The sequence below is a fragment of the Arabidopsis lyrata genome, assembly GCF_000004255.2.
Source record: "Arabidopsis lyrata subsp. lyrata unplaced genomic scaffold ARALYscaffold_7, whole genome shotgun sequence".
NCBI lineage: Eukaryota > Viridiplantae > Streptophyta > Magnoliopsida > Brassicales > Brassicaceae > Arabidopsis > Arabidopsis lyrata.
Window position 1 is genome coordinate 10,234,835 of NW_003302549.1, and position 69,234 is coordinate 10,304,068.

Sequence of the window (69,234 nt, forward strand, 5' to 3'; positions counted from 1 at the left end):
ATAGATGAACATATTGCTACATAGTAATGTTATTCGGGCTGAGAAATGTCGACACAACCTATCACAAGCTTGTTAACAAAATGTTTGGCGATATGCTTGGTAAAACCATAGAGGTCTACATGACGACCAATTAATACTAAACCAACTCCTCTATTACATTTTTGGGCCTTTACACTTCTTTTATTTTGGTCGAATCAATAATATAGGTCCAATTTCATATTTTAAATAGGCTCATTTTGAAAACTACCTTGTTTTTGAGTTATAGTTTGAAAAATACCCTTTCCAATTTTAATGAAAATTCCCATCTTTTATATATAAAATGACAATTTTGTATTAATTTAAACGCTATATTTTTAGTTAATCAAAACTAAATACAAAATTTAGAGAAAAAATAAACCAAATTCGAATAATATTAGTTATAGTTACAAATATTTTTAACACAAAGATGATTTATTCATTTCTATATTAAAAATTAACAAGATAGTATCTAAAAATATTATAAATTAGTCTATCGCTTAATATTTTTCATGTTAAATAGAGTAAATACCCCAATCACATTTTTCAACTCAACAAATCACCAAACAAATTTAAAATTCAATGATTCTTTATTTTTTGCAAAGTAAATATGTTTTCAATAATAATGAATCATCAAAATTTGCAACATAACTATAAGTTATGACTTAACAAAAATCATGACTTAACATCGGTAGAACGCTGCTAATCATTATTGTTTTATAAAAATATTTAGGATAATAAAATTTTGGAATTGTTAGTTATATAAAAACTTTATAAAAATTAATTATTTATATATTATCAATAAATTGTTTTGATATTTAATATATAGTTTTTTTTATTAATTTTATTAAGTTTAAGTATTTTTATTTTAGTAGTTTTACATATTTAAAAATAGGTTTTAAAAGAAAAATAAGAAAAAGGTATTTTTCAAAGGTATAAACAAAAAGAGGGTATTTTTCCAAATTTACTCTTTTAAATATGATAAATCTGATTTACAAAAAAAAAAAATGATAAATCTTTTCACATTTCTCAAACGCTAAAAAAATGGAACTGCTATACTCAATATTTACAAAGACAACGTTTTTTTATCGTCATTATTGGTTTCTGATTTGATCTTTTGTGATTTAGGAGATGGATTTTTGAATGAAAATCTTATAAAAATAAAATTGAGGTTTGAAAGTTAGAGAAAAAAAAAACTAACTAATTCATAGATTATATTTGCCCATATTTTATTTTGAATTATTTGTTGACAAAATCAACTAATATCTCCTTTGACAGAATTTTGTAACAACAGAAAATCAATAAAAACAATTAAAGCTGCAAATTAATTGTCACGGTTTTGTCATTAAGGTCATCTCTTTATGGCTTAGCTTGGACGTTGAGCTTGGCTATATCGTCGGGCCATTGTTTTCTCATTTATGTTATCGAACACACACATACAAAATCTTTCCCCTCTCTTCTTCTTTTGTTCGTGGTGGAGAATACTAACAGAAAATTTGGTTTAATTTGTGAGATTTTTGCTTTAGAAGGCGAAAGAGATATTAGTTATGGAAGCTACATGGAGTATGATATATTCATGTAGCTTCCATAATTAACAATTATTCCTTTTAGTTCGTAAAATTTAACGAATTATTATATTTAAATTTTGTCTTTACGAAAAATCTCTAACATGTTTTGGCTGTTGCCCAGCTAACTCGTTCGGTGTGCTGCACCGACACTTTTAGTCCTCGTGCCAAACCATACTTTTTCTTTCTTATTTAATTGCTTTCATAGATTTATATTTTACAAAGATAACAAGCTAGGATAAATTATTATAATACGAATGTGAAAAAGACGCATATTATTAGATTGATGATAACTTTAAAACTGAATATCTAAATAAACATGCATAATCAGTATTCTCAAGGTCCGAGAACAATCATTTTTATTTTTTATCAATTGGTTAAACTAGTTATATCGTGTTATTGAATCGATTAAAAATATTTAATAAAAGAACCAATCTTTTAAAACACATTTGATAAAAAAAAAATAAAACAAAATGGGACAACATAAAAAAAAACTTTTATAATGTAGTTTCTTGACGTTGGATAACCTGGCGAATCTACTAACACATGTACACGCTATGCCAGTCACAAGTATCTTATAAAAGGAAAAAACTTTATGCAAATTAAAGCAAAAGATTAAATAAAAAGCAAATTAAAAAGAATAAAAAGTTTGATTTTTTTTGCTAAAGAAAAAAGTTTGATTTTTTTTGCTAAAGAAAAAAGTTTGATTTTTATTTGCAACTTGTGGATGGATCTACTTTAACAAAAAAAAAAAAAAACTTGTGGATGGATCTATATAATGAAGAAGACAACCATGGCTGGCTTCCATAAACTTTTAAAGCTCTCTCTCTCTCTCTCTCTCTCTCTTTCAGATTCCTCTCTATCCATCTCATTAACACACCAAAAACAAAACTTTTTTCTTCTCTCTAACCAAACAAGAATTTAGAGGACTCCATTTTCACAAGGTATGCATCATTTTTGTGAATTTCTTTTTTATTTGAACGTATTGTAACCTTTTTATAGTTATGCAAGTTCGATATTTACACTCAGATTGTTATCATTTCATTATAATACAAAATATAATTGAATATTTGGTTTTAGTCTTGTTAGTTATAACTATATAGGGTTGCCATTAATGAATTTCTTATCATTAATGTGAATGACATCGAAGCTGTTACTTCGGGAATTGATAATTTGATATGATTCAACACATTTCTCTGCGATCCAACAAGTTGAATATGAATAAGGGGATGATATGATTTTCTTACATAGTAAAAGTTGAGATGATGTGAAAGGGTATTTTTTGGTATCTCAAAATACAAACATCCCATAATAGCGATTAGCAATGTTAACTGTAAATCTGTAATGGATTATGATAGATTTGTAATGATAGTAATTGTTTAGTGGAGCAAGGTAATAATTACAGACAACTTGAAAAGTTGGTCTGAGAAAAGCTATAAGATATTTATACACGCACATGGACGATGGATGTCTTTTTCTGGCCATCTATCTACATTTTAATAGTCTAAATTTCCAATTTCTAATAACGTGGATTCGTGGAATCTTAAAACAATGGATTACTATAATAGTATAATTATCAAAATTATTATCCACTCGAAAATGTAGGTCAGTTCAAAATGAATAAATTTGTCAGTCCGCATGTTACCATATTAAAGCAGTAATTCGCATTATAAATGTATAATTATATTATTATTGAAAAAACTAAATCGTTAGCTTGTTTATTTTTATTTTTTCTCAGAATTATAGAATGGGGAGGCTTAAGCAATGTTGGTCAAGTTTGCTAGTGTTGGCAGTGGTGGTGATCGGAACCGGAGCCGTTCCCATCACTTATCTACAAAGCGCCGTTGCCAAAGGAGCCGGTAATATGCAACAACGGTTTACATATACTTATATTCATATTTACACAATTGCATTATATCGGATAATTCAATAAGTTATTGAGAATATATATATTTATTATGTAGTGTGTTTGGATGGGAGTGCACCAGCTTATCATTTCGACAAAGGGTTTGGTTCGGGTGTTAACAATTGGATCGTCCACATGGAGGTAAAGAAACTTGTTTTTTTTTTTTTTTTTTTTTTTGCAAATTTCTGGACCACTTGATATCTTTGTCGTTGAAATGACTGAATATAAATCGTAGTTCTTTATAGTTGTGTGATTAGTAAAAAGTTAAAGAAATTTGCGGCGTTTAACGTGCGCATCTAATGTTTTTTAAAAATAATATTTGACTGAAAAGAAATGTAATATATAAATAAGGTAGAATTAGTTGAATTAAATTTGAATGAAGTGTAATGGTGTTTATATGTTAGGGAGGGGGATGGTGTACCGACGTCGCTTCATGTAATGAACGTAAGGGTACAATGAAGGGTTCGTCCAAATTCATGAACAAAGACTTTGGATTTTCCGGTATCTTGGGTGGCAAGCAAAGCACTAACCCAGGTCTAAACTAATTTTGTTTTCTATTTTTTTTTTAATTTTTAACTTCTTTTTTTAGTTTCTAATGATCCAGAGATTTGTGGGAGAGTTATAATAGAGTAATGGTAATGAATCTGTCTTGATTTTTAATAAAAATGATTTTTCTTTTGTTCAGATTTTTACAATTGGAACAGAATCAAAGTACGATATTGCGATGGCTCATCCTTTACCGGCAATGTAGAAGCCGTTAATCCGGTAATTTAGTGACTAAATTGTGATATTTCTGAAGATAAATTTTATTTTTAGTCCAAAAAAAAAAAATAAATAAAATAAAATTAATCCCAAAATTCACATTTTCTTTGAAGTACTTTAAAATTATCATATTCAATATTGTCGGATTTATTATCGGAACTTTGAATATTTTCAGGCGAATAAGCTGTTCTTCCGCGGTGCCCGAGTTTGGCGTGCGGTGATTGATGATCTTATGGCTAAAGGAATGAAAAACGCTCAAAACGTATATTACATGTTCATATTTCAACATCTCTCATTCTTTGTATCAAATAAAAATTCTTAACTTCTTACTAATTTAGAGATAAAACTTTTCAGGCGATACTCTCTGGTTGTTCAGCCGGAGCATTGGCCGCGATTCTACATTGTGACACTTTCCGTGCCATACTTCCCCGAACAGCTAGCGTCAAATGTGTTTCTGATGCCGGTTACTTTATCCACGGGTACGTGTACATTCTCTTAGGCGTTGGCCAAAAAAGCATATGGGACCAAACCGAAAGTTTAAACTAAATCTAACCAAAACTGAAACTAAACTGATAACAACCAAAACAAACCGGTTTTATTTGATGTCAACTATTAATCATCTGATTATTATCACTGAATTGGATTTATGATACAGTAAAGATATCACAGGAGGATCATACATCGAATCGTATTACAGCAAAGTCGTCGCGCTTCACGTATAACTCTTTATTTAATATCTCTCAATTGTTAATTCTTTTAAGTCATGATGATAATTTTAAAGCCAGTCTTGCTTGAAATCTTTTTGTAGGGATCTGCAAAGAGTCTTCCTGTTTCTTGCACCTCAAAAATGAAACCAGAACTCGTACGTACTTAACTACACATCCCAACATGTTGATCTTGACACTTTTTTCCATCTATGGACTGATACTAACGACTTCCCTGATCGTTTTTCGCAGTGTTTCTTCCCGCAATATGTGGTTCCTTCCATGCGAACACCGCTCTTTGTCATCAACGCCGCCTTCGATTCCTGGCAGGTCTGATACATACATACATGATATACATTTTTTGATATATACAAAAACATTCATTTCGTTATAAAAATACACAAATCGGATACATTTATCGAATTTGATGAATTTTTTTTCAGATCAAGAACGTTTTGGCTCCCACTGCTGTTGATAAGGGAAAACAATGGAAGAATTGTAAGCTTGATCTCAAGAAATGTAGTGCCGCTCAGCTCAAAACCGTCCAAGGTAATTAACCGGATTTTGGTATATTTAGATTGTCCCGGTTTATACTGGGTGGTTTTAGTTCTGAAATTTGGTTTGCTTTTTGGATATGATCAGTTCGGTTTATCAAGATTTAAATTGAAAACAAGTGATTTGGTTTAGTGATAAATTAGAATAAACCGGGGTTGGTTTTAAACATTTCAGGGTTTAGAGATCAGATGATGCGTGCATTATCACCGGTTCACAGTACACCGTCGAGAGGATTGTTCTTAGACTCGTGTCACGCTCATTGCCAAGGAGGAAGCGCCGCCTCTTGGTCCGGTGACAAAGGTCCCCAAGTCGCTAATACGGTAATTCAATCTTCCAATACTTTTAAATCTTTTCAATTCGATTTTAGTTCTGATTTTGATTTGTTTATGCAGAGAATTGCGAAAGCAGTCGGAAACTGGTTTTATGGCCGGAGTGCATTTCAGAAGATAGACTGTCCGTCGCCGACTTGTAATCCTACGTGTCCTGCAATTTCAACTGAAGACTAGAATCATCTTAATGTTCAATTTTTAATTTCAATTAAAAGATCTCTCGAACATTGTGGATTCGTTTTCCAAATCGGATCAATAATCACTGCAATTTGAATAAAGAGTATCTTTTTACTTTGATTTATTAAGATTAAGTTTTTGTATTAATCGAGTTTATCTGAAAAGTTTTCAAATTTATACGAATCCCTAGAGAGAGAGTGAGAGAGAGACTGTGTACTATAGAAACTCTTGGTGCTCTGATTCTCTCAATTGTTTAGTAAAGTGCAGAGCCCTAAAAATCATTGCTTTATTAAAATTTTCGAAACGCATCGATGGATTCGGCGTTTGTGGACAGAGCTTGGGACAAATGGGTTACTTCGGGTAACGTTGGCTCTTCAGGTAAGTTCTCTCTCGATTAGGCTTCTTGTTTTCTTCTTCTTCTTGTTTTGCAGTTTGGGTAAGATTTTGAAAAGTAGAAGAAGAACCCAGAAAGAATCTTCCTTTTGGTGATTTTAGTTTTGAATTTTGTGCAGGCAATCCATTGAAGGCTGCTATTTTGATTAACTATGATCCTACAGGACCTTCTCGTCTCTTATCAACAATGTAAGCTAATTCATCACGTTCAAAATCTACTCTCTCTGTTTCTGCTTAAAGGTTGTTCTTTAGATTGTTATCTGCAGTGAAAGATCGAAACTTTGATGTATTCTTGTATATATGATTTAGATTTCGATTTAGTCTTTTTTTCTGGCTTTAATCAGAATTCACATAATCTTGAGTTCTTTGCAGAGCTGAACATGAAGGGATTGATCTCTATCCAGTTGATCTAAAGCCATTCATCGATTTCATGAGACGTGGCAATCTTCCTACTGAGACCTTTGTTCTTGGATCCAATCAATGTAAAAGTTTGTTTGCTTTTGATCTTTTGCTTGGAGAGTATTTGAGGTTTAATAATAGGACTTGGAATCTGCAGACATAATAACATCAATTCATGAGAATTGGTTCGCTGCTCGGTGTTTAAACAGTTCCCAGCCTGCTGGTGAAGGAGCTATTGTTATGCAGACTGCGGTTTACGTCTTGGTTGCTCTGTGAGTGCACTGCACTCTCTGCTCAATTGCATATCTTCATTATACATTTTCAGTCCAAAATTAAGATGGTTATGATTTCTTCTTGCAGATATGATGGATCAATTGGATCAGCTTCTCAAGCTGTGGCTGCAGCTGATCAGTTTGTGTCGCAGCTGAGTCGAAAGAACTTCTAGCTTCATCATTTGCGAAATCACGAGTATCTACGTTATTCTCTGGTATCAATGTAACCAGCTTTGATTATGTTTTGTGAAGAATCTTTGAGTTTCGATAACTGTTTTTTCATCTCATCTCATCTTTTAGAAATTAGAACTAGAAAAGTCAGAAATCAATTGGAACAAGCCTGTGAACAACTCTTCCCAAGCATATACACTCGTTTTGATTCAGTTCCAGTCCTGAAAGCTTGTTGGATTTAGATATCAGAAAGCTTCAAACTTCATGTCAGAGTCATCAGTGTTGTTTCAGGTAGTGGGGATCATGTTTGCAAATGTCGTCGCCTAGACGACATAGTGGACACACCCTGCAATTAACATTCTGAGAGTCCCTTTCAGAACCATTATGTTGTGTGAGAACAGATTATCATCAATATGATTAGACAAGAGATTGATGATCAAGAACCTAAATCAGACCATAAGTAAACCATCTTAGAGAAGCATACAGAAGATTAAAAAGCCAAAAAAATGCAGTCAATATGATCAGCTGAAGTAGCGAGATCTCTCTCTATCTTATTTCTTCTGGCTGATATGGTCAAGGACGAAATGTGAATCAGAGAATGAAGAAATTATTGTTTGAACTTTTTAATAGAAATTTCTTTTTGTTTGAACTTCAATTAATATCCAGACTAATCATATATACCTTGTAAGAAAGTTTAAACTTTAAACCTATGTTTTCTTTTTAGAAATATTTAAGTTAAATAATATATTTTTTTTGCCAAAAATAAGAAAGAGAAAAATCCAAAAAAGAAGAAACAAGATTAGATGCCCTGACTTGTAACCATAAGTTTCTTCTGTACAGAACATGGAGGTTCGGTTTGTGCTTGAAAGTGAAATTTCAGAGACTCTGACAAGAACAAAGTTTGAATCACATGATGCTTTCTTGTTTTTTTGTTTCTAAAATTTCCAACATTTTGCTCATCATCTATACTTTACCTCTTAATAAGAGTTCTAAAGTACGTTAGGCGGTAGTCGGGCGGTGGATCACCGTATAGCGCCTAACTGTATATGCGGAGTATATACGGTAAATATATTTTTATAAAATATATATATATAATATAAATATATTGTAAATATATATAATATCATAAAAAAAATAGTTGTAAAAAAAAATAAAAAGAGTCTCACGCTAAACTCCAACTCTCAAAAAAATGAAAACACAATGACAACCGCATTTAGATAAGCAGCACCGTATAAATGGCCGTATTGAGCCGTATAGCACCGTATAAGTGGTCGTATTGAATCCAACCGTATTTGTTAAACGCATAGCTTAAAAACAGTACAGTAGTCTGCCGTATAGCGTATAACTACCGTATATACGGCCGCCTAGAGCGTATTTTAGAAAACTGCCTCTTAACGGAGCATAATAATTCCAAACTTAATAATTTTGCATCGGCCACTACTCACTACACTAGGGTGTGTTTTGAATTGGTTTGGATTTGTTTTAAGAAATAGAAAAGGAATGATATTTTGTTGTTATTGTTTCTATTGATTTTTAGTTGATTCAATCTATTCATTTCAAACATCTGTGACAAAAATTAGCATGCTTAACATATCTCAAATAATTAGATGAAAAAAGTTTATAGTGGTATGTCAGAAAAATAACGGAATAACGAGAGGACTGAACAATTATTAGCGGAACGAAATGAACTGAAGAAAGTTTTTGTAGAATAATTATTAATCGCTAGAAAACATTTTTTTTCTTTTTTGGATAACCTCGAAAAGCTAATTTTAGTAGATTAATCACGTTTTGATTTTTCTATTTATACTTTTAACACGCTAGTAATATATAGCAAGATTATTATTTGCAAAACGTGAAAAACGTGAAAATTTGATGAATATTTCAATGATAAAAAATAACGGAACTACGTTTTCACATCGTGAACACGTGAACAAAAACACGTGAACAAATGATATAACATTCATCCCTATGAGAGGAAAATATTTTGCAATAACAACTATCGTAAGATGTTTTTTTTTCATCTATAAATTTTTGTTAAAACTTGAGATGAAACTTTACATGAAACCAAACGTCCAAAGGAAGGAAGTTAAACCGACGAAAAACAAAAAATCTCCGGAGACATAAGCCGGAGAAAAAAGTAAATTCTCCATAAACTACATTGGAATTAAAAAACAATAAAATTGCAAAGCAGAAAATTTAAAGCCGAAATCAAAAGAGATCAAACCAACAACTATCATAAGATCTTGCACAATTGATCTACTTATGTTAGTATTATAATAGTGTTTAAAAATACATTAAAAAAAGACTGGAGAGGAGCAGCTGAAAATAAGGGACCTGCCATTGACGAAACTGAAAACTTTTTGACGAAAACGCTCAAATCCAACTATCATTAGACTTGGGCACATAATCTTTAACTTTTTCTGATACTATACTTACAAATACATACATATTTATATAATAGAGATTCCAACTAAAAGGTCTGTAAAAGAAACAAAAGGTAGTACAAGACAATAACAAAGCTAAAACATTAATCTGCAATATGAAATGTATAGTCTGAATTCCGAAACAACCAACCAATTTAGGTATTAAATATATAATCACCAAACAACCAACTAACTTTATAAGTTACATTTAAACTTTGTTGTTTTGTTACGTTTGTTTTCCACTACCATGAGTACCATCATTACTTGCATTTATTCTGCACTAACGGTACTAATCGAATTGGTTCTGTTTCTTTACTTCCACACCATTTTTTATCTTTAACAATTCTGAACATTACATATCCAAAAATGGAAAAATAGATTTTTAGAAATTGAACATTCAACAAAAAAAAATATCTTCACTTCACATGCCTCCAATAATTCCTCACTTCATCTCTTTGCATAACTAACATGATCATTGTCATCTACAACAGTCGCACACAGTGAATTGTTAATTCGTAATTTCACAATTATCAAAATCATACATAAGTGTAAAGAGCAAAATCGGTATAAACCGGGAAATAGATTGCTTCACAAAACCCAACAAAACAAAATTAGGTCACTGAGATTTGACTGTTACCTTTTGTACGACGAATTAAAATCGTCAAACTTTGAATCTCATCGTCGAAACTATCCACAATAAAACCAATCATCATCTCTTCTCTTTAAATCAAATCTTCATAAGATTGTACGAATCTAGAACTAATCACATCAACAATCTCTAACATATCAACCCCTAGATCTTAAATTCAAAAGTCCTCAAACATCAAACAACTTCTAACTTTTCAAAACATATGTAATATCAATGGTCTATAAAATCAAAACTAAATCAAAGATTCAACATTTGGGCAAAAAAAAACAGAGATTGAGAAGATTCAATATACAAAAACAGGGTAAAATCAATATCAAATATCTCAAACCAAACAATTTAAGATTCAAAGATATAAAACCTTTTTCTAGGTTAGATCAAAAATAAAAAATCATAAGAAAACGAAGATAAAGAAGGAGAAGAGTAGATTTCTTCTAGATCTAATTGGATTCACGAGTTTTCTTACACCTCGGGGATCCGATTCAGTTGATGCAAGGCGGGATCCAATCCCTGCTCACAAACCAATAAAGGTTTTAAAGTCACGAGGCTGTGTCAGCCGAATTGGTTCCCGACCTGCACCAAGCGAATCCGAGCCCGACGGTGAGACTCTTATATCATAATCTCTCTCTCTCTCTTTAGAAGAAGAGAGAAGAGAGAAGGAGATTTAGGTTTTGTAATGGGGAAATGAGGCAGAGAATGGTTTATGATGTAATAAGGAGGAACCCTATCAAGCAGAGACAACCTTAGCCTCAGCTGTAGGGTATTTAATACAGGTTAAGACCACTCATTTTCCGACACGTATTCTCTTAGAAGAGATCTTCGCTTTCACACTGTTGGATGATAGAAGATGAATTCTCCGACCTTAAGATTAGATTTTTTTTTTCTCTCTTTTGGTGAAATTACGGAAAAAGCCATTTACTTACGCTCGTAAACCACGTGAGCGTGATCTGTACTTTTGTCACGTGGACTTCTTCTGCGTCTCCCACTTTTTTGACGTTCTAATCTAAAAGTTATCCTGGTTGTTAATAATTTAATTATTTAGATTTTCTTCTAAAAATGGGTTATTGTGAAAATTTGTGGGTTAGAAGGTGAATCTATCAACTTAAAAAAAAAGAAAAGAAGGTGAATCTATCAACCATGTCCCTTTTCACTTGTATCTTGGCAAGACAGAATTGAATTTTATCAGGTTCTCCCTTTACCGGAAGATAGTTTTGATCCACGGTCTATATTTTAAAATATGCATCATGTCTTGTTAATGTGCAAGAATAATATGGTATCGCTTGTGCTGCAAAGATGCTCTCCCTGGATGTTTGGTCGTTGTGGAAGAACAAAAATAACCTCTTCTTTAAAAGTTTGGCTTTCACTATTAATTAATGACATTCTGCTGAAGATCAAGGAAGATTCCAAAGTATATAGTTTCATGCTCAAGAATTGGAGTATGTTGAAATTTTGACTGATCATGTCAGGTTTATGACAAGCACAACAAATAGCGTCTTCCGGCGAAGCCTTGGTTAAAATGCAATGTGACTTCGGACTGGAAATAGAGATAAAAGCACTTGTGGTATAATTTGGGTACTGCGTAATTCTGAGGTTGATGTCTTAATTCACAGTAGATCAGCTTTGCTGTCGATTAGATCGAAAAGGGAAGAGGAGTTTCAAAGTTGTTTATGGGCCATTTTGTGTAACGAGATACACTTAGGTAGAATTGATGATTCCGTTGCATCACATAATAAATTTCCTAGTTAGAACGAATGTTATTCCTATGATAAAAGTTACCAGTTTCATTGTATTCCGTTGCATCACATAATAAATTTCCTAGTTAGAACGAATGTTATTCCTATGATAAAAGTTACCAGTTTCATTGTATTCCGTATAACATATGTTAGCTTATGACGTTGCATGATATATAACTAAATCATATTCATTCTGTTTCACAAAGAGTGTCATTCTACTATTTTTCACATAAATTAAGAAAAATAAACAAATTTTATTTCTACTCCTTATTAATACACTAAATAATGCTTTCTCTCTAATTAATAAGCTAAAATAGTATGGACAAAAAAGAGAATTAAACCTGCATTGAAAACACAAAACGACACTCTTTGTGAAACGAGATTAAAACTTTAAAACGATACTCTTTGTGAAACGGAGAGAGTATAAGTTTATGATGCATGAGTGTATCTTTTTTTATATCTAATTCCGTAAAGTTTCGTTCTCATTTATGGTAAAAAAAATTGTGATATATATATATATATATATAGATTATAAATAGTAGTATATCATTTTCACGTTTTTGTTGTTTTTTTAATCAGAATATTCATCTATTTTTCGTATTTTTACGTTTTTAAAAAAATTTCGTGTATATAATTACAAACGTGCAAAAAATATAAAACACTTCATTAATCATTTAAATATACCTTTTAAGCATTTTTTGATTATTCCACGAGATTTTATTGAATTCAGTTTTTTTTCCGTTATTCAATGACTCGACTACTTTTCTATTACACTATTTAGCTGACATGTAAATCAATTTAATCCATAATATAGCAAACAATGTTTTTATTACAATTGATATACTAACATATGATAGTTTTCCATCTAGAAGACTAGAACCAACATCTAATTATGAGAAACATGTAAATCATTAATCTTTTTTTTTGGGAGGATTTCTTTTGAAATCTAAACATGTCATATATTTGCAAACTTATTTATAGCATAAATTACGTGAAATGACCAACTTTTGATAATTAGATTCTTACAATTAAGTATGGTAGTATCTGTATTTGTTCTTAATGTAGTACTATAGATAGAAAGTTGTAACTTGTAAAAGAGCGCCTTAACATTGACGAAAAGAAATCTTGACCAAATAAAAAAAAACACACACATTAAAGAAATAAATAGTAGATAAGAAAATGGCGAAAAAGAATAATAAAATTAACTACTTTATACCTGAAATGCTCCATTATTGAATAAAGTATTACAGTCCCATATTTTGATCAAAATGAATAACCTCTACTGCTCTTTATATATCGGAATATTCGGAAAAGTTTGGAACAAGGGATATTCAGAAGATTTTTATTATATTCGTGAACAATAATGGTCACCAAATTTTGGACTATGAAATTCTTCTTGATTAAAAATATAAAAGTAAGAATATGATTCTATTTCTGTGATAATAGACAAATGTGCTCAGTCTATTTCGTTTGTATAGCTTTTAGACCAATGTAATGAATGTGAATGTATTATGGTATTTTGCAGTCACATACGGCGCCGACAGTTTTCTTTCTCCATCTTGAAATTGACAATTCTCATTACATGATTTTCTGCTACACTTTTGACTATGCAGCATTATTACAAATTCCAAATTCTTTTCCATAATGTCAAAATAACATTGAATAATATATTTTGCATCTGAGAATTTTATATAACGAAGTTCCGTGAGCAGATGTTACAAAAAAAGAAAGTTCCGTGACCGTGAATATCGCAAACATTAAGGCAAGAACATATGCAAAAAAATAAATAAACATCCAACATAAGTAATGGGATGTTGAAGGCAGAAGGCAAGAACATTAGTACAAAGAAAAAAGGTAAGATTGAGTGGTTCCATATGCATTCATGTGACGCAAAATATTGAATCGAACCATACACAAGCAAAAAAAGTAATGATTTCTGATAGACTAACGTTGTAAGTAATAGAACTAGATTTGTGATTGTCACATATCAAACTGATCTACATAGATTTGCAAGAGCTAAAAGCCTAAAACTATACGCATCAGCTTTTTTGTGAAACAATTTAAATACCAAAATTTCTCTCAATCTCGAGATAATTTCGATCGATGGACGATGGTTATGTTCAAGTGGCTCTTTTTTTTGTCTGTGATTGCGTTTGTCCAAAACCACGTCTGCGTTTAGATTGTTTAAAAGAGATATTTGTTGAAAAAACCCGCGTGATTAAAATGTCCATTATTACCGTCCAAGTGGATCTCTAAGAGACCGTACAACTCCACCACGGCGGCGCAATCACAATCTCCTGACACGTGTCTCCTTCTCACTCTCTTTTTTTTTTACCTCCCCCGAGTTCCACACCTGGTTGACTCCACCACGACTCAAAGCAGCCATGACGATGCCGTGCCGGACCATTAACGCAAATGCTATCGCCGCACCATCGTCTTCGGGATTGATCTTCAACGGGTTTCGAGATTTTGTACCAATCGATAAGAGGCTTGTTATATCAAGCTCTCGCGGCTTGAAATTACCATTGAGGACAACGAAGACGGTTACGAGCTCTGCTTGGCGTTGGAGTTATAGGTCTCCGGGAAGATTGCTCTCTTCGCGCTCTGCGTCTGCGTCTACGTCTGTGGCTGTAACATCGAATTCTGCTAATAGATTTGAAGTTTTAGAAGAGGGGATTGAGAAGGTAATTGGGTTGATTTCAGATTTCTGATAATCGATACAAAATCTTGGTAAAGCTGAGTTCTTTTTTTAGGGATTTGGATGGTTCTGTTCATAGCTTAAAGCTGAGATTTTTAGGGTTTTTTATTTAAGGTTTAAGAAACGAATCAGAGAAACGTACTAAAACAATTTCGTGAAACTTTTCAGGTCATTTATAGTTGTCGATTTATGACGTTTCTTGGAACATTAGGATCTTTGCTCGGATCGGTTCTCTGTTTCATCAAGGTAAAGCCACTCCAGATTATCTCCTTACTCTGTCTGGTTTAAACTACAATTAGATGAAACAGTGTTGAATATGCATAAGCTAGTTTTTGTTTTGTAATAGCAGCAGATAATGTCACTAATGTTTTGATTCTTCTGAGTGTAGAATAAACTTTCTATTTGCAACTCGTAGAAGAAACCCATTTATACTATTTTTGCTGTTTCTTTAACAATTTCATCGGTGCAGGGATGTATGTATGTTGTAGACTCGTTTTTGCAGTATTCGGTGAATCGTGGGAAGGTGATATTCCTTTTGGTTGAGGCCATAGGTGAGAGAGTTTATCTATGTTTCAGATTAAGAACATTGTTTGCCCACAATTTTATTGATGTGATGCTGATGATGTACATGAATATTTTGTAGATATATATCTCCTAGGAACTGTGATGTTGGTATTTGGACTGGGACTTTACGAGTTGTTCATTAGCAATCTCGACACTTCAGAGTCGCGCTCACACGATATTGTTTCCAATAGGTCGAGCCTCTTTGGCATGTTCACTTTAAAGGTTTCTCCTTTTTTTAACCCTTCTCCACCTATATAATTCATCAAGATCTCATTTTTGGTTCATACTAAGACTAAGACTTCTCCAACGGTTTGTTTGTGCTTCAGGAGCGACCTCAATGGTTAGAGGTGAAATCGGTAAGCCAGCTGAAAACGAAGTTGGGACATGTAATAGTGATGCTACTATTGATTGGTTTGTTTGACAAGAGCAAGAAAATAGTCATAACTTCTGTCACGGATTTGCTATGTATCTCTGTTTCTATCTTTTTTTCTTCTGCTTGTCTCTTCTTGCTCTCTAGGCTCAATGGGTCACATTGAGCTAATGGTTTTGTCCCAAAACAAAATAAACTTTGTATGTTGTGTATGTGTATAATGTTTTAGCAAAGTTTCACTTTCTCTTTTGTTCATATATTGTTTTTCTCTGACTTTGAGTTTTTTTTTATTATAAAAGTTCTTAGTTAACTAGGAGTGGAAACGGATAAGACATTTTAGAAGAATCAAAATGTATGCACTTCGTCCTTGATCCCTACTTGAATGATTGGGGTATTAGATTTATGGGCAGCTTACTCAAATCATTATGCAAAGACTTTGGATGTTGCAAAAAAAAAAAAAAAATCCCGGCTACTTTCTTCTTATGGCCTATGGGTTTGATTGGTAAAATTTTCATCACTGAAACTAGCGATACCAAAAACGTTATTTTTAGCTTGTTGTACGGCTACTTTCTTCTTTTTAATGGGTATTCTAATTAAAGCATAAGAAATCAAATGTTCAACACAAATCTATATATGACACTGTTTTTGGAAGTCCAAATAAGTATCAACTAAAAGTCTAAAACCCCGATGGTAGTCGTAGAAGAAATCAAACACCAATCTCCACCGTTACTTCTTTTTTTCTCTTTTTAACTATTCATATAACTTTTTTTATGTGTTACAAAGAGAACTTTTCTGTGTTCAAAATTTGAAATTTGTCTACCGACAATCATATTTTTAAATAACATTAATAAATTAAAATATGTATTCAAAATTTGTGTCTTTTATGATTTATTCATATTTCATACAGGCGACAACACATTAAATTTGTAAGCATCTTTAATAAACACTCATAAGAATTGAAGTGGGTATTATATGATAAGAATGCATTTTCTGATTAGATATGAAATAATGAATATCTGAATTCAAAGTTTTCGACAACCATCGCACCCACCATGGGGTATATCTTTCCCCAAACTACATATATATATATATATATATATATATATATATAAGAACTCTGAACCGATCAAGATGAGTACTCGTAACCATTCCCAAACAAACTCAAAATAGTTTAATCTATACGCAATAAATATACACACTTCTAAAAAATAACAAACATTTAGCACGTTCAAAAATAGGAGATCATAAATTTTTATTAAATTCCATCTACCACATCATCAACTTGCATTGGACAATCGATGATATCAATGCACCTATAATTTACATAAAAAAAGGAGAAGATAAAACTCTAAATCTGGAGGAGAATCAGAAACTTAATGAATGATATAATTATGGAGGACAGGTATTGTTAACTGTACTGTCTTCTACATTCAATTCTTTTGTTTTTTTTTTTTTTCTTTTCTTCTCAAAGGGTCCAGTTTGATACCCTGATCACTCACTCCTTGGGTCCTTTCATGATCTCTCTGTACTTTGTTTGATTCTATCATATTAATGAACATTGTCAATTTTTCTTACATTATTACCTGATTTGTGTTATATTAATCATTCGCTATTATGATTTTATCATTCCTTTTGTTATTTTGAGTTCCCATATCTGTAGACATTCACTCACTCATGTCTGAATCAGCCTCTGCCAACGAAGTCTCGAAATGTTGTAGACATTTTCTTTAGTTAATTATCAAACTAAAATGTTTTAGCATCTTTGTCTTGTTTCATTTTAATTTAATTATTACCAATTTCCAGATAAAACGGTATTTTGCTTATTAATTACTCCCTCCGTTCCTAAAAGATTGATTTTCTAGAGATTTCACATATTTTAAGAAACAATCATTGTTTAATTATTTATTTTTATTAAACATTTTTAATAAACTATGAACCAATAGTAGTCTAAAACAGTTAATCATTACGTCTTGAAATCTACGATTTATTAATATCAATTAATTAAAAATAAAGAAAAAATCTAGAAAATCAATCTTTGTGGAACAAACCTAAAACACTAGAACATCAAACTTTTAGGAACGGAAGGAGTACTAGTTTTATTTAAAATGAGTTTCATGTCTAAACCATAATAATACAGAATAGATCATTTAAATTCGAATACTACTATAAAACAACGTTTTTGGTTCATAAATCGCTAGTTTATTATAGATAGACTGAGTAATGAACTAGTATTAATAAATTTCATTTGCGTTATGTAATTTTATAGATTTGTTGCAAAGAGCAAAGTGCCAAAGTTTATACCCCTTTGATATCTCAACGAATGTACATTACTTGGTGAATCCGTATGCTAAAATGAATTCCCAGACCATATATGTAAGTTATTATATAAATCACGTCACGATGACTTCGTTCGTATTCACTTGCAACACAAATCTTTACGTAGTTGGAACTACTTAGTCGTGATTCTGTAAATTATCTATTATTATATACAACTACAAGTAATGTGGGTGTGTAAAGAATTTAATACTTTTATAAAAAACTCTGAAAAAGTCAATGTAAATTATATTCACACATACATATGATGTAGGAATTGAAAGAGTAAATTTTCTGAAATATTAAGCTCCACCTAATACCCATTGTTGATTGTTAGACTCCACCTAAATAGTCTAATACCCATCCTCTGATATTTTTTTTCTGTTTTTGTTTTTTGGATTTAGGATACATACGTATATGTACGAATTCGTAAACAAATATTCGTAAGAGTGAATTTATATTTTCTTTTTATAATATATCTATACCTGATTCAGAATATGCAATTTAAAACTGTAACATAAATGTAAGATATTATTTCATTCTGGACTATATTTCAGAAAGTTTGACTAAAGTAAACATATTTGCCTAGTGTTTTTTAAGAATGATATCCATGTTTTCTATAAAAATAGATCACAAAAAAAAAAAAAAAAATAAACATATAATCTTATGAATTATAATAAAAATTTGAAAACATAATTCGGATCAAACCTGTGTACTTGCTGGTATCAAAATTTTCCTTGCTGGTACCCAACAATTAGATATGGTTCATGTATCAATTCATATAGATATATAGATATATGTTTGTATTTAATCCTTTGGTCTCTATATAAATAAACACCACATACACTTTACTAGCCACAACTTAAAATATTGAATAAATGGAGAATCAAAACAAAAGCTGCCTTGAGAAAGATACGACGTCGGCGGCCAAATTAGACGTCGAAACTGGAGACCTCCGGCAGAGAGATAAAACGAAGCCGTTTTATGCAAACTCACTGACACCACGTGAGATGGAATCTCTAGTTGCGATCTGCGATACCTTCATATCCTCCATCGACGGCTCTGGAGTAGGACACGTGGATGATTGCGTCGCTGGATATTTTTCCGCCTCCGCTTCTCAGACCGGAACTCCTGACCGCGTAAGTGTTGTATATACAAACATGCATTCACATATAAAGAGATTTACATATATACCACAAATATACTAATTTATACACACATGCATGCACATATAAGTTATAACTTATAACATATAAGATTTAACAAAAAAAAAAAAAAAAAAACTTATAACATATAAGACATATATATATGCTTCCCCATTTATATATGTTACATGGTTTTGTCAAAAAGCATACAAAAAAACTAGATGTTACATACATGGATTTTGTATAGATTTATAGCTAACTCTTTTTACAAACAAAATATTTTAAATCGTTTAGGATGATTTAAAATTATATTAATTTGGATCCATACGTTTGCTAGATATTTACTTACCAATGAACTTAATTTGTTTTTCATTTCCCTTATGTTTTAAATAACAATCCATTAGTTGTACAGTTGTTTTTTTTTTTTTTTGCTAAATGAATGATTTATGGACATAATTTATAAAGTTACATGTTTTTGGTTTGTAATCTTTCTTGATTCATCAGGATCATTTTTTGAAAGAAATTTGTAGTTGTTTCACAAAACGTAAAACCTTTTTTCTCAAAGGTGATTCATTTTCGACTTCTACAACATTAAAACAACAGCTTTTACAGGTTAAACTATCTACATTTAAATTACATTAATTTATTTAGCAATTAGATATTTATATATATAATTTGTTGGATGAACACATTTAAGAAAATTGCATTGCATGCATGTGAATCAGTACTTTTCATCGCTAAAAGCCTAAAAAGAGAAACGGTACTTTAGATGACAACAAAAAATCAGTACTTTCAGTGATATATAGAGCCGACAGATTTCAAGTACACCTAAATTTCATCGTCACGCATGCCAATTGATGCCATCTCAAGTAATTGTTAAAAATAAATTTGTTAATATTCCTTTCTTTTGGCTACTATTTATTCGTTCCATATAACTATTATTATAAATATGGTATTAATATTACTCCGAGGACCAATTCAATTGTTCCTTTTTCGTGTCATAACTCCATTTGCAAAAAAAAAAAGGGTAAAAATAGATTGAAACTTACATATCTTGTTTACTACATCGTGTAGGTGTAAATTAATTGGTCTTGACTTTTGTCAACATCTACTATACATTTTTGCAGCAGTTTTTGGGTACCCAAATCGGGTCAAATTTGTTTAATTTTGATCCGGAAATCTTCAATCGGATCTTTCCTTAAATTTTGGCAAAATTAAAAAACGAAAATAATTAATAAAATCTAAAATATATATACTTTCTCAACTAATTACTATATTTAAACGCTTTATTTATGGTATATTCTCAACGATTTTTATAGATAAAGAAATCAAATATGATGATTTAATGCTAATATAACAAATTTGCACTAATTTCCTAAAACCTCTCTACCTAATTTAAACATAAATATATGATTCTTATTTCACTTTTATTTGATCTTATATTTATATTATTTTAAATTATTATAAAATATATAAATAGTTAGTAAATTTTAGTTTTTTTTTTTTCTGCATATGTTACAATTCAAATTTTTTAAAACGGACATATATTACTCAATCGATGAATAAAAATATGTGTGTAATCTATATTAACATTTTTAAGAACAAATTGAGCATTTAATCATGTCGTTGTTTTATTCAGACCCGAAATTGAGTCATTCGGATCTTTCTTTAATTTTTACAATTATCTAAAATGGGACAGTATATCACGGGTGAAATCCTAATTAGTATTTTAAGATACAATTATAAATTGTTTTTACGGGTTGGTCCAAAAACACACACTAATTTAAAAATATACATGGAAACTATTTGAAAGCAAATTTCAAATTAACTCGAATTATATGACATTTAAATAAAAGTGTTATTAAAAAAATAACAAAATGATGTTTAATTTCATTTTAGATTTTATGGTTGGACGGGTTTGGGTCAATATTAATACGAGACAATATACCACAGGTGAAATCCTATAAATAACAAATCAAAATACAATTATACAATCTTAAACACTAAACAAAACAAATACAACTTAAAATTTTTTATTTTAGATACAACGCATGTGACCCGCGGTATACAACAAAAAATATTATACACAATAAATTCATCAATTTATAAAAATAAAAAAATCAAATAATTAACCCGCGGTGTACCGCGGGTCATATTCTAGTGGAGATACATTTTTATTAATTGATATGCACTATTAAAAGTTTCAAAGAACGATTAGATATTAGTCAATTTTAGGGATAACAAATTAGCGACGACTGCTTAACCATAATCATGGTTTGGCCGCATATGGTCTGGTTGGCAAACCAAAACATTTGGGGTTCATTTGTTTCAAACAACTGTAATACCAATATAAAAACCTTTAGGCTAGATATACCAGCTATGAAAATTTCTAGGTTAAAGTTAAATAGAACGAATATTTTTCTTAAAAACTATTTTCATTACTTTTGATTATTATTTAACCGTTAACCCTAATTAACCGTTTGTTATTGTATCATAAAATCGTAATAACAGGCGGCGAGGTTGATGAGTGAGAGACTTCACCACCCAAAGAAGTGGATACTAAGAGCTGGATTGTGGTTACTCTCTACTTGGATCGGAACTCTAATCTTGTGTGGTCGGAGAAGTTTCACCGGCCAGTTTCCTTACTTCCGGAGATTCTGCCGGCTTCCGGAGAAACAGAGAGAAGAGATATTGCTGAATTGGTCTTCAAGCTATTTCTCACTCCTTAGAATGTTCTTTAGGTCCATCAAACTTATCACTGCCTTTGTCTTCTTCACTCAGGTAAATTAAACTCTAAACCTTTGTTACTCATTTCAGTTTCTTATTACTTTTCATATATGTACGTACTTATTATGTTCCTTTTAAGTTTTATGTTTTACGATTTTCACACATTTATTTGCAATATTAAGTTTAACCTTAGTCTATTTTCTTTTGTCAACATTTTTTAACCGTAGTCTACTAATTAAACTTATCAATTTATTTAAGATTTACATTTTATTCACTTTAACTAGTATGAGTAAATTAAAATATAAAACTAGTTTTACATAGAAGAATTTAACCATGAAGTCAAGGACATGAGTGAGTTGGTAATGACTTTGAATATATATAGTACTAGTGATTCTGAAATTTTGAGTCCAAAATGCAAAATATCTTCTTAGACCAAATATGGTAATGGGGTCTTTATGGCCCAAAAATTTAGGTCTGGTGGACCTGTTGAAAATTCCTCTTCAAAGAAACTCGTTAGCCAATGAAAATCCGGGAGGGAATCAGGGAAACATGAAATTTGTCACTTTTTTTTTTTTTTTTAAGGGATTGCAATTTAAAACTTTTCAACTTGATATACCATATAACTACTAAAAATAATAAAATTTCTAATGATTTAATAAAATTCAGGTTGATGAAAACGGAAGGAACTTGGCGTGGAAAGCAATAGGTTACGATGGACCCAGCTCTGATCATAGTGATCATGAAGTAGAACTAAATGAGAAGATGCAGAAGAAACCTGAGGAGATCTTTGGACCACTTTACAATGGCATCATCGATCTACAAAGCCCTAGAGAAGCCGTGGCAAAGAAGTTAACCGGTCATGGATTCACAGTTTCAACTCAAAAGAGGAACACAAACGGATCATCTATCTCTGACCTGGTGATGACAATCCGGTGTGATGCTGTGGTGGTTGGGTCCGGATCCGGTGGAGGAGTAGTGGCTGGAGTTTTAGCCAAGGCGGGTTATAAAGTATTGGTGGTGGAGTCAGGGACTTACTATGCAAGAAGCAAACTTTCTTTACTTGAAGGGCAAGCAATGGATGATATGTATTTATCCGGTGGGTTATTAGCGACGTCTGACACAAACGTAGTGATTCTTGCGGGGTCCACGGTCGGAGGTGGTTCGACAATCAATTGGTCCGCCTCGATCAAGACACCGGAACATGTGATTAAGGAATGGGCAGAAAAGTCAAAACTCGAAATGTTCGGAAGTGATTTGTATCGAGAGGCAATGGATGTTGTCTGTGAGAGAATGGGTGTTCAATGCGGATTTGTAGAAGAAGGGTTTAATAATGAGATATTGAGAAAGGGTTGTGAAGAGTTAGGGTTACCAGTAAAGAATATTCCGAGGAATGCTGCATCCGATCATTATTGTGGGTTTTGCTGCTTGGGATGCAAGAAAGGTCAAAAGCAAGGGACTTCAGAGACATGGCTTGTAGATTTGGTGGAATCTGGTAACGGTTTAATCCTTCCAGGTTGTGAAGCGATGGAAGTCTTGTACGACTGTGGAAGGGGGAAGAAGAAGAAGGCGACTGGAGTTGCGTTTGCATATGGGGAAGAGATTTATGTGGTAGAGTCTAAAACGACGGTAGTGGCTTGCGGTGCGCTTAGAACGCCGCATCTGTTGAAACGGAGCGGTTTGAGGAATGGTAACATTGGGAGAAACCTTTGTCTACACCCGGTTGTTATGGCTTGGGGATGGTTTCCAGATGAAGATAAATGGCCGGAAAAGAAGAAAAAGAGCTACGAGGGAGGAATAATGACCGCGATGTCTAGCGTTGTAAATGCAGAAACGCATAGTTCTTATGGTGAAATGGTTATCCAGACACCTGCTCTACATCCAGGAATGTTCTCAGGGATCATTCCTTGGACATCAAGCAAGGATTTCAAAACCCGAATGCTCAAATTTTCAAGAACCGCACACATTTTTGCTCTTCTGAGAGATAAAGGAACCGGAACAATAAATTCCAAGAGCTACATTGACTACAACTTAAACGATGAAGACGAAGAGAGTCTAAAGAGTGGTCTTGATAGAGTCTTGAAGATTCTGGCCGCAGCCGGAGCTGAGGAGATTGGGACGCATCATTCAGAAGGTAGGAGTTTGAATGTTAGAACAGCGAGTACGTTAGAGATTGAACGGTTTGTGAGAGAAGAGAGTTCGAAGCCGTTGAAGGATTTGTCAGGTCAGATATGTTCAGCTCACCAAATGGGAAGTTGTAGGATGGGAATTAGGCCAGAGGAATCCGCGGTGAGGCCAACAGGAGAGACTTGGGAGGTCGAAGGGTTATTTGTGGCGGACACAAGTGTTTTTCCGACGGCTTTAGGGGTTAATCCGATGGTCACCGTTCAGTCTATTGCTTATTGTATTGGACTTAATGTTGTTGATGTTCTTAAGAGGAAGAAATGAGGTACCATCTGTTCTAAATAGAATTTAGTTTTATTTTCTATTTTATTTTTAAATGAAATGTTTCTTTTATAACAATTGATAAACTTCTATTGAGAATTGCTTTGTCATATAGTACCAATTGACAATAAATTTCATTTTCTTTTATTTGTAAATTTATTACTACTAGTAAATTGATAAATCAAATAAGAGATAAATAGCAAAATGGATACTATTTCTTGCCTAGTAGGCAATAGATTTTAGTTCTAAAACAAAACAAAAAATATACCAAAAGTTTCAAAGTCTATAACTCAGGAAGGCTTACTCAACTTATAATCCATGCCATTATTTATGTTTTTTTCCTTTTTAATAAGGCCACTACTGTATGTAAGCCAAATAATATACGTTGACCTCGCCTTTAGTAAACACAATCATCTATTTCCTTATAATGATTTTGGAAAAAATACTTATTTAATATGTAATAATATTCTCTTCTCTTTTTATGTCCATATTCATCAGTTGACAAAGAAGATTTTTATGAGAATTGAGAAGTTGCCTCACATATCCAAAAATTTTAGATTTTTTTTTTGTATACGCCATCATCTATATTCTTTAAAATGGTTTTGGAAAAAAATCATTTGATATAATTAAGAATATTTTACTCTCTCTCTTTTTTCCATTCTTAATTTCTTATGTAGTTTGGTAAAAGACGTTTCTAAGCCTTACTTTTTAAAGAAAATTAATTCGCCTGAGAAATTGACTCAAATAATCTAAGGTATACTAGCATTTATGTTGTAAAATTACATATATGTAAGTGCGTCCCATTGATTTTGACCATTAAGGTACAAAATCATTAGAAACTATGCACAACCTTTTTCTCAACTCAGTCGTGTTATCTCTTGGTCTCGTTTCCTTCATCACATGTTTCACAGCCGAGTTCAAGAGAACAAAGGTACGGCGTAATATCCATCAAAATCTCTTTTTGTGTTTATTAATGGAAAAAATCGAACCAACTTTAATTATGTGGTTAGAAAGAAGATATTCGATGGGACACGGAGAGGAACTGCTATGTACCCGAAAGCCATGCGTTTGGGCTTGGATCAGCCGCTGTGTTTTGCTTCTGCCTTGCTCAGATCGTTGGAAACGTAGTTGTGTTCCGAAATCACCGGACAAGAACTAAAAGAGAAGATGGTTACAAGATTACTGATCTTACTTTACCAACTGTTCTATTGCTCCTTTCCTGGTGAAATATTTTGCCCTCTTCTCTGTTTTTTTTTGTTTTCATCTAATTGTCTAACCAATAATCCCCGAAGGAAGGCCCGAACCACACCTACCGTTATATCCTACTGAATTTTAGACTATGAGCGAGTAATTTGGTTTACGGTTTGGTTTTTCCGGTTTTATTAAACTTTTTAAAAAAACCATTTGTATTTCGGTTTGGTTGTTAATTTTTGTTTTAGACTAGGTTTGGGCCGTTTGGCTGTAGTTAAATAATAATTTGAAATATAAATAAGGAGTTAATTAATATTATATTTATATTCATATGAATAAAATATAACATTGATCGAAACAAAATTTGTACTGATTGGTTAGGTGACACAAAAATTGGTTTCAAATTTGTTTTTTTTTTCTTCTGGATTTTAAAATAATAAAACCAAAAAAAAAAATTAAAAAAAATTAGAAAACCAATCAAATTATGAAAAAACTTCGGTATTGTTTCGATTAAATCATTTTGTTTTGGTTTGGTTCGATTTTAAGGTTGAGAGTTTTGTTTCCCATCCCTAAGATTCTAACCATATCAGGCTATGTATCGTCCGAGTTATAAGAAAGAAAATATCTCTTGAGATTAGATTCATAATTTGATCAATTATCTCTTCCTTCTTTACCTTACCTATGTGTCAGGTCCAATTTTGTGGTAGTGATTTTGATATTGAGTACTGCAATAAGCATGAGCCGAGCTCAAGCTTATGGAGAAGGATGGCTCGATGAAGATTGTTACCTGGTCAAAGACGGTGTCTTTGCAGCTTCAGGCTGCTTAGCCATCCTTGGACTTGGAGCTTTGACCATATCAGCCACCAGGATTAAATTAAAGAAACAACAACAACAACTTGTTCAAGTCGTAATCAAAGACCAAAACCAAGAACAGAGAAGATCAATGGAAGAAGAACAAAACCATGATGAGCACCAAAAGAACAAGTCAGAAACTGTCATTCACTTGGTGGAAGAAGTGTCTTCCACTAATATAAGCAGAATATAAAATAAATATAATACGAAAAGTAAAAAAGGAAATATCGGATATGTTATTATTTACAAAGTTGTATATAATTGGTTAATGCACTTATTGAATGGACATAACACCCATGAACCACTTAAACATAGGATACCAATTAAAAGAGTGTCGTGATAGTTTCAACTTGTGTATATTATGCATTATGCTATTTTCTTCTTTATCTCAATCTATGACTGGCAACTAGGAAGAAGATTCGTTCCCAAATTATAATAACCCCCACAAGCCACAACTAATGGTCTACATAACTCTGACTAGTATAAGATTATAACTTATAACAACATGGATATAATGAAAAGAAGATTTCACACGTGTGGGAGATGCACCCACCCAAGACTTACAAAGTCAACCATAGTTGACCTATTCAAGTCAAAACTCAAAGGGAATAGAGAAAAACAAAATATGGAACTAGGAGAACAGTAAAGACTGTACATATTTTGGAAGAATTAACTTATTAGTGTTTGCTACAAGAAAAAAAGAAGAAGAAAGAAACAACATTCTCTCAAAAGTCCCAAGTGAAAAGGTAAGTTCACGACACCAAAAGACACATGGAACTTGTCAATGATATGTGCTACAAAAGATATCGACTCAAAACGAATGTTTACACCGCAAAAACAGAGATTCACAAGGTCTCCCGATAGGCTCAAACGGATTGCGTGAGATCATGTAAGAAGATCCATCAATGTTGCTGCAAAAAAAAAAAAAAAAAAAAAAACACAATTAATACCAAAATATTTAACATTCAAGAACTTGAACATCTGACTTCAAAGCATCGGATCTCTATTAAACTAAGCTAAGAGATGTTAGATCACCTTTGCACTCTCTTCTTCCTTGTTTTTCAAAGGACCCCATATGTTCTGTTCTTCCTTGTTTTTCAAAGGACCCCATATGTTCTGTTCTTCCTTGTTTTTGAAAAAACCCCATATGATCTCTTCTTCCTTGTTTTTGGAAGGACCCCATATTTTCTCTACTTCCTTGTATATGGAAAGACCCCATATGCTGTACTGAATACAGTTCTTAGTCATTGCTTCAAAATCACATCCTCCAGAATTCTACAACCAAAAGACAAGTAAAATAGTTATGGGATGGAGCTTAAGGGATACAAAACAAACATCAGAAAAATAAAGAATGTATATGATTACCTGCGAGATTGGCGCAGGCAGAAACGTGGTAAATAAACTTTTACTTGCAGCAGACGTCATCTCGGAGGCAGATGATTCAGTCAAATTCGACAACGAAGAAGCGTTTATAGGAGCTTGATTAAGTCCATCATAAGGCATAGACTGGTAAACATAAGGGTCATAGAAGTATGAACCAGGATACCGTTGTTGAGAAGCAATGTGTAATCTATCATTGACTGATCCATTAACTGAGAAAGCATTAGACTCTGTTGTAGCTTGAGGGATGATGAGATTTTCATTGGAGATCAATGGAAGTTGTTGGAGTATCTTAGCACCGGATCGATTGTTTGGTGAGACAATTATAGGGAGTGGTGGTTTTGTGGCAAGACAAGCTTTACTACATGTAGATCCTATTGCTAAACAATAACCACAAGTAGGAGGCTTAACTATTATCTCCTGGAAAAAAAAAATCAACAGATGAATAATCAAATCTCTAATGGTGGTTCGTGATTATTATACGTAAATAAAAACACACATAATTTAACTAACCTTAAAGTCATTTCCGTTGAAAAGAATGTAATCGTAAACTTTATTATACGGAGGAACTTGAAATCCGTTAGTGTTCCTTCCTTCTGTACCATAACATATCACTGCACAAACAAAAACGTAGTTAGAAAAGCTTGCACAACAAGAAAAGAACAAATCAAAAGTTTCTTGTAGGTTTTGGAATCGAAATCAGTACCGTTTTGAAGACCTAGAGTCGAATCTTGAATATTGAGAAAACATATAATGCCTTCGTAACGTAGATCGGTGTTAGAAATCATAGTGACGAAACTTCCTATGTACGCTTCGACGGGAATTTGTGGAGGAGTTGAAGCTGGTGACCATGGAGAAAGATACTGATGAGAACTTACAGTTTCCATGATTATGCTTCACCGAAGAAACTAATAGGAAGATTGACGAAGAAGAGATGATTAAGCCGATTAGGGTTTTTTTTTTTTTTTTGATCTCTCTCGCTCTCTCTGGTTTCGCAGTATTGCTCGATTTGAAATATTGCCTTAAAAATTCGGTCTAAGCTTGTATTTTATAGGAAAGATAAAAGTTATTTGCCGCAAAAGAAAAAAAGGAAAAGTAATAATGGGCCTTTGATTTCCTTCTTGTCTGAACCTAAACCTTATGGATTTTTAATGGGCCCATATGGGCCGTAAATGTTTCGATTGGGCAATTTTCTCGTTCTAAATCTCTGCCAACTTATAGATTTTTCTTAAGTTAGTAAGCTTCCGGAATTTTTAAAGAAGAAGGAAAGAAACAAAATTATCATTTCGGGTTAGATGGAGAAACCGGGTCATGAAACGGATATTCCGGGTTCTAGACGAACGAATCTCAAGAAATCATTCAAATCCAGTCTTCGATGTCTTCTCACTGCTTGCTCCAAACAGGTAATTATGCTTCATTGTCATAATCATTTTCCATTGTTTGGTTTTATCGTTGTTTGGGTTTTGTTCTGTCTGATTTAGGACAATTGTTCAGTAATTGAAGTTTTAGGGTTCTCGATAATTGTATCCTTAGTTACAACACTGAAGACATTTGTCGATTAGAACTGAATTGAGTTCTGATTTTCTCTTTTTTTTTTTTTTTTAATTTTAATTTGATTTTGTAATATCACAGAGCTTTTATGTTTCGTCTGTGTGTAGTATAACTAATGACCCTTTATGTGAACCATTATCTAGGATTTTCTTGACATTTTCTCGAAATTCAGTGGAGCTGAGCAAGAAGTGCTTTTTCAGTTTTATACTCAGGTAGGTATCTCTCTTTATTATTCTCTAGAGAAACAATGTTGATCCATTTGGTTACGATGTTACATAAATCAAGGAGAAGCCTTTCTCATGTATCTTGTCTTTCTCTGACATGTTTCTAGGTTGTTGTGAATTTGCATCAGACAATAGAGGTAACTCTTGGCTCTGATTATCTTAATTTTAAACGTAAAATTTCTGTGATTTTGTTATTCATGGTGTGGAAACTCTTATTTACGTTTTCACCATCGTTACAGGATGAGTTTGATGAACAATGTCACGAAGCTCAGGTACTGTTGACAGACTTCTTATTTGCTTGTTACAATAGTTAATGTCTTCAGAGGTTCCTCTTTGTGATCACACTTGTGAAGTGAGGGATTTTTCGAAGTCCTTTGAAGTGAAAACATTTTCCCTTTGCAGGTTGGACCAATTCTTGATACAGTTGAGCAGCTTGTCCAAGAACAGAGTTTGGATCCCTTATTTTCAGATAAGTAGGTCTCATGCATGCCACTTTAATCCCATTTTGTTTACTCCTTTATTTTCAGATAAGTAGGTCTCATGCATTTATGGCATTGGCCTCAATTGTAAGTCCACATATTTTGGAATTCTGATATTACTTGTCACAATGACTCCATCTCAGGACGGATGTTATGGCAATAGCAAATGATCTTACAACAGCGAAGAAGAACGAGATACAAAAGTTAACAGGTTTGCTCCAAAGGGTAAGTAAGCTCAAAAAGGAGGCACAAGAAACTTAATTCTTTGCTTGTGTTGCCATTTTAACAATTTCTTCTTGTGTTTATCCACTTTCCAGGCTGAAGAACAGAATCGCCAGAAGGAAGCCCGAATCAGCCTGCTCAAAAAACAAACACAAGATTTCTCAGGCACAACTGACAGAGTCGAAAAGGTATTATAACTTATTCAATTTTCAGAATCTTAAACCAATATATTCTTCGTTTCTAATCGTCCTCAAAATGTTGAATCTTTTGCAGCTGAAAGCTCGGTTCTCGGGCTACTTTGAAGGAAAGGACAAGCTACCTCCAATATAGGTTCAAGACAATTGCAAGGAAAAAGTGTGTCATTTTCAGTCCCTGCATTTGTATATAGTTTATTAGAGTCGTAACAATCTAGTCAGAACTACTTAGCCTCATGTGTAAACCACTGAGAATCTGGATTAAACCGGTTTTATGCATTAAGTTCCGGTTAACTGGCTCAATTAAGATGACTGATACTTTGGTTTTGGTTCGATTACATTTCATGCAAAATATTTTCTAAGGTTACAAAAAATGTTCATAAGTTGTTACCATTTTGTGACTTTTATTATAACCATATTATTTGTTGTGTTCATCTTATTTGCTGTGGAAGATGTACTAATAATAAGCCTGTGTGTTTTTCTTCTGTGTGAACCATCATCAAGGATTTTCTTGAAATTTCATGATCTCTCTTTATTACTCTCTTTTCAATAGCTTATCAATCATGTGCCAACTCATCAATAAAGCCGAGGCTTAAATTTGTACTTGTTGGTCTTCTAGTGGCTTAATGGATGGCTCCAAGTGCTTATAAAAGTTGCTGACGAGAGCTACTTAAGCCTGATTCATACTTCATGTCAACATAAATGATATACTCTATAGAAGGGCATGTCACGGTAACACCTATTTATTTGAGAGTTAATTTTCATTCATATTTCATTTACTGGTTATGCTGATAAAGAAAAAAGAATGTTAATAATGAATAAAAAACATGACCGAAAAACATAAAAAGTATCAATCAATAATAAGACTATACTTTGTGCCGTGAAAGGAGAAATTGAAAAAAGATCAGCATAAAAAAAAGATCAAAGCAAAAGCACATTGTTGATCATTGCAATGATTCCATACAATGCAAGAATGTATACGACCGAGGGGCTATAAGCACAGCATCAAGCCATTCAACGTGACCCCAAACTTCACCATCATGTCCCTTTTTAAGCGAAATCATAGCACACCAAATTTCTTTGGTTGCAGTAATACGAGAACCCACACGGTCCCAAAAGACGACGAGTTTTCCACCATCAGTACCTATTTCAGTATTAGTTTTATAATGCCACTCAAGTCGATCCAAACCTTTGACCGATCTCCACCCTTCACATTTTGTGTCATACCACCAACATTTTTTATTAGCATAAGAGTAGCATACATTCTCTATCTCACACATACTCTCACGGTCACCTAAGTTTCCCTCAGCAACTTCCCACCTACTTTCTTTTGTAAGGTAAACAAAATTCTTCACATTGCTCCTCACGTAAACTTTTCCTTGCTTCGTTTGGAGCTTTTTAACTGAAGAGGACCGGAGCTCAACACCAGGATCCGGTAAAGCTTCCCAAGTTTGAGTCTTTGGGTCGAAAACCTCAGCCCAATGCGTGGTATCATCTGCTTCACATCCTCCCATTACATATAGTTTCCCATCAAGTGCGCATGTAAGGGCATTCTTACGAGCCACCATCATGCTAGGGCCTTTGCACCGTTTGCCAATAAGCTTATCATAGACCCACACGTCGGTTGAGGGCAGCGTGTTTTGTCCACCGATTTCGTATGTTTTTGATCCAACAGTTTCGTGGAGTGTTTGTAAGCGACGAGAGTATGAAGAGGGCATCGGTAGCAACCAGTGTCCGGTACACTTGATGTCGATCGTCCAATGGGTTAGGGGTTGATGATCACATGGTTTTATCCAGAGACTGAACCATCTACGATCAAAAGGATGGCTGGGAGATTGAAAGCAGACGTAAACACATTGTTTTCGGGTTCCAAGGTAGGAACGTTCCATGTCGAGCTCCTCAGAGAGGATGAGCCAGCGGAAGCTCTTGGAGACAAGAGAGAGCGTTGGGTAGTACGAAGTGGATATGCGAGCCAAGATATTCAAAATAATGTCATCTGGTAGTGAAGAAAACAACAACGGAGATGGTGGCGGAGGCAGACGAGGAGGGTTTGACTCGTTTGGTTGTTGTTCCATGTTAGAATTGAAGCTCAAGTATGGGTTTAGGGTTTTTTGTTGCCTTTTGTTTTCTTAAATTAACACCGATAAAATCTTATATTTTGTATGCATGGTGTATATTTATAGCCAAAAATATCTCATATCTTATTAGATAAAGTAGAGTTATTAAAAGGATGTGCTTTTAGTCAAGTGGTTAAGTCCACTTGACTCCGCCTTCTCCACCAGAGTTCGACTCCACTAAGTCGCGTTACCCCGCGTAGTAGGGATTGGCTATGGATCGGGCTTAGATTTTGACACGTGTAAAACAATTTTTTTATATTAATTTTAAAACTATAAAAAGATAATTGTAAGAATTTATCAATTTAAAAAATAAATAAAATGTAAAAAAGATCATTATAAAGAAACTAAAAAAATTTAAAAAATGTATAGAAGATAATTATAAGGAATATATGTATCTATTAAATAAAAACAGAAAATATACATACATATCCTATATAAAATAATTTTAATGAAATAGCAGACAGAAAAGAATATTAAAAAATTAAACTAATTTTCTTAGATGTTAAATAAATATATGGGTTCTTAAATGTAAAAAAAAAAAAGTATATGGGTTCTATTTGTGCTATAAACAGTTTTCGTAAACCTTTTATGTTTGTAAGGCTTTATGTTAGTGACCATTGTATAGTTTGCTAATTTGATAAAACAAAGTTTTGTAACTACAGTTTTGTCTCACATTAATATTTATTAATTGTTTCACAGAAAGAAAGAAATTTTATTTTTCATTGATATCAAAGAAATAAAGGTGTAACACACTTTTTCATAATATATCATGTATATTTATGAATATAATAACAAAATATTGGCCATTGTATAGTTTGCTAATTTAAGAAAAAAGTTTTGTAAGTACACAGTTTTATCTCACATTAATATTTATTAATTGTTCACATAAAGAAATGAAAATTATTTTCCATTGACATCAAGGAAATAAAAGTGTAACACACTTTTCATAATATATCATGTATATTTATGAATATAATAACAAAATATTGGATATAGTTTGCTAACTTAATAAAGCAAAGTTTTGTGGCTACAGTTTTGTCTCAGTATTAATTAAATGTTACACATAAAGAAATAAAATTTATATTTTATTGATATTAACAAAATAAAGATGTAACACACTTTATCATAATATATTATTATATTACATATTTATGAATATAATAACAAAATATAACACACTATTAGATTATTTTAACTCTACATGTAACATAACTACTAATTATAATATAGAAATACAAATTTGTTAATATCTTAATCAAGAAAAAAAATCCGGGTATCGCCCGGATCCATATCTAATATCATATATATATATATATATATATAGTAAAACCTCTATAAATTAATACTTTATAAATTAATAACATAATTAATAAATTCTTTCGGTCCGGAGTTGGGACCAGTGTACAATATAACATAAATCGATAAATTAATAAGATAATAATTTTTTTGAACTTGTAAACATATGGTCTCATCTATATTATAAATTAATAATTATACAATCTTATCAATATATATATATACATATATATGTATATTTAAATTAATCTATATATATGTGATATAAATTTATATATGTCATATATGAATTAGTATGATATATATTTAAAATATTATATATATAAAAAATTAATGAAATATGACTCAATTATTCGAAAAGAGTTTGTGTTGTTTTTTAAATTTAATAATCTAATTGCAATTGGTTTTAAAAAGATATTGCTTATAAAGAAAAATATATATTTTTAGATAAAATTTTTTAAAAAAATTACAAAATTAGGAAAATATCTCTATAAATTAAGAATTATTAATTTATCGATAAATTAATACCTGTTTAAATTAATAAAAAAAATTTAGTTCCAATATTATTAATTTATAGAGGTTTTACTGTAAATAGAAATCCCGATACATATAGAAGTTAGTTTCCTACTTCGAGAAGTGTCGCGAAAATATACAACCAATCCCTTTATTTAATTATAATATGAAATCGTACCCAGTCAAAACCGGACTAAACCATTTAATTTTCCAATCTGACGGGCGTAGAAATTTTCTTTAGTCCCAATCCAAAAAACTTGAGGCTAGAAGACCAAGGATAGAGTGCCAATGCGCTGTATATATATCAAACCAAAATTTGTGACGATGTATGTTACAAAAAAGAAAGTCTTTGTAAAGAAAGTTTACGTAAATATTGCTTACTGAAAATCCAGTTAACTATCAAAACCAACACATGCAACAACAAACATTTTTAAAAACTATTTTGATTTCTTGTTTCTGCCTATATACCACACTATATATTAACATATGAGAAGCACTTATGTTACGAGAACATATTCATTAACAAAAAAATGAATATCTACAAAAAAAATCATAATATTCATTAACAAAGAAATAAAATAAAATAAATATGTTATGAGAAGAGGTGCTTAAATTCCTACAGACCGAATTGCTAAAATCAGACGTGAGAGTTAAGACAAATATGTAATTGTTAAATAATTCGAATCAACTATATATAGGCACAAATCCATTGATAATTAGTTTCATATGTTTTATTCTACACAAATCAAGGAGCTGTGGGATACTGGCATGAGACTATCAGACGCCACCTGGGCGATGAGCAAGGTGTGTTCTACTTAACGGAGGAAAGTCATCAGACTCACTAGCAGTTTCTTCATGTAGATGTGGCGGAAGAAAGGTGATTTCGAGATCCTGTAAATTGACAATGGATCGTAAATTATATAGTTACACAAACTAATAGAATATGTATGCAGGGGAAAGTATTGCTGAACGTACTTTAATGTCTCTGAATTTGAAGTGGATTGGACCAGCCAATTGTTTGCAAGCTACTATTGAACGTCTTCTCTTCGTCCTCCCCTCAGTACCATAACACATACCTGTAAATTAAAATGAATCAATAATATAATATAGTCATCTAGATATATATACATACATTTATTAGTAGAATATATAGAAATCAGGATAAAAAATGTTCTAACCATTCTTCATGAATATCATAGAATCACGAAAGTTGACGTGGGTGATTAGGCCCTCACACCTCACGTCCCCGGTAGTTATTATACTAACGAGATGACCTATGACAGATTTATGCTTTGGTGGTGCTGGCAGAGAGAGAACTTCGAGTAACTGGAAACATAAATATATACGAACATAAGAAAATATAGTAGTTATTTGATAGCAAATAGTATCTTCTGCAACAAGTAAGTAGGATGATATGTAATTAATCTTAAACCTAATCTAAACACACAAACTAATGTCACAGACTGGAATACGATATATATAGCTTTCCAAAAAAGATCTTATATAGCAAGCAACCAAGTCTGATGATGAATATTTAACGACCCTTAAACCCTAAACTAACTAACTAACCTCGAAATCTAACACAGTTAATGCGTGCTTCTTTATTTGCATTGGTGCAATTAAAATAGACCAGTTTAAGCTTCAAGAAAAGGTATCTTGTGCAGCAAGCAACTAAGTAGGAAGAAGAATAGTTGAGGAATCTTGAACCCAAAAACTTAAAGAAACTAACCTTAATGTCACTTCCGCTAAAAAGCATGTAACTGTAAGCTTCTTTAAGAACATGGATTACTCGTTGCTCATTATCATTCTTCTCCTCTCTTCCATAGCATCTAACAACTGCATACATATAAATTCGAGGCCTTTATCTATCGCATGTGATGGTTTTATAATCTCATATAACAAACTTTCTGAGATCTGGATGTATCTATGAAACGTAGTTTCACGAAAAGATTCTAACAAAAAGCAAAGAAACAGATGCAGAACTTGAAAAGAAGAAAATCAGAAACAGTAAATTAGGATCTTGGAGAAGGTTTGGAATCGAATGGTTACCGTTTTGGAGACCTAACGTCGAATCTTGAAGATTAATATGGCAGATAATGCCTTCGTATTGTTTACCGTCGTTGATAGTGACGGAGACGAACTCTCCGATGATCCTTTTTTCGTGATTCTCCTGAGTAGTTGAAGATGATGAATTTGGAAAACCCTCACGTTCCATTTTTTCTTCTGCTGAAGAAAATTTGCGGGAAAAAACTGAGAAAGAATAAAGAATCTTGGTCTCTCTCTCTCCCTCTCTTGTGCGATAAAGTGAGATTTATAGGATTGCTGCATATTGGGCTTCATGGGCCGTCAATAAACGTCACTGTTTTTTTTTTCCTCCTAAACTTTTTTTTTTGTTTTTTCCTACAAACAAATAATTGCCTGTGTAATTTTATTTGATTTATGCCAATTAGTACAAATTGAACCTAAACCACACTATTTTTCCGCATAAATTAAACCTTTTCTTTTCTTTATTTTTTTATAAATGAATTCATTTGTGTTTTGATTTATGCCAATAAATGTGAATTTGTGTTGATCTTTTAGAAGATCAGTGGATAGCTCCACAAGTGCTTACATAAACTAACTTGATGCTGAGAGCCACTTGAGCTTGATACATATATACTACATATGAACATGTCAATAGAAGTTGTATATACTATTTTCTAAAAACAGTAAAGACAAACAGAAAAGCGCCGACTTTATGCTTAGGAAACAGACACTTTATCCACTAAGGTACATGTGCTCGCTACGAAGTTGTATATATATTTTAGAGAGGGATATGTCATGGACCATCTATTTATTTATGTGAGAGCTACTAATTATGTTTGATTCAGATTTTATGTCAATATAAATTATTAATGGTCTATAGAGTACTATGCCATGTTAACACTTGTTTATGTGAGAGTTACTTAAGCGTCATTCATGTTTCATTCACTAGCTCATTTTTTTCTATGCAAAGAATATAAACAGTATAAGATAATCTAATAAAATTGTTGACAAAATAAAAAAGAATTAGCTACATGATTGAAAAAAGTAAAAACATAAAAGCAAGAGAAGAAAGAAATGAAGCAAACGGTACCCGATGAAGTAATAACGAATTACTAGCTTGTTTTGCTTATAAAAAATAAAATTTAGTAATGAATAAAGAACATAACCGGAAAAAAAAAAAATTTTATCAATATATATATACTTTTGATTAAGACTGATTAAACAAGATGTTGTAAAAAGGTCATTGTTGATCATTGCAATGATTCGATACAATGCAAGAATGTATACGACCTAGGGGCTATAAGAACATCATCAAGCCATTCAATGTAACCCCCAATTTCACCATCACGGTACTTTTCAAGCGAAATAACAGCACACCAAATTTTATTGGTTGCAGTAATACGAGAATCCACACGGTCCAAAAGACGACGAGTTTTCCACCATAATTACCTATTTAAGAATCAGTTTTACAATACTCGTAAAGTCCACTCAAACCTTTGACCAATCTTTACTCTTCACAATTACAATAACAGTAGCACACTATCTCACACGTACTCTCACCCAAGTTTGCCTCGGCAACTTCCTACCTACACTCTTTTGTAAGGTAAACAAAGTTCTTCTTATTGCTCCTCACGTACACTTTTCATTGCTTCCTTTGGAGATTTTTAACTGAAGAGTACCGGAGCTCAACTCCAGGATCCGGTAAGCTTCCCAAGTTTGAGTCTTTGGTCGAAAAGCTCAGCCCAATGCGTAGATTCATCCTCTTCGCATCCTCTCATTACATATAATTTCCCATCGAGGGCGCACGTAACGACATTCTTACGAGCAACCATCATACTAGGGGCTTTGCGCTATTTGCAAATAAGCTTATTATAGACCCATACGTCGGTCGAGGGCATCATGTTTTGTCCACCGATTTTGTATGTTTCTGAACCAACAGTTTCGTGGAGTATTTGTAAGCAACGGAGATAGGATATGCATTGGTAGCAACCAATGTCCGGTACACTTGATGTCGATCATCCAATTGTTAGGGGTTGATGATCATAGGGTTTTATCTAGGGACAGAACCTTTGACAAACTCGTACTTATAAAGTTTTATTAACAAGTAGAAGGTGACTGTACACTTCTCTCTCAAAGGGGCGAAAAGTGGTTTCTTTCGCAGCTCACCTCCGGCGTCTTCAACGGCTCCGGCTCCTCCTCTCGCCCGACTGGGTAGGCCCTCCCCTCCTCATGGGGAAGCAAAAGCATCTCAAGAATGGCTCTCCGGTGGGAGCCTCTTCTCCTTCCTCCTCTCCTTCTAGCTCCTCCGCCGCGCCTCCTGCGGCTCAGATCCCATCTTCTCTGGTGCCCGCTAGTTCAAATCAGACCCTGAATGCCCAAGTCATCGTTCCCCCGACCGGCTCGGCCATTATATGTCCTGTAGCTCCCAGATCTACAGCTGACCACGCCTCTCTAGGCCAAATCGATGTGCAGAAAGTGGCTACTAGTGTACCTGCTTTAGCTCCATCCGAATCTTCTAACGTTACTGCTGCGATTCCGTCTCTTGACCTGAATCCTTCCAGCGAAACTGCGCAAGTTACTCCTGTCATAGTCGATGCAGCAAACCTAGAACCCTCTGTTACCAAGCCTGCTCCTGAGGAAGTTAGATGGCTGGATATCTTCAAAGGAACCTCAAAAAAGCTAGAGATGAAAGGCACCGCCTTTACTCTACCCTCCGGTGAAGTCTGCGTTAAGATACCAAATTCTATTATCGAAAAGCATAAAAAGTCATGAGATTCGTTTATCTTGGGCCAATTTTACTCTGATCCACCAGCGCAAGGCACCATCCATACCATCGTCAATGGGATTTGGAGTAAGCAGTTCCGCAACATCTCGGTTTCAAAGATAGAGGGAAACGCATTCTTGTTTCACATCCCAAATGTGCAAACCCGTAATCGTGTGCTCAACCAGCGTCTATGGCTGATCGATGGACAAACTATGTTTGTCGCCAAATAGGAACTTGGCTTCCTTCCTATCAAGCCGGAGCTCACCTCTGCCCCGATTTGGTTGGAGCTCTGTAACGTCCCTTTCCAGTTCTTTAACGAAGATGGCCTGGAACACATTGCTAGTCTAGTTGGCCATCCGAAATTTCTTCTAACCTAGAAGTCGCAAAGGTATTCACAATCATCGATCCAAGGAAGCCGCTTCCCGAGGCTGTAAATGTTCAGTTTCAATCCGGTGAAATCAGAAGGGTGGAGGTCTCTAGTCTCTGGATGCCTCCTGTCTGCGCTCACTGTAAGGAAGTCGGGCATAACCTGCGGAGATGCAGGGCTGCTCTGATACTCTACAAAGGCTGCAACTCTACTCTTCACACAGCTGAGGAGTGCCCTAGAGGAAAAGCTCAGCCTGGAAAAAAAACTCAAAGGCGTCGTTGCTCCAAAACGCCAAAGCCGGCAGTCAAGGATGGCGATTGGGAGACTGTTGGCTCAGGTAGAAGAGCTCTAGCTGACAGACCTTTGAATAAGAATGCTACTGTCTCTCCTGCAGGGCTTCTCTTAGTTGGTACTGTGGCACGTTCTAGAAAGTCTGTCTCTGTTCCCCTGAGAAAGGCAGCAGCTCTTGACCCAAAAGGCAAAGGTAAAGAAATCCAAGAGAAAGAAGAGGTGTCTGTGTCTGAGGAAGATGAAGACTCGTCCGACATCCCTACTTCTCAATCTGATACTGACATTGATTTGGAAGATGAAGTTCAATTCACGGAAGTATTGTCACAGCGACAACAACGAAGTGCGAGGGGCAAAAGGCCCCAAATCTCATTAGTCTATATGTGTATAGACAGCTTTTGTTGGAACGTCCGCTGATTCAATACTTCCTCACACCGTCGCAGTTTTAAGAAATGGCTTAGGTGCAACCAACCTCTTTTTGGTAGTCTCGTGGAGACTCATGTCAAGCAGCCTAAGCAGCAGAAGTTTCTCAATACCATGTTGCCAGGTTGTTCCTATGACAATAACTATGAATTTTCAGATTTGGGCAAGATATGAGTCTTATGGCACCCTACGGTAAAGCTTGTGATAATATCAAAGTCTCTGCAGATGATAACTTGTGAAGTGCAGGTTCCTGATCATTCTGAGATTTTTTGGTCTCTTTTGTTTATGCTTCAAATGATGAAGCTGTTCGGAGAACTTTGTGGGCTGATTTGGTGACTTTATCAATGGATAGTAGGATCCTGGGAAAGGGATGGGCTGTCTTAGGCGATTTTAACCAGGTTCTATACCCTAATGAACACTCTGCAGCTGTTAGTCTTAATGTTGATCGCCCTACTAGAATCTTCAGGGAGACTATCCTAAATGCTTCACTGGTTGATCTTAACTTCCGGGGCAGCTCTTATACATGGTGGAATAAAAGAACAAGTTCTCCCATTGCAAAAAAGCTTGATCGCATTTTGGTGAATGACAACTGGTTTGCTGTCTTCCCCTCTTCCTTGGGACTATTTGGAGAGCCAGACTTTTCTGACCATGCTTGTTGTGGGATCACTTTTGCTACTACAGCTCCCAGAATGAAAAAGCCTTTCCGTTTCTATAACTTCCTGTTGAAGAACCAAGACTTTCTTCCTCTTATTGGTTTCAAGTGGTTCTCCCTAAATGTTACAGGATCTGCTATGTTCAGAGTCTCCCAAAAACTAAAGGCATTAAAGAAAGACATCAGAGATTTCAGCAGATCAAATTATTCAGACCTTGAGAAAAGGATCAAGGAGGCTCATGACAGTTTGCTAGAGGCCCAGGGAAAGGTATTGGACTGCCTTAGTACTTTAAATGTAGAGCTTGAGATGGAAATGCATAGAAAGTGGCAGGTCCTATCTACAGCCGAAGAGAGTTTTTTCCTCCAACGGTCTCGTGTTACTTGGATGGGTGAAGGTGATAGAAAATTTTCACAGGATGGCAGCCTCACGTCAAGCTATAAACCACATTCATTACCTTTTGGATAATGATGGCCTGCGGATAAAGTCCCAATTAGACATCCAAAATCACTGCGTGGATTATTTCCAGAGGCTCCTTGGAGGGGTTTAGGAAGCTCCAATTTTTGCTCAAGATGACATCACAAATCTGCTAAGACCAAGCTCTCCTTCTACTCACCAGTCCAGCCTTGATTCTCCTTTCTCCTCTGAGGAAATTAAAGCTGCTTTCTTCTCCCTGCCTAGAAACAAAGCAAGTGGTCCTGATGGGTTTTCTTCTGAATTTTTCTGTAGCTGTTGGTCTGTTGTTGGTGCTGAAGTTACAGAGGCTGTTACTGAGTTCTTCAGTTCTGGGAAGCTGCTTAAACAATTGAATGCAACCTCTCTTGTTCTGATCCCTAAAATCCCTAATGCTACTTCTATGTCTGACTTCAGACCAATCTCATGCCTCAATACTGTGTATAAGGTCATCTCCACGCTTTTGGCCGGGCGTCTCAAGGCTCTCCTTCCTGCTGTCATTGGTCACTCACAATCTGCTTTTATGCCTGGTCACCTTTTTTTGGAAAACGTACGCCTGGCTACTGAGATAGTTCACGATTACTCTCGGAAAAATATTGAGCCAAGTGTGATGCTTAAAGTGGACTTAAGAAAGGCATTTGATTCTGTCAGATGGGATTTTATCCTCTCTACTCTAACAGCTTTAAACCTGCCTGCCAGATTCATAGGTTGGATTGAACAATGTATATCAACTGCTAGCTTCTCCATTGTGATTAATGGCCATTCTAGAGGATTCTTTAAAAGCACTCAGGGGCTCAGGCAGGGCGATCCAATGTCTCCATACTTGTTTGTGCTGGCCATTGAGGTCTTCTCGGGGCTGCTGAAGTCCAGGTACGCCTCTGGGTATATCTCTTATCATCCGAGAACCTCTGACCTTAAGATCTCCCACTTAATGTTCACGGATGATGTTATGATCTTCTTTGATGGCGGAAGCTCCTCTCTACATGGTATTTATGAAACTCTAGAAGACTTCGCTGGCTGGTCAGGGCTTCATATGAACAGAGAGAAAACTCAGTTATTCCACTCAGGTTTGAACCAACATGACTCCAATGCTTTGGCAAGCTATGAATTCACCTTTGGTTCTCTACCTATTCGCTACCTGGGGTTACCACTCATGAGCAGGAAGTTGAAAGTGGCTGAATATGCTCCTTTGATCGATAAGATCTCTTCTAGATTCAACAGTTGGGTTGTCAAATCTTTGTCTTTTACAGGAAGAGCACAATTGATCGCCTCTGTGATTTCTGGCATGGTTAACTTCTGGATTTCTACCTTCATTCTCCCAAAAGATTGTATACGAAAGATTGAATCTTTGTGTTCTCAGTTTTTGTGGTCTGGTGGAATTCACAGCAAAGGTATGGTTAAAGTGTCTTGGGCTCAGGTCTGCTTACCTAAGAATGAGGGGGGATTGGGGCTGAGAAGGTTTGCAGCTTGGAATAGAACTCTTTGCCTGCGTATGATCTGGCTGCTTTTCTCTAACAGCGGATCTCTGTGTGTCGCATGGCATAAGCATCATAACTGCAGCTCAATCACAAGTTTTTGGAACCAAGTTGAAAGAGCAAGCGATTCATGGAACTGGAAGTCTCTGCTTAGGCTGAGAGACATGGCTACGCCTTTCATCAAATGCATCATTGGGGACGGTAAAACTGCGAGCTTTTGGTTTGATAACTGGACGCCTTTTGGCCCTCTCATCAAATTTATTGGTACTGATGGGCGGAGGACCTTGAGGGTGCCCCTAAATTCTAAAGTCTCTGATGCTTTCAACTCTCAGGCCTGGATTATTGCGAACCCGAGATCTGAACAAGGACTTCAATTGCATATGCACCTTACAACCATCAGCAAACCTACAGAGGACAAAGGGTCTGATTATTACGTTTGGGAAGTGGAGAACAAAGGCTGCAATGGGTTCTCCTCTACAAAGACTTGGTATGTAACTAGGCCTAGGGCTGAGCTAGTGGATTGGCGGGATTGTGTCTGGTTCAAGGGATCCACGCCAAGGCATGCTTTCAACATGTGGATCGCAACTCAAGACCGTCTCCCAACAAAGTCGAGACTGTCTGCCTGGAGAATGCAAATCCAAACAACTTGTGATCTCTGCTCTCTTTTGCCTGAGACTAGGAATCACTTATTGTTAACATGTGACTATGCCCTTTATCTCTGGAATGCTGTCAGCTCGAGGCTGAACTTGAAGTCTATTCACTTCAGGTCATGGCCTGAACTACTCTCATGGATGCGAATGAAGAATCCTCGATCGCCGCCTACCCTAGGGAAACTTGTCGCTCAATCAGTCATCTATGCATTATGCAAGCAGAGAAACAACTTGCACCATAACCAGCTCTATGTCATGCCTTCTGTGATCTTCAAAGACATAGACCGCGAAGTCAAGAACTCTATCACTGCGAGAAGACTAAATAAGCATTTTAGGACGCTTATGAGTCTTTGGTTGCACTGATTTGGTATTATTCCAAGCTTTGTCTTTTGCTTTCTTGTTTTTATCTTTTTTGCAAGAAACCAATCTAGGTTGTTGCACCATGTATAACCAACTTTTTCATTAATATGAATATTTACAGTTTAGCAAAAAAAATCCAGGGACAGAACCATCTACGACCAATCCCTTTATTTAATTAACATATCAAATCGAACCCAGTCAAAACCGGTTTGACCATTACTATTTCAACCTTCTTCTTTCTTTTAAAATGGTTTTAGATTTAGTTTTTTATCTTTTAAGGTGAGAACAAAACTAGAAACTTTTACATTAAAGCCATGCATTTACCTTCAGTTCAGTATATATTCGTCTTGATGTATATGTTTTCAAAAATAAATCGAGGAATTTAAACGTATACGTTGATTAATCTTGATTTGATTTTCCCCTATGTTACTTGCTCTTGTTCACCGAGAAATAGTTTCAAGACAATTGCAATGAAAAAGTGTGTTACTTGCATTACCGGCATTTGTATATGCTTTAATAGAGTCTTATCTATATATTTAGTAACAACTCTAGCTTTGCTTCACTGTGTAAATCACGGAGAAGCTGGATTAAACCGGTTTATTTTATGCATTGTGTTTTGGTTAACTGGTTCGATTAAGATGAGTGGTAACTGAGGTTTTGGTTCAATTTTATAATTCATGCAAATATATTTTAGAAGGTTACAAAAGATGTTTATAAGTTGTTAGATAAACAAACACATTGTGACTTTTATCACAACCATAATATTTGTTGAGAAATGATCATCTTGTGAGTTTTACACATATATTCTTTTCTCTAAATGATCTATTCTTTTGTAATATATAAAATCAAACTGTTGGTGTCTCTGTAGACATTCATAATGGATGACTGGGACTCAAGTCACTCAACAAACAACCCTTGTGATTGTGTACTTTCTACCGACCATATGCATAATCATACTTCATAGATAATTTGTTTTTTATTTTATTTTTCCATCTAAATATTATTAATAAAACTTTGAAAGATATTACAACGACCGGCGGAAATAGTTAATATTACCGGTAAGATAAGTTTCTAAACCAATAATATCCTTAGAAACAAGAACCCAAAAAAGATAAACAAAAACCAAAAATTAAGGAATCATACCAACAAACAAACAAACAAAGTTACACGACGATACACTAAGGATCAAAGACTTGCGATTGTATACCTTCAACGACCGATGCAAAATGGGAAATCATAGAAATCATAGATAAATAGCTAGGATCAAAGATAATTTGGTTGTTTTATCATTTTTAAAGTGTTTATTGTTTAATGTCAGAAAAAAAAAAAAAAACATATCATTTGGTGTGTGTGCGTTTTGTGTATTGTTTATACTTGTTAAAAATGAATTTGAGTGTGATCTATCGTTAATTTTGAAGGAAAAAATTTATTAAAAGAAAATCAATAAGGCAAGTGCCAAAGCACACATTCATTTGAAAGTTTGGTCTAGGCCTGGGCAAAATACCCGGAACCGAATACCCGAACCGAAAAACCCGAAAAATACCCGAACCGAACCCAAACCCGATTTTTAAAAATACCCGAATGGGTCCTAACCTCCTATCCGAAAAAAACCCGAACTGAACCCGAACCGAATCCAATACCCGAATATACCCGAATACAAATATACACCTAAAAATATTAGTTATATTTATATTTATAATACCCGAAATACCTAAAATTACAATCATAAATCCGAATATATTAGGTATTTTTGAGTAATTCGGATACATTTGGATATATTTGGTTAAAAAGTAACTAATGATGTAGTTTTCTTTTGGGTAATTTTAGTATTTTTAGATATTTTTGGTTATATTTGGGTAAAAAGTAACCAATGTATTTTCGAAAAATCGGGTATTTCGGTTAGATTTGGGTATATATGAGTTAAAAACCCGAACCCGACCCGAACCCGAACCCGAACCGAATTTTTAGAATATCCGAATGGGTCTTGACCCCCTACCCGAATAGACTCGATATCCGAAAAAAAAAAACCGAACCCGAATGCCCAGGCCTACTTTGGTCTCCAATCCATAATTCAAATCGAACGACCACGAAACTAATTAAAACATTATTTTCTGTTTAAATAAATATTAGTTTATTTAATACAACCACCAAAAAAAAAAATACAACCACCAAGTCAACTAATATACAATCACTCTTTGCCAGCTGTCTATTCTTCGTAATTAATTAAATGATCACATTTACTAATCCTGCAACAATCCACGTAATACAGTTGATAGTACACGTACTTAACTTATGAAAAGTATAAATAGATACTCCCTCTCTTCCAAAATATAGAATTTTTGGGGTAAAAGCACGTTTATTAAGGAAAATTTTAACACAAAATAACTCATTAATTAAACACATTAAATAGAAGAGATAATTAAGAATGTTAAGAGACACAATACAAATAACGATGGAGTAGAATTTAGAATTTTAAAATTGTTTGACCAAAATTGTTTTAATAAATTGAATATTTGCATAGAAATCTGAGAAAATTCTATATTTTGGAACAAAAAAAAAAGGCTAAAAGATTCTATATTTTGGAACAGAGGGAGTATTTATTTACAAGTCAAATAGATATTTCTACTTAATTCAGAGCTATTATTCTTAGTTCTTTATTTGAGGTCAAAGCACAATATCTGGTTCTTTATATACACCTTCCGTTTCACAAAGAGTGTCGTTTTAAGGTTTTAATCTTGTTTCACGAAGAGTGTCGTTTTGTGTTTTCAATGCAGTTTTAAAGACTAATTCTCTTTTTTATCTCTACTATTTCAGCTTATTAATTAGAGAAAGGGTATTGTTTAGTATATTAATAGAAGGTAAAAATGAAATTTATTTACTTTTCTTAATTTATGTAAAAAATGGTAGAATGACACTTTTTGTAAAACAGAGGGAGTATGTTAGTGCATCATAACTTCCATTGGTGCAATTAGAATGCCACAGATTATTTATACGTTATACTAGTAGTAATTAGTTATGCCTTCATCCTTATTCTTATTCAAATATGTTGAGAATCGACGATTGGCGCTATACTACAATATAGCCGATTTGATACAAAAATAATTTGATATATTAGGATAGTGAAAGAATCTGATTGCGTAGAAAAATCTCGATATGTAGTATTCTATAAATGTTTAAGCTCCTTCTTGGTTTTTCTTTGCTTTTGTGTTTGTTTATCTGCAAAATAAATGTACGAAAATATATTCTTGTAAACATTATTACTTCAAAATGACACGGATAATTCGGTGTACAAGTGTTGAAAAAAAAAAAAAAAAAAAAAAAATCGGTGTACATGATTTGGAGGGTATACAAGTTCGATTTTGAGGAAGCAAACTCGATATGTGCCCCTATTAAAGTTAAGGGATGGTTTTTTTTTTGGGTATCTACAACAAATGACCATAGAAGATCCATTAATTAGTTCTCTCTTATATACTATTTGACATAAACTGTATATAGGTACAAAGACAAATCTGTCCTCACTTCTCTTATCTCTTCTCTTTCATTGTTTCTTTTTTTCCGACGAGATCAAAAATTTTACGATGCCAAGGGAACAATTTAAATCAGAAAAAAAATCTTAGAGAATCAAAACTGGGTGGAGAAATAAAACCGGTGAGTTGTGTTCATATGTGATAATGATACTTTTGAATCGGCGAAGACGAAATCCAAGTCTGATTTAGTTAAGATGAAAATCAAGGCAAGTATGGTGGTTTTGTTTTTAGGCAAAAATGGTTAAGTTTTATTAGTGTAAAAATGGTGGTAAGTGATGGTGGTTCCAATTTGATGAACAAGCAATTTACTGGTGATGATGTTATTGTTGTTGATTCGAGCGGGGATGGTCATGAAGCCATTGACGATGATGATGATGACGCTGCAGCTTCTTCACATATGGAGCTCGATTCGGCGGTTACAAATGATGATGGTGATGTTAGGGTTTCTGAGAGTGAAGATCGGAGTAAAATGGTGTCGTAGGGAGTGAAGAAGAAGATGATATGAGTTACATGTCCTAAATAATTTGTTAACTGGATTTTGATGAGGTTTATTAAGCAAAAGAGGGAAATTGGTATCATTGGCAGCAACACCATGGTCTATTTTTCTGGGTTCGATTTCGTTATATGGGTAAAAATTTAGTTAGCAACACATACAAAAATGATAACTTAGAAGTTAAACGTGATAACTAAATTATCATTATAAATAAGTATGCTAATATAAAAGTTATCGGTAATAATTAAATTATTAAAGTAAATAAACAGGTTAATGTATAAGTTAGTTGATATCAATCACAGTTTACCATGTTCATACAAATATTATTCAGATATTTAATATGTTAGCATGTTATCATTCTATATTAACATATAATTTGTAACTTATCGCGATACTACATTATTTAACATGTGTCATCCGTATATTATCGTGTCAAAATAAACATTGTCGCCCGCATATTTTTCTTTTTTAGTCAGTGGCATTTTTGTAATTAATCTAAAAAGAAAGGATAGTTTTGGTTTACATTTTCTTTCTCTTTCCTATTTACCTAATTTTCAAATTACCATAGATTTAAATCTAATTTTTTAGTCAATTGTGGTTTAAAATTAATATAGCCCTTTTTTATTTCATTTTTTGGGGCAAACAGTTATGATGATATGTCGTTATATTTCTGAAGATTTTTCCAACCTTCAAATCAGCTATAAAACTTCGTGATTTTTAGTCTAAGAACGAGGTACGAGAAGACGAGGAAGAGAAGTTCAATCGGTCGATCCATGATCGAGTACGTACGCTATATGTATGCTGAGAGAAATGGACTCCAAAGAGGATTCCAGGAGGTGGAACAAATTCTTCTGCGGACAAATGAAATAAATGAGATTTGAACAAATGTTCGAAGAGTGATATTCATTGTATTTTTTTTCGTTTACATTTCAAACATGTATATTTCTAGATTTAAACATAGGTCAATGATATATACAAATTAAACCACTAAATCTAAGACCCAATCAATATTTTGTTACTCAAACGCAAATCTTATTTTATCTTTAGATTACCGGATTCTAATTGTATTAGACGTATTATTACTTTTATGAAATAGCTTGTTGATACTTGATATTTAAAAATCTTAAGATTATTCTGGATGCGATTATTAATTTTTTTTTTTTGTGTGAAATGACCACAAACTATCCACGAATATCTCAAGTTCAAACGAAAGTGTTATATCAAATAGTCAAATGGATAATATACATTTGACTAGGGGAGGTCCCCGCGTCCGGCGCGGAGTTGTATGTTGATTAAAACCAGATTTAGTCATTTAGGGTTATAAGTTTTAGAAAATTATTGATTTAATTTTGTCAAGAGTATAATTTTTACAACGACATTAATATAAAATTATGGTAAAACGCCATAACGTTTGATATATTATTGCAAGAAAATAGTGATTATTATCCTCTGAATATAGTAAAATGCAAAACGGAAAACTAAAATCATTAGAACCAGAAAGTATAAATTTAGTAGTCTTGGTTTGCTCATCAACAACCAAAGATAATCAAAAGATCAAAATTGGATGTGTGACATTTGTCCTTTCTTCTTGTTGGAAAAGATATCTCGCATCCTCGTTACATCATGACAAGAATGATTGAATAGAATCTGCGAACACTTGTATGAAGCAGTACCTCTTCGTGTACCTTAATTATCAAAAGAATATAGTTTCAATGTTTCAAACCCCAACAATACATGTTAAACAACAAAACCAAAACAAAATACTTTCACTCATTTCAGTTCTTGCAAATCTGAATATACATATGGTAATGTCATCAATACACTGCCTCCACTCAGCGGGAAATTTATTGACATAAAACCACGGTAGTCGATACCGGAGACGCTCACAACTACAAACAACAGAAATTTCGAAGGTACCAATAGTTCTTGACTTCAAATTTAATAATGTGACAATGACAATAATGTGACATCGACAATATTATGTTAACTTACAAAATCCTTCAATTTTTACAAGACATTGAAGTTTAAAGATTATGTTCATTTGGAAACTCCTTCCATTATCCTAAAGATATTGATGTCAAAACTCTTACGTTAATTTTGATATCATGCTCTTCCTCTCCAGACTATTTTAAATAATTGCCCACTCGTCAATGACTGGCTTTTTGGGAGCAAATTCAATCTGATGAGTGTTGTTTTTGTACTTTTGTAACAGAGTATGGGATCACCTCCTGCTCCTCTGTGAGATCTTTCGAGGTATGGAATTTGGTTTTCTCTAGGATTTATCCTCGACAAAGATTGTTTTGATTTTGGACTGAGATACTTCTTGGACCGACACTCTTCTACCCATGAGATACTTAAATAATTGTCAACTCGTCAAAGATTGGGTTCTTGGGAGCAAATTCAATCAAATGAGTGTTGTCTATGCACTTTTTCAGCGGAGTCTCGGGATCACCTCATGCTCCTCTGTGAGCTCTTCCTAGGTGTGGAATTTAGTTTTCGCTAGGCTTTATCCTCGACAAAGGTTGTTGTGCTCCTGGACTAAGCTACTTTCTTGGACCCGGCACTCTTTCTCTCTAAAGTCACTTAAATAATTGCCGACTCGTAAAAGACTGGCTTCTTGGGGACAAATTTAATCCGATGAGTGTTGTCTTTGTACTTTTGTAACGGAGTCCCGAGATCACCTCTTGCTCCTCTGTGAGCTCTTCCCAGGTGTGAAATTTAGTTTTCTATAGGTTTTTTCCTCGACAAAGATTGTTTTGCTCTTGGCCTGAGCTACTTTCATGGACCGTCGAGAGTCACTTAAATAATTGCCCACTCATCAAAGACTGGCTTCTTGGGGCCAAGTGCTGTATTTTCACTTTTGCAACGGAGTCTCGGGATCACCTCGTGTTCTTCTGTGAGATTTTTCAAGGTGTGGAATTTGGTTTTCTCTAAGATTTATCCTCCACAAAGGTTGTTTTGCTCTTGGGTTGAGCTACTTTTTGGCACCTGACGCTCTTTTTCTGTTGTGACACTTAAATAAATCTCGCTCCAATCGTCCTCTTCAGTCGTTAAAGACTGGTTTCCTGGGGACAAATTCAATTCGAGGAGTGTTTGTCTACGCACTTTTGCAATGGAGTCTCAGGATCACCTCATGCTCCTCTGTGAGCTCTTTCGAGGTGGGAAATTTGATTTTCTCTAGGCCTTATCCTTAACAAAGGTTGTTTTAATCTTGGGCTGAGCTACTTTATTGGACCCAACGCTCTTCCTCTCCTTACACTTTTAAATAATTGCCGACTCGTAAAAGATTGGCTTTTTGGAGAGAAATTCAATCCGATGAGTGTTGTCTTTGTACTTTTGCAACAGAGTCTCGAGATCACCTCTTGCTCCTCTGTGAGCTCTTCCCAGGTGTGTAATTTAGTTTTCTCTAGGCTTTGTCCTCGACAAAGGTTGTTTTGCTCTTGGCTTGAGCTACTTTCTTGAACCGTCGAGAGTCACTTAAATAATTGTCCACTCATCAAAGACTGGCTTCTTGGGGGCAAGTGTTGTATTTGCACTTTTGCAACGGAGTCTCTGGATCACCTCGTGTTCCTCTGTGAGCTTTTTCAAGTTGTGGAATTTGGTTTTCTCTAGGATTTATCCTCCACAAAGGTTGTTTTGCTCTTGGGTTGAGCTACTTTCTAGCACCTGATGCTCTTCTTCTATTGAGACACTTAAATAAATCTCCAATCATCCTCTCCAGTCGTTAAAGACTGGTTTCCTAGGGAAAAATTCAATCTGATGAGTGTTGTTTATGCACTTTTGCTACGGAGTCTCAGGATCACATCCTGCTCCTCTATGAGCTTTTTTGAGGTGGGAAATTTGATTTTCTCTAGGCCTTATCCTCAACAAAGGTTGTTATACTCTTGGGCTGAGCTACTTTATTGGACCCAACGCTCTTCCTCTCCTTACACTTTTAAAGAATTGCCCACTCATCAAAGACTGGCTTCTTGGGAACAAATTCAATCTGATGAGTGTTGTCTTTACACTTTTGCAACAGAGTCTCGGTATCACCTCATGCTCCTCTGTGAGCTCTTCCCAGGTGTGGAATTTAGTTTTCTCTAGGCTTTGTTCTCGACAAAAGTTGTTTTGCTCTTAGGCTGAGTTACTTTCTTTGTCCTAACGCTCTTCCTCTCCAGAGTCACTTAAATAATTGCCCACTCGTCAAAGACTGGCTTCTTGAGGACAAATTCAATCTGATGAGTGTCGTCTTTGCATTTTTGTAACGAAGTCTCATGATCACCTTCTGCTCCTTTGTGAGCTCTTTCCAGGTGTGGAATTTAGTTTTCTCTAGGATTTTTCCGCAACAAAGGTTGTTTTGCTCTTGGATTGAGCTATTTTCTTGGACCTGACGCTCTTCCAGTCATGTGCCTTCTTTGCTTAGAAAAGTAGCATCTCAAGTGGTGGTCTATAAGTTCTGGCGACAGCGTAATAAAATTCTCCATAACTCCTTGCGGCTGGCTGCTCAAATCATTTTCAAGATGGTGGAGTGGAGCTACGAAACATCATCACTTCGAGATGAACAAAGCTTATGCTTATTTGGATTCGTTATCTATTTCCAAATCTTTCTTTACTCTACTGTAGTCTTGTTTTTATCTCTTTTTTTGCCAAGGTTGCTTTTGTGTAATTATTTATCTTTTGTAAAGCCTCAAACTTCATTTTAGATCAATTGAAACATCACCTGAATCTTCTTCATGCATCGTGGTTGCTTTCATTCATCCAAAACATACAATCGTTTAAAAAAACAAACACTATTAGAATTTATAGTAACGAAAATAATATGTATAGCCAAAAAACAAGAAGATGAGCATCCCAAGGCTCCTCGGAGGCAACGATTGGTGTCTGAAAATTTTAGCAGCGTTGTGCCTCTTGTTGGTTGGAATTGGAACACCAGCTGGTGTATAAGGATCACACATAACCTGTATGTATCAATAATCAATAATTTCATGGATCTGATATAGTTCCAATTGAATTTGGTACACTAATCAGATGAAACAAACCAACCAAGATGTTGTTGCCTTTATTGAAGTTTAATATAATAATTGATGATTAAGCGTTACATAGATGGATAAAGACGTGACAAATAAAAAAAGATAGATAAAAGCAAGCTTTACGTTTTTACACGCCTTGATTCAAGGCAAGACACCGAAACACCCCGTGAAACGAACCATGTTCATACCTAAATGAAAAATCCATAAAGAGATCAGTATTTAAAAAAAGAGATAAAACTTCTGATCGCATCAATACAAAGAAATAATAATAATTGAGACTCCTAATGAAAGATAATCAGAGAGAAGCAAGAGAAAAAGAAGAGTTCCCAACGATTATAGTCTATTGGGGTTGTTGAGAGGCCGTAATTTGCATCATGATGGAACCAATAATCAAACTAATATCAAATTATGTAAATACAAAATCAAAGCTTCTTTTTTTTTAGTGAAGAATATGGTAAATACAAAATCAAAGCTTCTTTTTTTGTTTAGTGAAGAATATGAAATCTAAGCTGCTCGCAAAATATTATGGGAAAGCTTATAGATTTCTCAATACATCCAAGCATAATTTAAATATTAAACATGAAAGTACTAAAGTGAAAAACTCACCATATGTTCGATTGAATCAACAATTTAATTGTCCTGGAATTGTTTAACGACGTTGCATCCGTAACCTATAACCATACATAAACACCATGAATTCATATGTGTAAAGCCAAATAAAATAAAACGCAAAAAAAAATAGAAAGCAAAAAAAATGGGGTTAGTTATGATTTGAAATTGAAACCTAGAGAAGGTATTTATATTAAACTGAAAGGCGGTGTACGATCTAAATTTTTTAATTTTTGAAGATAATTACAACAACAAGAAAGGAAGATTTATATATTGTGTTAGATCAAATCTTTATCAAAACAATTAATATTCCTAAAAACAATTAATAACTACTATGGATATTAATTATAAAAAAATATTCCTTATTTTATTTGTTAAAAAGTGGAACAATAACATAATTTTTTTTAGATTTACAATTATATTTGACATTTATTTAGATACACCATCATTATCGGTATAAAATATAATAGAAATTTTCTTTTATTTTATCAGATTTGTGAATTTAAAGAATATATGATAGTTGTTTTGATATTATCGGCAATATCTATATATTTTAGAAAAGTAAATTTTACTTTTAAAAACAATTGGCTCGTAATTATCACAACATAAATTTATCATTAATATATTAAAAATATAATTAAACGATTAATTATGAGACACATCTTTTGTTGAAAAAAAAAAACAAAAAGAACCAAAAAGGAAAAAAAAAAACACGGAAAAGGAAGAGAAAAGAAGAAGACACGACCAATCCTTTCTCCGACGTAATTGTATGTGACTCACGACCATGATTAGATTGGTGGAGATTAATATACCCGTCGATTTTGTGCATGCTCCAAAACGAATATCTTGAAAATCTTTCCCACGAGACTCATTAGTCTCTTTATTATCTAAGGTAATTTAAAAGAATAGTTTGTTTGATTGGTTGCAATTGTAGGATGCAAGATCATATCAATATGATGGTTTAAAGAAAAAAGATGGCCAATATGATGGTTTTCTATGATGATTCAACAGATCAAAATGTGGTTTTCTATCATTAAATTGCCAAATTTCTGTTATTGCTATGAATATATGTTTTATGGTAGGGTAACAAGTTCTTGGTGGTCATTGGATGTTCTTGGTCGAACGATAAACCGTCATAAAAAAAGGTATGTAAACTACATTTGAGCCAAATTTATTTATTTTTTTTTATTTTTTCGTGTTTAAGAATATTACTATTTTTTAAAATGTAAAATATATCGAATTTTTATATTTTAGGGTCAGTTATTTTTTTAATTTTAATTAATATTCGAATTAATTTAATAGAAGGTATTTAAGTAATTACGCAAAATCAATGGCTCAACAAGAGCCGAGAGTCCGACACGTCAGCAAAAACACTTCTCAAATATTGTTATTATAGATAAGTCTTACGAAACAAAGATATATATATGTATATATATATATATATATATTATTGAAACAAATTAAAATACAGTCTTTCATGTTAGATATTTGTAATTGGTTGTAGACTTGTAGTTGTGATTTTGATTTCTACATGTGAATGGATAGATGTTTTTCCAATACCTAGAGTTTATCATTATGGAGTTAAAAATATAAATTTATGGATACCTCTTATTGATATTAAAAAAAAATTCATCTTTTTACGAACAAATTTGTAGAGTAAATTAATTAAATAATATTTGATACTTTTATTGAACTATAAATTTCAAAAAATTCGAACTGTAACATCAAGTAATATGAGGAAAAAAAAACAACTATATTCACATCTGCAAGTTCTCCATGGACCATGAATACCATCTCATGTAAAAACATAATAATACTATCTCATTACACGGACCGGCATATTCGGGACCATCGATCATGTAATATCTATAGTATCCTAGATTTAGAAGATGAACGTGAAAATCATGGAGCATAGTACATTTAAAGGACAACAATATGACGTAAAGTAATACAAAGTCCCCAAAACAAGTAAACATAATAATAATGCTCAAATGATGTTTGTTTACTTTATCACGTATATATTTTTGTAATATATATAAAGTAAAATTCTACAATTAATTAAAATTTAGAGAGAAAACGAATTTAGAGAGAAAATCTATGAGAAAAAATTTCTTACCGAATTATATATATCATATGTTGTTGGTTCACTTGTCCAATGTCCATTAGAAAATCTATGAGTACTATTTGCTTTTAATTTTTTTTCTTTAGAAAGAAAATATCTGAACATAAGTACATAATTTAAATAAAAATGATAATAAGACAGAAGAAAGTGACTAGAAATTGATAGCCCCGTTTGATATTGTTCATCGAGGAAGCAATTACAGCTGTTCCTCAATATTCTCAATCATGGTATATTATAATATCATAAAAGATTGATTTATATACCTCACCAGTGAAAATTTAGATAAAATAATAATACGTTGAAAAAGTAATATAATTACAGCGACGATGGCCACATACATAATTCACGGGTGATGATGGTCAAAGTCGTCCGTCAAATTATTTGAAATAAAGTCGGGGTTTTCTTTTTTCACGTCAATCTAATAAATTAACTTTTAAAAAATGGCCTTTCTATAGAAATTGGTTAACACAAATCTATGAGGTTGCTGGTGCATTTGAATCTTGTACATTCTGTCACATTGCCACAAACGCAAATCTGATCGCGCGATCTATTTCTCGGAGTGTGATTCGAGACAGAAGGTTTTAGTCTTAGGGTCTGACAGGTAGGCGTTTTTAGAAGAAAAGAGATGAGTATAATTTTAATTATTCTGAATTCATCTATGTATTTACCTAGGAAGCACGGAATCTTCGTCGGAGGTCCGCTTCCCGCTTCGGAATCTTAGTCGGAATCGGAAGCTCTTGGAAGCTTTCGGAATCTCGCTTCCATCGCATTTCCAAAAATTCAACTTTGGAAGCTCGTTGGAAGCTTACGATTCCGGTTTGGAAGCTTGCGCTTCCATTTTATAAATTCAATTTTACAAATAAAACATGAAATTATTATTTTTAATCAAACAAACTCAAACTAAAAATTTTGCATACTAATCTTTGTATTTTATTTTTAACAAAATCATGTTTAGAAAATAGCAATGACATGAATCTAATATGTGAGAGATATTATAAATGATTAATTAATTTAGATTAATTTCGAGAGACTTGAGTTTGATCATATTTTTACCTATAATATACATAATTTGAAACGATTTTGTTTGATGTTATTTAAAAAAAGAATGAATATAGTGTTATAATTTTTTTCTTGAATTATTTGATTTTGTTTGTTGTAAAAATTGGTTTAATTTTTAAATTTACTTTTTAAAATTTATTTATTAGATTTATGGGGTTAATATAACTTGTAATATGATATAATGTTTAATATATAGTTATATATATATACATATATATATATATATATATATATATATATATATATATATTCTTTATATATACTATACGCTTCCATCGCGTACCGCTTCCGTAAAATTTTCTAAAAAATCGCTTCAGCGCTTCTAAACGATTCCGTTTCCGCATACCCGCTCCCGTTTCCATGCAACATAGGTATTTACTAGTTAGAAGAAAATGAAAATAATTTTTTTTTATTGAAAAGTCAAAAAGCAGAGTAAAACAAGAAGATTTTATCTCTCTTCAAAATAACAGAAGAAAAGTTTCTTCTAAAATAACGCTTTCTTATGTATAATTCTACTCATTTCTTCTCATGTTTTCACCAAGTCAGACCCTTATGATGCGTGTTTTATTTCGCTTCAAAGTTTTCCCTTAGAGACTACATGAAATACTGCAAGTGCACAGTTAATCGGTTGTAGTATTTAAGGATCGATCCCACACAGACTTATAAGCACAATACGAATTCAATAGAAAAAGAATATGTCTAAGACAAATCAAAAGTAGGGGTTTGGTTTTTGGGTTGTCACTGAACTAAACAGAAAATAAAAGCAAATAAAACGATTAAAGTTATCAATAAACGAGAAGTTGGGTTTCAGGGAATTCTCAGGGTATCACGGATCGGGTTATTCTAGGATTTTAAACAAAGGTAAACCTATGCTTATTAAACAGTTCATGAACTAAGAAACACTTATGTAAAACCGTTTGGCTTATGATCAAACGACTATCTAAGTCTAACAACTCTGTTACTAAACTAACGCATGCAACGACGAGATTAAACCAGCATGATTAACGAGTTCGATTATAGTTCGTAAAGCGATATAACTAAGTGGTGTGTGCTTGTTATAACACGATACTCACATCTAAGCTAGTGAACGCGGATCTATACACTTGTGATGCATAAACCTACCTAAGAGATCAATTGCAAGTTAGCTATTCAAGCAATATGCATTAAGAACAAACCTAGAACGAAGAACAAAAATGACCTAAATATAGATCTAAGAACCCTAGAAAACAGATCCATGAATCCCCTTTGAAAACCCCTAAACCCAACAAGAAATCTACTCACACATACTCAAAGAACACAACATCATATGAATAAGAAATTGCATAAAAGAGTATGAGTATAGAAAAAGGGTTTAGAGATCTTCTCTGGAAATCCAGAGTTTATGATTCTTCTTCCTTAAACAAGTAGAGAACAGAGACAAGAGATGAAGAGAAAGGTTGGTGATGATCGGCGGCTTCAACGGGGGCTATCGGAGAGGAACAGCGGTGAGGGAGCTTTGGAGGCTTCTCTGGTCGCCTCTAGGAGGCTTCTGGTGATGGAGGTTGAGGACACCGGAGGCACACCCCTAATTAGGGTTTTAGCTTGTATTTATAGGCCTCGTGAAGCATCAAGTCGGTTTAGGGTTTTATCGGCAAAACTAAGTCGTTTTGATAAGTGCAGGGACGAGTTGGCTTGGATAGGTCACGAGGCTTCATGACCAGAATCACCAAGAAGCTCCAGACCGGTCACGTGGTGTTGTGACCGGACCAGCCAGGAGCTTCACCACCGGTCGCACGCCTTGCGACCGGTCTCTGACAGGCTGACTTCAATCGGCTGTAACTTCTATTTGGAAGCTTGGATTGAGTTGATTCTTCCTCCATTGTAATCTTGACTCTTTCAGCTTTCCATAGAGTTCAATATTTCCAAATTTGCTTAAAGGAAAGGCTTCCAACGGACGCCTAACTTCTGGAGTTTCGAATCTGTCCTGAAAACGGGTTTTGCTCGTCTTTTGGTCCATTTTGCTTAGAAACTCCTAAAACCTTCTTGACTCCATAAATACTTGAATATCTCCTCTTTGGCCTTTAAATCACACCAAACACTTCCTAAAACATCATAAAACAATAACAAATATGGGCGAAAATCCCATGTTATCACTTTACATAGCACCATCAAGTGTTTGAGGAGAGCAAAGTTAAAGTTTTTGTAGTTTCGTTTATGTCTTTTTGTTTATGTCTCTCTTTTAATTTGGCTTCTGGGTTTAACTCTATACTTAGTTACTTTTTTTACTTAATAATTATCAGATGGTCAAATAAAAAAAAAACTTTTAAAAAATATGACTATAATGATTGTGGCGATACTACTATAGTCATCATTGATATGGTTACCGAGTCTACGAAAAAATGATGTGGTAGGTGTAGTTAATATAGCCTGAAATTCTTGATTTTTTTGTTAGGATCAATCACACTTGTAGTAATCTAAATTTTTGAATAATCATTGGTTGACAAATAAACAGATAAACCTTTTTCGATCGTTTAGGATAATTAACTTTTTCTCAGATAGTCAGTCAGATACACATATTTACGACTAGTGACAATAACGTATTTAGTCCTAAGTGCATTTTGAGAGATTCATGCATGGCTAGCCTAGTTGCACCATTATTAAAGAACCCTATTTGATTTTTGAGTTCTTTTTTCTGTCAACATGTGTAGCCCATTTGATAACTACCCGGTACGGTAAAAACCAGGTTACTTTGGTATTTAATTAATTTATATTGTTTGTTTTACCTTTTCACCAAAGTATATGGAGTTTCTTTGACCCAACTAGCTTAGTCCAAGGACTTTAAAGCATGTTAAAATTCCAATATTTCGAAAACACCAAATCATTAATTCTTAGAATGGTGCAATGACTTGACTAACAACACATAATAATATCTACATTATAGAAGTAAAAATCGTATACAGAAGATATATGAACAATAATCTTGATTTGAATAACATGTTCAATAGTTTGACTTTTAGATATTTAGATTCAATTCTTCTGAACCAAGTTATTTCTGTCATCCTTATTGGTAAATAATATATTTTGTAATACGAGAAACAATCACCAAATTGTAGAATATTGCTTTGGGATGTCTTCAATATTATCATTTATCAATACGGTTCACTAAAACAGATATTTTTTATAACAAGAAAACTATATTCAAAAAACAAGGGAAGTCTCAATCAGTTAACATATCCATAAGATATTTTCGGGAAAAACAAAATAATACATGAGAGACTTATATATATAACATTTTTCCCCTGTTTTTAAAAATTCAATTACTAATTTTTCCAATCTTAAACTAAAAGTAGAAACTCCAAAAAACTAAATTAAAATTAAGAAAAAAATTGAAGTTTTTTTTACACTTGGTGCTTTCTCCTCTTAATCCCATTTGGGGAATTTTTTCCTACCAAAATCTTGAACAATTTTTTTTTCTCCATCTCTAAGAAATAATTAGTTATTCTTCTCTAGTCTCTTCTTTCCAAATATGGAAAGCTAAAGGGTAATTCTGTCATTCTACACTTCAATCTCCGACTTCCGGGCCAACACAATGGGCAGTCCGTTTTGGGGAAGCGCGAATGGCCCATACTGAATCCCGTCGCTCTCTCCAACAATTGACCAACTGAAATTACAAAAATACCCCTTATTAAAACCACTTCTACACATAAATTTGAAAAGGAGAGAAAAAAAAAAGAAAGGAGAAGGTAATAAGTAAGTAGTACACACACACCTGTACTTGGTGGTGAGATGATGAATCATAATAGACATCTCAAGCTTTGCTAATTCATTTCCAGGACACGAGTGGGTTCCATTACCAAATGGCATGAAAGTATTGGGTTTTGGAGCCACCTATATTAGCAACCAAATAATGTTATATGTAACATCATAGTATGAGGCATTAAAAACAGTACTATTATTCAAAAAAATGATAATTACCTCGAATCTTGATGGATCAAATTTCCCCGGATTTGAAAAAATATCAGCACTATGATGAATGTTTCTGAAAAGCGGTAACACTTTCCATCCTTTAGGTATCAAATAACCTGTAAAACCATAGAATATTATAGTTCGAAATTCGACTCGGGATCATGCGATTATTTATCGGTTTAATCGTATATTAGTACCTTCGTATTCGACATCTTCGACAGCTTCTCTGAATGTGAAAGATAGGATTGAAGCGACTCTTAATGTTTCTTGAATAACTCTTGAAGTTAATGGCATCTTCTTTGTATCTCCCCAAGTTAGAGCCTCTCCTTCTTCTTTGTCTGTCCTTATTGCCATTTGTTCTTCCTGATGAAAATACCAAAACTACCCATTAGAAAACAAACAAAACTACGAAACTGCCACTGGTCTGTTTTATTACCAAAAGACGACAAATACGTGTCCGTATATGTACTTACAGTAACGGCTTCTAGAACGTTGGGATTCTCGGCTAAGTACTTGAGGATCCACGACATCACACTCGCCGTCGTGTCTCTAGCGGCGAAGATCACTCCGATTATGTTGTCGGCGATCTGTTCGTCGGTTAACTCTTCTTTGTCTCCCATGAATGATCCGAGAAGATCGTTGTGTGGAGAACCGTTCTGTCTTCTCTCTGATAAGATTCTAGCGAGGATCTGTGAGAGCTCCTTGCGAGCTTTCATTGATTTGTGGAAGAGTGTTCCAGGGAGATTCACCGGCATCGAATTGTAACCTTTCTCGAGAATGTAGTAGCATCGTTTTAGATCTTCTCTGTATAAAACCTCGTCTTTACCGAAGATCGATAGCAACGCAACGTTGAAGGTGTACTGATCAAACAAAACAAGATCAAAACAGAGGATATTAGCGTTATGCTCTGTTTTAAAAAAACAGGGGGAAAAAAACAGAGGACAGAGAGAGAGGCTTACTGTTTTCATTTCTTGGTAAGTGTTGATCATTGTTCCTTCCCAAATTCGGAGAGAATCTTGAGCGATTGATTCGATATCGGGAACCATGTTTCTGATAGATTCAGGCATGAAAGCACGAAGAACAAGCTTCCTGAGTTTAGCGTGGTAATCACCTTGGTGGAAGAAGATGGCTTGTTTCCCCAACATCCTCTCTTTACTCGCCGGAAAAGTCGGTTTAAAGAGATGAGATTTCGTCACCAGCACGAACTTGGCAGCTTCTGGACTCGAGATCATCACACATGGACATCCCAATACATGGGTCTTAAACACCGATCCATACCTGTTATAAAAGCATCATCAAATTTATTAAAATTTGTTTTCTAAAGTATCCATTAGTAACAATTTTTAGGTTCTTAAAGGACAGACCTTCTTTGTTTTGTTTGGAAAAAGACATTTGGGTCTTGAGAATAAAGCTGGAAAGTTTCTCCGACGTAAGGCCAACCCATTGTTCCCGGAGGGAGTGGGAGTTTGGAAGATCCAAGGCGGCGCTGAGAGATTAGACACCGGAGAAAGTAAAGGAAGAGACTTCCGGCGAGGAGAGTGAGAAACAAGGCGGAGAAATCCATTTTTTTCTTAATAACCTCAAGTTTTTTGTTCTTTGATCAGAAAAACCCACTTCGTGTTTTTGACAGTGGGAGTAGCTGAACAACGAAGAACTTGTGACTCTAAAATTATAAGAAAAACAAAAATGAAATTTTTGTGTTTTTGTTATAATGTAATGGAAGAAATGTTTGTGATGCAAAACAAGTGGGAGATGTGAAGGGGTTTTATAGGCTCGTCTCATAACTCATAAGTAGAGAGAGAGAGAGAGAGAACGCTTCCTTTCCAATACAGAAGAAACTCTTATTAGAAAGACAGCTCATTTGAGAGAGACGAAGATAGCACGTGTCGAAGAGCATGCATAAAGAGCGTGTAAGAGATTTTGACCAAACCAACTAATTAAAGAGAGAGAGAAAGAGAGGATGGCCATTCAAATGGATTAATTTGGTTCATAAATTAGTTCTGTTGCCAAAAAAATAACAATTCTCTTTCTTTTTTTTATTATGATAAAAGTTGGTTAATTAGTTTTGTTTATAAAGTCTAATTAAAAAGAGAAAACAAAAGAAAAGAGCAATTTGGCTTAAGTAGAGAGAGACAAATGTGGGGTAAAGTCTACCCTTTAAAAGTCTATTTGGTTTTTAAATTTACGTTCTTGTCATCAAATATTTAATTTCAGATATATGTTATATCAATTAACATCAACTATATATTTCTTTAGATTTTTTTTTGTTTCTCAAACAACACGTTTTTTTTAATAGTAGAAAGAATTATTTTTATTTTTTCCCCAATAGTAGAGAGAATAAAAGAGTGGGAATGATATCATTATCATGAATAATTCAGATAGATAACTACGAAGACTAGTTTTACTTATTTCTTTTGTTTTGGTAAATTATATTTTTCTTAGGTTTTTTACTATATGAACATGATATTTGTGATATTATATAGGATATATACATACAAATATCATGACAAATGGCTAAACGAGATTGAAGATTGAGATTTATTTTCTACATATGTAGTCTTTCTATTTAAAGTTATAAATGTAATTGCTATTCAAAATAGTACTATATATTTGTTTACGTGTCTGTAGTATCTTATTACACATAGACATGCCCATATAGAATGAGATAGATTTTTTTATATTTCTATATTGAAATTTCTTTTGATTAATATGATAAAATTGTTTAAAAAATTCTATATTGAGAATTTTGTCTTATTATTTGCATTTATATCATAAATTTTTTTTTATCAAAATGTTCTTATATTGGAATTTGAGTTAAAAACTAAAAATACAACTACAACTGAAATTGACTAAAGTCATGAAGATGTGGCATTCTAGATTTAAAGTGTATATATTATATATATATATATATATATATTAAAAATAATTTATTGAGGATAAGAAATAAACTACATGCTAATTAGTACTACATAAAAAATTATCTGGTGTCTTGGCTCAACATGCTAAGACTCCCAAATCTACTTAATCATATTAAAATTTTCTATTATTAATAAAAACATCGGGATTAATTATTATCTATTATCTTTTAAGTTTTCGTGAAAAGAATTATACGAAGGTTTTACTTTTATATTGTTTTTTTTTGATAAAATGTCAAATTTATTAATAAAAATATTTTATATGGTTAATCGAAGAATTTTTGCCCGCGTCTTTTTTTCGAAACTTAAATAGTTTATCTCCCTAAAAAATGTCATACTGATTACTTATAAACAGATTCTTTTTTGAGGTATGAGAAGTTTTACCACTATATTACTTACATTTGAGTTATTTATTTGATTTTTTAAGTTCCAAATAATATGCTTTTTAATATTCTTGCATATAGCTTTTTCAATTTTTATAATAATTAGCATCATGCATTTTTGTATTTCTTTTGTTTTCTACATACAAATATTATTTATTATAAGCTACAACCTGGTTAACCTCCTTTCTTGTTTAACTTGTTAACTTGATTCTGAGAAATACATACACTGATATATGTGTAAAATACTAGGCTTATGACTTATGATAGCTGCAAACTTGCAACCATCTGTTGACGAAAATAAACACAAAATAAAAGGGAAATATATAAATATATAAATATATATATATATATATATATATATATATATATATATATCGACTAGTAATTAAATGGATACGTATACAGACGATCATGTATTGCTCTTGACTTTTTAATCAGAAATACTTGCTATTTTCCTCCCACGTTAACGTACACCCAGCCAAATAACTCTAATACATATCTTAAACGTAATCTGATTAGCGAAAAGGAAAATAAGAATTTGACTTCTATATTTATATTTCTAATGATACGACTAAGCTTAAAATGCAGATATTTTTCTTAGTTGCACGAAATTTATCAATTGACTTGGTGGAGCGGAAAAAATATAGTAATTTGGCTGCTTCTTTCATAATATCAAAGAAAAGTCTTACCAAGAAATGATTCTCTTATTTGTAAAATTCATGGCATGCATACATAGTTACATACGTAATACGTTGTATATAGAAGATTACAATCACATATGCGATTTGTGTATATGTTAGTTATATGTTAATTGTTAATCATAGTTTGTCGATCTGAGTTGAGTATATATATATATATATATATATATATATATATATATATATATATATATATATATATGTATATATATATATCCCAAATCATGTAATATAAATTATCTTTAACAAAAAAAAAATGTAATATAATTTTTTTTTTTTTTTTGGTAACAATGTAATATAAATTATCAGTAATATATCTAATTTTATATAACTGTAAGCGCATGCGAGATTTTGGTAGTTATAAGTTTAGGTGCCACAAAGACAAACGAATTTCGAGATGAACAAACCCGGTACAAAAATATAATAGAAATACATAAAAAAAATTCGTGAGTAGAGCCTCAAAACCATAATCAAAACATATCCTGAAGATTCGGGACGTGCCTTCTAGATAAACAACTAATACTAGATGAACAAGTATGACGGATACTCTGCTTTTTCCTCTTTCTCTCTCACTCTTACTCTGTCTTTCTTCATCAGACCAAAAAAAACCCTAATTTTTTACCAAAAAAAAAAAAAAAATAGAACAAGTATGACGGATGTGGCTTCTAGTGCATGCAAGATTTTGTAGAGTTTGATTAAAAATTTAAAACCAAATAAAGGTGAAGATTTTGTTGAGCCACAAAAAAAAAAAAGGGAATGCATGTGTGTATAGGCCTAATTTAAATTTTCATATATATATATATATATATATATATATATATATATATATATATATATATATATATAAATCTATTGGTTTCCCTTTACTAATAAATTCGCGTAGTAGAGGGGAACATTGTCGGATGATGCAAAATTAAAATAATATACCTAAGATTCATGTATTCGTTATGCTTTTTGTTGATATATACATATAAAGGAACAAAAATTTCTCCCTACGACTCCCCCCCCTTACCATAAAACAATTAACATTAAAAATCTAATTCCCCATCGAAATCATAACTTGTTTTATCTATTCTTCAGACCGAACCGGCAATATATTGACAAACAATTGTTGAATTTTGAGCTCGTCAAAACCACTTTCCCCAACATTAAAATTTTCGGCGACTTTGCTACCGGCAGGCTATTGTCAACAAAATGTAGCGACACTTGGCTCGCCATGGTTCATGCTCCTAGATCAATTAATCTATCAAATATAAAAATAATGGGAAACGCGCGTCTCATATTTGAAATCATCCACACAATAGAATGTATAATAACAATAAGATCATTGTTACAAAACAAACGTAAATAAATTCATAAAGTTTCAGCATGACAAATCTAGTAGCTTTAGACTAAAATGGACCATCATACGAAGGTTGGAGATAAATCTGGAGATCTGGAGAAAATCTTATTATCTCCTCAAATATCATCTTTTTGTAGCCTCGAGACCAAGCATTTTGTATCGCTCCTTGCAGAAGACATAATTTTGCTTCGAATCCCGTGTTAACTGACTAGAAATTTTAATTATATATGTTGTCCACCGTACATACACGTTTCTTTATCATCTATAAAAATCTTATAAAATCTTATCTAGTGTCCACATTTGTATTCATATATATAGTTACAAATTTGAAGTGTGAGATGTGAAATATATATATACACACATGGTCCATGAATAAAAATATAACTAGTTAACTACGTGTTTTTTATTTTTGGGTTCAAAAACTACGTGCGTATGTAATACAAAGATTAGCAATCCACGTTAACTTAATAATATACGAAAATAATTCCAAAAAAAAAAAAACTAAATATCGGAACGTAGATCGTTCTTCGACCGACCAATTTTTTCATAACATGCACACCTTTATTTGCGTGCCTGACAGAAGCTTACTTTATATAGATTTACGTTGGCAATTTCCTAATTGAGCAATCTTGATATATTTTTTTTCATCTAAATTTATTATTTATTGCAAATTATGCGAACTGTTACATAGACGATTTTACAACGGACAATTCTTTCTGACCTTTATTAGATCCACGATAGACGACACTTCTTTCTTCATGCTCTTGACGGACACCTTCAATGATTGATGACCTGACGACATTTTTCTCTTTGCGTAGAATTCTGGCGAACGGCTATAATTGTACATCGTTGGAGATCTCCTGCACACTTGCCTTCATTAATCTACAAATTTATTAATAAATCGCACAATCTGAAACTCGAACCCCAGACCTCTTGGTATAAAAGCATTAATTAATCAGTCAATCAATGGACCAAAAGAACTTCTACATAAAATCTTGGTATATCTTTTGTTTTTTTTTAATTGAATAAACAATTATATCTCTTTGATTGATTTATTATTGCCTTAAAAAATAGAATATTTTGAGGGGAGATAGGAAGGCGACAAATGATATATGGGCACCATAACGATCATTGATTAATAATTTAATAGACGTATCTTTAACAAAAACAAATTAATAGACGTACCAAAAAAGGTATATCTTTGTCACAACTGATACGAGGGGATTATTACAGATTTTGCCTTTTTTATAATGGCATTTATGGATTTTGCACTTTTTTGAAAAGTTTATGGATTTTGCCCTTTTTTAATACTTAAAAATGTACGTATTTATGATTTTTTTTGCAAAAATACGTATATTATACCAAATACTAAACCCTAAGAACAAATGGAACAAATGGAACCCTAAAAACAAATGAAACGCATGTTAAATCATATTTTTGGAACCTAAAAAAAGGGCAAAATCAATAAACTTTTCAAAAAATGGCAAAATCCATAAATGCCATTATAAAAAAGAGCAAAATCCGTAATTAATTCCTGATACGAGTTATGTCCCGTTTCATCAATTCTACCCTTTTCGCATTAATTTCTTAGTGACAACACAACGTAAAAGACTTTATTGAGTCAGTTCGCTATATTGTCGATATATGGCCAGTATTTTTGTACATTTATGTACGCATACGCATACACGAAGCCACACTTTCTCTATTGTTTTTGTTAAGACTCTTTATGACTCAATGTATGATGTATCTATTTATGTTATAAGAGAGGAAACAAATTAGATAAACTGAGGGTAAGTTTTTGGTTAGATAAGTATAATTCCAAAATATAACTCAGTTTCTATTATTCGTGACCAGAAACAAAGGACTATAAACCGCACTAATCTGCATTTTCCAAAACTATATTAGTCTTTTAAATGGATAAGAATAGCAACAGGAGATCGATTGCAACTGCAAGAAAAATTAAACGTTAATATCCTGAAAACTGAAAGGTTAATAATTTCAATATCTCCTTTGATAAAACCAAAAAAAAAAAAGTAAAAAATATCTACATTCGGACAAGGCTGCCTGAAAAAGATGATGTAACTTCTACGTACTTGCTTAATTACGTATACAAACTATCTACACATATGAATTTCTTTAAAGATATTAGTTATGCATATATATTGTGTTATATATATAAGGATAAAATAAAATAACTTCACAAAAGTGGTGTCAATTAAATAAAGTTCAAGCCTAACGCCTAACCATGGCGGAGAGAACTTTAAGAATCGTGTAAGGATAATTTACATGTGGCCAGCTTCGCACACGTGTCCACATATCTCCCTCTACACGACTTTTATATTAACTTTCATAATCTGAATGTTAATTCTCATTAATGAATCATAGTAGCTACATTGAGTATTTATATGTACATGTGTATATGAAATTAAACTAAGCTAAAGGAGACTTAGTAAAACTCTATATACTTAGATATGCTAATACACCCCCGTCAAGCCGAATCATCCTTTGGAGAGAAAAGGCTTGAGACTGACATACGGCTGAGAAGGCCATGAAACGGACCCGGATGTAAAGGCTTCGTTAATATATCGGCCAACTGATTCCCTGTATCAACATGAAGAACATTCAAGAATCCATTCTTCACTTGATCTCTTGTAATGTGACAATCAATCTCCACATGCTTTGTACGTTCATGAAACACTGGATTGTTGGCAATATAGGTAGCTGATTTGTTGTCACAGAATAACTTTGCTTGTGATTCCACCTGAATGTGTAGATCCTTTAAAATCTGACTGAACCACATCAACTCTTTTGTTGTGATTGCCATACTTCGATATTCAGCTTCTGTACTACTTGAGCTACAAACATCCTGCTTCTTAGACTTCCAAGTAATGAGAGAAGTACCTAAGAAAACACACATGCCTGTTACTGAAGCCTAGTATCCAAACAGGTTCCCCAATCTGCATCCGCAAAACCATTCAAGCATAAGGCTGTTGAAGCAGAATAGAAAAGGCCTTGTCCTGGATTATTCTTGAGATACTTCAACACATTCTGACCAGCATGTAGATGAACATCAGTTGGACAAGAAAGAAATTGACTCAGGCGATTAACTGCATATGTTATATCTGGTCTTGTTATACAAAGATATAACAATCGACCAATCAACTCTCTGAAAGGCTTTGCATCTTGTAGCAGAGTACCTGTTTCCTTATTCAGAGGAACCTTTGGATCCATAGGGACTGACTTAGGCTTACAGCCTAGCAAACCATAATCAGCAAGTAAGTCAAGGCAGTATTTCCTCTGACAAACTGAAATTCCCTCTGAATTTCTTGCTATTTCTAGGCCTAAGAAG

The 69,234-nt window shown here is 33.4% G+C and overlaps 10 protein-coding genes, 2 long non-coding RNA genes and 1 pseudogene across 12 annotated transcripts; 6 read left to right on the forward strand and 7 right to left on the reverse strand.

The window, feature by feature from the left end:
* Nucleotides 1–2,395: 2,395 nt before the first annotated feature.
* Nucleotides 2,396–6,137, forward strand: LOC9306062 (pectin acetylesterase 7). The gene is made up of 13 exons (XM_021018624.1): nt 2,396–2,524; nt 3,319–3,439; nt 3,545–3,627; nt 3,891–4,020; nt 4,172–4,251; nt 4,424–4,510; nt 4,603–4,727; nt 4,904–4,964; nt 5,057–5,110; nt 5,205–5,282; nt 5,396–5,501; nt 5,682–5,827; nt 5,900–6,137. The coding sequence occupies exons 2-13, from the start codon at nt 3,328–3,330 to the stop codon at nt 6,011–6,013; spliced, it is 1,176 nt and encodes a 391-aa protein (XP_020874283.1). The 5' UTR covers nt 2,396–2,524; nt 3,319–3,327; the 3' UTR covers nt 6,014–6,137.
* A 95-nt stretch (nt 6,138–6,232) lies between these two features.
* Nucleotides 6,233–7,442, forward strand: LOC9304013. The gene is made up of 5 exons (XM_002867895.2): nt 6,233–6,391; nt 6,526–6,595; nt 6,779–6,888; nt 6,963–7,077; nt 7,166–7,442. Exons 1-5 carry the CDS (start codon nt 6,325–6,327, stop codon nt 7,248–7,250), a joined length of 447 nt encoding a protein of 148 aa, XP_002867941.1. The 5' UTR covers nt 6,233–6,324; the 3' UTR covers nt 7,251–7,442.
* Nucleotides 7,443–9,814: 2,372 nt separating this feature from the next.
* On the reverse strand, nt 9,815–11,063 carry LOC110226888. Its single transcript, XR_002330767.1, has 2 exons — nt 10,309–11,063; nt 9,815–10,153 (listed from the first exon to the last, which is right to left on the reverse strand). It is a non-coding gene; the product is annotated as an uncharacterized LOC110226888 (long non-coding RNA).
* Nucleotides 11,064–14,194: 3,131 nt separating this feature from the next.
* LOC9304014 lies at nt 14,195–15,939 on the forward strand. Its single transcript, XM_021019677.1, has 5 exons — nt 14,195–14,734; nt 14,917–14,994; nt 15,218–15,299; nt 15,392–15,534; nt 15,639–15,939. Exons 1-5 carry the CDS (start codon nt 14,435–14,437, stop codon nt 15,846–15,848), a joined length of 813 nt encoding a protein of 270 aa, XP_020875336.1. The 5' UTR covers nt 14,195–14,434; the 3' UTR covers nt 15,849–15,939.
* A 2,884-nt stretch (nt 15,940–18,823) lies between these two features.
* On the forward strand, nt 18,824–24,421 carry LOC9304015 (long-chain-alcohol oxidase FAO4A). The gene is made up of 3 exons (XM_002867897.2): nt 18,824–19,134; nt 21,652–21,921; nt 22,534–24,421. The coding sequence occupies exons 1-3, from the start codon at nt 18,874–18,876 to the stop codon at nt 24,310–24,312; spliced, it is 2,310 nt and encodes a 769-aa protein (XP_002867943.2). The 5' UTR covers nt 18,824–18,873; the 3' UTR covers nt 24,313–24,421.
* Nucleotides 24,422–24,843: 422 nt separating this feature from the next.
* Nucleotides 24,844–26,694, forward strand: LOC9304016. Its single transcript, XM_021018789.1, has 3 exons — nt 24,844–25,240; nt 25,320–25,531; nt 26,191–26,694. Exons 1-3 carry the CDS (start codon nt 25,151–25,153, stop codon nt 26,543–26,545), a joined length of 657 nt encoding a protein of 218 aa, XP_020874448.1. The 5' UTR covers nt 24,844–25,150; the 3' UTR covers nt 26,546–26,694.
* An 88-nt stretch (nt 26,695–26,782) lies between these two features.
* Nucleotides 26,783–28,920, reverse strand: LOC9304017. Its single transcript, XM_021018788.1, has 5 exons — nt 28,439–28,920; nt 28,246–28,346; nt 27,718–28,152; nt 27,388–27,627; nt 26,783–27,263 (listed from the first exon to the last, which is right to left on the reverse strand). Exons 1-5 carry the CDS (start codon nt 28,617–28,619, stop codon nt 27,255–27,257), a joined length of 966 nt encoding a protein of 321 aa, XP_020874447.1. The 5' UTR covers nt 28,620–28,920; the 3' UTR covers nt 26,783–27,254.
* Nucleotides 28,921–28,980: 60 nt separating this feature from the next.
* LOC9306063 lies at nt 28,981–30,709 on the forward strand. The gene is made up of 8 exons (XM_002867899.2): nt 28,981–29,135; nt 29,427–29,495; nt 29,615–29,644; nt 29,747–29,779; nt 29,910–29,980; nt 30,130–30,211; nt 30,304–30,396; nt 30,482–30,709. Exons 1-8 carry the CDS (start codon nt 29,028–29,030, stop codon nt 30,536–30,538), a joined length of 543 nt encoding a protein of 180 aa, XP_002867945.1. The 5' UTR covers nt 28,981–29,027; the 3' UTR covers nt 30,539–30,709.
* A 164-nt stretch (nt 30,710–30,873) lies between these two features.
* On the reverse strand, nt 30,874–32,593 carry LOC110226634 (putative F-box/kelch-repeat protein At4g19330). The gene has a single exon (XM_021018787.1). It carries the CDS (start codon nt 32,475–32,477, stop codon nt 31,347–31,349), a length of 1,131 nt encoding a protein of 376 aa, XP_020874446.1. The 5' UTR covers nt 32,478–32,593; the 3' UTR covers nt 30,874–31,346.
* A 2,274-nt stretch (nt 32,594–34,867) lies between these two features.
* Nucleotides 34,868–36,596, reverse strand: LOC9304018 (putative F-box/kelch-repeat protein At4g19330). The gene is made up of 5 exons (XM_021018790.1): nt 36,378–36,596; nt 36,058–36,164; nt 35,507–35,654; nt 35,304–35,404; nt 34,868–35,219 (listed from the first exon to the last, which is right to left on the reverse strand). The coding sequence occupies exons 1-5, from the start codon at nt 36,541–36,543 to the stop codon at nt 35,106–35,108; spliced, it is 636 nt and encodes a 211-aa protein (XP_020874449.1). The 5' UTR covers nt 36,544–36,596; the 3' UTR covers nt 34,868–35,105.
* A 988-nt stretch (nt 36,597–37,584) lies between these two features.
* LOC110226048 lies at nt 37,585–38,401 on the reverse strand (annotated as a pseudogene).
* A 14,091-nt stretch (nt 38,402–52,492) lies between these two features.
* LOC110226833 lies at nt 52,493–53,545 on the reverse strand. Its single transcript, XR_002330738.1, has 3 exons — nt 53,419–53,545; nt 52,936–53,000; nt 52,493–52,740 (listed from the first exon to the last, which is right to left on the reverse strand). It is a non-coding gene; the product is annotated as an uncharacterized LOC110226833 (long non-coding RNA).
* A 6,210-nt stretch (nt 53,546–59,755) lies between these two features.
* LOC9304019 (abscisic acid 8'-hydroxylase 1) lies at nt 59,756–62,408 on the reverse strand. Its single transcript, XM_021019316.1, has 7 exons — nt 61,912–62,408; nt 61,507–61,825; nt 61,021–61,407; nt 60,745–60,910; nt 60,557–60,663; nt 60,351–60,469; nt 59,756–60,242 (listed from the first exon to the last, which is right to left on the reverse strand). Exons 1-7 carry the CDS (start codon nt 62,109–62,111, stop codon nt 60,137–60,139), a joined length of 1,404 nt encoding a protein of 467 aa, XP_020874975.1. The 5' UTR covers nt 62,112–62,408; the 3' UTR covers nt 59,756–60,136.
* Nucleotides 62,409–69,234: the final 6,826 nt, after the last annotated feature.

Bases quoted from the DNA above. Each gene is read 5' to 3' on its own strand.
- LOC9306062 (XM_021018624.1), top strand. From the start codon at position 3,328: ATGGGGAGGCTTAAGCAATGTTGGTCAAGTTTGCTAGTGTTGGCAGTG. The intron at 4,021-4,171 runs GTCTAAACTAAT...TCTTTTGTTCAG, and splicing joins CAAGCAAAGCACTAACCCAG to ATTTTTACAATTGGAACAGA. The intron at 4,511-4,602 runs GTATATTACATG...AAAACTTTTCAG, and splicing joins GAATGAAAAACGCTCAAAAC to GCGATACTCTCTGGTTGTTC.
- LOC9304013 (XM_002867895.2), top strand. From the start codon at position 6,325: ATGGATTCGGCGTTTGTGGACAGAGCTTGGGACAAATGGGTTACTTCG. The intron at 6,889-6,962 runs GTAAAAGTTTGT...TGGAATCTGCAG, and splicing joins TGTTCTTGGATCCAATCAAT to ACATAATAACATCAATTCAT. The intron at 7,078-7,165 runs GTGAGTGCACTG...TTCTTCTTGCAG, and splicing joins GTTTACGTCTTGGTTGCTCT to ATATGATGGATCAATTGGAT.
- LOC9304014 (XM_021019677.1), top strand. From the start codon at position 14,435: ATGACGATGCCGTGCCGGACCATTAACGCAAATGCTATCGCCGCACCA. The intron at 15,300-15,391 runs GTGAGAGAGTTT...AATATTTTGTAG, and splicing joins CCTTTTGGTTGAGGCCATAG to ATATATATCTCCTAGGAACT. The intron at 15,535-15,638 runs GTTTCTCCTTTT...TTTGTGCTTCAG, and splicing joins TTGGCATGTTCACTTTAAAG to GAGCGACCTCAATGGTTAGA.
- LOC9304015 (XM_002867897.2), top strand. From the start codon at position 18,874: ATGGAGAATCAAAACAAAAGCTGCCTTGAGAAAGATACGACGTCGGCG. The intron at 19,135-21,651 runs GTAAGTGTTGTA...TCGTAATAACAG, and splicing joins AGACCGGAACTCCTGACCGC to GCGGCGAGGTTGATGAGTGA. The intron at 21,922-22,533 runs GTAAATTAAACT...AATAAAATTCAG, and splicing joins CCTTTGTCTTCTTCACTCAG to GTTGATGAAAACGGAAGGAA.
- LOC9304016 (XM_021018789.1), top strand. From the start codon at position 25,151: ATGCACAACCTTTTTCTCAACTCAGTCGTGTTATCTCTTGGTCTCGTT. The intron at 25,241-25,319 runs GTACGGCGTAAT...TTATGTGGTTAG, and splicing joins CCGAGTTCAAGAGAACAAAG to AAAGAAGATATTCGATGGGA. The intron at 25,532-26,190 runs GTGAAATATTTT...CCTATGTGTCAG, and splicing joins GTTCTATTGCTCCTTTCCTG to GTCCAATTTTGTGGTAGTGA.
- LOC9304017 (XM_021018788.1), bottom strand. From the start codon at position 28,619: ATGGAAACTGTAAGTTCTCATCAGTATCTTTCTCCATGGTCACCAGCT. The intron at 28,347-28,438 runs GTACTGATTTCG...TTGTTTGTGCAG, and splicing joins GACTCTAGGTCTTCAAAACG to TGATATGTTATGGTACAGAA. The intron at 28,153-28,245 runs GTTAGTTAAATT...TTTTTTTTCCAG, and splicing joins TCAACGGAAATGACTTTAAG to GAGATAATAGTTAAGCCTCC.
- LOC9306063 (XM_002867899.2), top strand. From the start codon at position 29,028: ATGGAGAAACCGGGTCATGAAACGGATATTCCGGGTTCTAGACGAACG. The intron at 29,645-29,746 runs GTAACTCTTGGC...CCATCGTTACAG, and splicing joins ATTTGCATCAGACAATAGAG to GATGAGTTTGATGAACAATG. The intron at 30,397-30,481 runs GTATTATAACTT...AATCTTTTGCAG, and splicing joins CAACTGACAGAGTCGAAAAG to CTGAAAGCTCGGTTCTCGGG.
- LOC110226634 (XM_021018787.1), bottom strand. From the start codon at position 32,477: ATGGAACAACAACCAAACGAGTCAAACCCTCCTCGTCTGCCTCCGCCA.
- LOC9304018 (XM_021018790.1), bottom strand. From the start codon at position 36,543: ATGGAACGTGAGGGTTTTCCAAATTCATCATCTTCAACTACTCAGGAG. The intron at 35,655-36,057 runs GTTAGTTTCTTT...TTATGTTTCCAG, and splicing joins TTAGCGGAAGTGACATTAAG to TTACTCGAAGTTCTCTCTCT. The intron at 35,405-35,506 runs GTTAGAACATTT...TTTAATTTACAG, and splicing joins TATGATATTCATGAAGAATG to GTATGTGTTATGGTACTGAG.
- LOC9304019 (XM_021019316.1), bottom strand. From the start codon at position 62,111: ATGGATTTCTCCGCCTTGTTTCTCACTCTCCTCGCCGGAAGTCTCTTC. The intron at 60,911-61,020 runs GTAAGTACATAT...TATTTTCATCAG, and splicing joins ACGTTCTAGAAGCCGTTACT to GAAGAACAAATGGCAATAAG. The intron at 60,243-60,350 runs GTGTGTGTGTAC...TTGTAATTTCAG, and splicing joins CATCTCACCACCAAGTACAG to TTGGTCAATTGTTGGAGAGA.